The 72089-nt window shown below is 38.5% G+C and overlaps 1 protein-coding gene across 1 annotated transcript; it reads right to left on the minus strand.

Moving 5' to 3' along the window:
* Nucleotides 1-17180: 17180 nt before the first annotated feature.
* On the minus strand, nt 17181-56807 carry LOC148880133 (calcium-dependent lipid-binding protein-like). Its single transcript, XM_088961967.1, has 11 exons — nt 56199-56807; nt 51047-51148; nt 24283-24333; nt 23344-23464; nt 21966-22087; nt 21695-21793; nt 20883-20963; nt 20702-20787; nt 19798-20023; nt 18523-18687; nt 17181-17967 (listed from the first exon to the last, which is right to left on the minus strand). Exons 1-11 carry the CDS (start codon nt 56301-56303, stop codon nt 17494-17496), a joined length of 1632 nt encoding a protein of 543 aa, XP_088818093.1. The 5' UTR covers nt 56304-56807; the 3' UTR covers nt 17181-17493.
* Nucleotides 56808-72089: the final 15282 nt, after the last annotated feature.

Below are 72089 nucleotides of genomic sequence, written 5' to 3' on the forward strand. Positions count from 1 at the left end.
GTATGATGTCTATATTTTCTGATATGGTTGAAAAGTTTATTGAGATCTTTATGGATGATTTTTCAATTTTTGGCTCTTCGTTTGATGCATGTTTGAATAATCTGGAACAGGTGCTTACTAGATGCAAAGAAACACATCTTGTGTTGAATTGGGAGAAATGTCATTTTATGGTGCAAGAAGGCATAGTGCTTGGACACAAGATCTCTCAAAGAGGTATAGAAGTCGACAAGGCCAAGGTGGAGGCAATTGAAAAACTGCCACCCCCAACATCTGTTCGTTCTTTGAGAAGTTTCTTAGAACATGTCGGATTCTATAGGAGGTTTATTAAGGATTTCTCAAAAATTTCCAAGCCATTATCTACCTTGCTTAAAAAAGAAGTGACTTTTGAATTTTCAACTGAATGCCTTCATGCTTTCAACATCTTGAAAGAAAAATTGATCCATGCACCTATCATGGTAGCACCAGATTGGACCCTCCCATTTGAATTAATGTGTGATGCGAGTGATTCTGCTATAGGAGCTATTTTAGGACAAAGAATGAACAAACATTTTCAGCCAATTTACTATGCTAGCAGAACCTTGACTGGACCCCAACTCAATTACACCACCACAGAAAAGGAGCCACTTGACAAGTTTCATTCATATCTGATATTATCCAAGGTTATTGTCTACACAGATCACTTGGCATTAAGGCACTTGCTTACCAAGCAAAACTCAAAACCAAGACTGATCAGGTGGATCCTTTTATTGCAAGAGTTTGACATTGAGATTAGAGACATGAAGGGTGCTGCAAACCTAGCTGCTGACCATCTCTCCCGGTTGGACAAGGTAAGCTCAAAAGAGGAGATAACCAACAACATTCAAGAAGAATTTTCGGATGAGCAGCTGTACTCAATACAGAAATACTCATATCCTTGGTATGCTGATTTTGCTAACTATCTAGCTGCACAAGTCCTTCCTCCTAACCTTTCATATCAACAGAAAAAGAAATTCCTTTCTGATGTAAAATACTATCTATGGGAGGAACCCTTTTTGTATAAATTGTGTGCAGATCAGATCATAAGGAGATGTGTCCCTGAGGAGGAGATGGAGTCGGTACTCCAATTTTTCCATGATAAAGAAGCAGGAGGTCATTTTGGAGCTAGTCGCACTGCAGCCAAGGTTTTGCAATCAGGTTTTTATTGGCCCACACTTTTCAAAGATGCCCATAGGTATGTGTCCACATGTGACAAATGCCAAAGATCGGGAAACATTTTCCGACGGAATGAAATGCCCATTTCCAATATTTTGATATGTTAAATCTTTGATGTTTGGGGTATAGATTTCATGGGACCTTTCCCAAATTCTTTTGGAAATAAGTACATCCTTGTTGCAGTTGACTATGTATCCAAATGGGTAGAAGCCATGGCTTTACCCACAAATGACTCAAGAAGGGTGGTACACTTCCTAAAGAAGCTATTCTCCAGATTTGGCACTCCGCGAGCTATAATTAGTGATAGGGGAACTCACTTCTGCAATAGCCAATTTGAAAGGTTAATGCAGAAATATGGAATTACACATAAATTAGCTACCCCTTATCACCCTCAAACTAGTGGCCAAGTGGAGTTGGCTAATAGGGAACTCAAAAGAATTTTGGAAAAGACCGTAGCATCTGCTAGAAAAGATTGGTCCATCAAATTAGATGATGCATTATGGGCATACAAAACTGCATTTAAGACACCCATTGGCATGTCCCCCTACAGATTGGTCTTTGTTAAAGCATGCCATTTACCAGTTGAATTAGAACACAAGGCCTATTGGGCTCTTAAATTCTTAAATTTTGACATTCAGGCCACAGGGGCTAAAAGGCGGTTGCAATTGAATGAATTGGATGAATTCAGACTTGCTGCCTATGAGAATGCCAAAGTTTATAAAGAAAGAATTAAAAACTGTCATGATAAGAACTTGCTGAGATGAGACTTTTATGTAGGCCAACATGTATTGTTATATAATTCCCGTCTCTGCTTGTTTCCAGGTAAGCTGAGATCCAGGTGGTCTGGACCCTTTTCCATTTCACAGGTTTTTCCCCATGGGGCTATAGAACTCACCCACCCGGTTCAGGGCACGTTTAAAGTAAATGGTCAGCGCCTGAAACCATATTTAATGGGCGGTACTGTACCCCCTCCATCCACTGTTTATCTTGATAACCAATAATCTTTTATGCTTGCTCATGAACAGGTTAAGGCATCTTTTTGTCATTTATCTTTTTAGAATATTAGTTAGTAAAATAAAGTTCTTTTTCTCAAAATTCCATTTCTTTAAGGACTTTGTTCATCCATTTCTTTTCTTCAGCTTGCTCTAGCAAGTGTGATTCCCTAACACTACGAACATTGAGGACAATGTTCATCTTAAGTGTGGGGGAGTGAGCCCGAGGCTAGGGTATGGGGGCTGAAACCATGCACCTCATTCACCCCAACACACATATGCAGGCAATGACATAACCAGAAAAAAAAAGACTGGAACTCCTCAAGTTCATTACTATCTATTTGATGGTTTTTAAGAAGGATTTCAATGAGTTGAGGGAGACCAATGTATTTGCTAAGTTTTTATTCTTGCAAATGACCCAACTTAGTATATGCATGAGAAAAATGGGAGTTGAATATGTCTTTCAGCATGACTAGCCCTAACTACCTTCATGTGTATGAAAGCACTTGATTTCATGGTTAATGGTCAAGAGAGCTAGTGCACATCTGAAGTGCTGATTCTTGAGGTTCAAAGAAGGATGAAAGCCCAAATTGACTCCGCTATTTTGAGCTGAATAGTAAAACTAGCAGCTCAAAACATGAGTTTTTTTTTTTCTACCTCAAGCATGTGGCCAGTGTGAGATGGAGCATAAAGTGCACTCACACCGAAAAAAAAAAGTGTGTGAGATGGAGCATAAAATGCACTCACACAGAAAAAAAAAGAAAAGGGTGAGATGGAGCATAAAATGCACTCACCCCTAGAAATAAGTAATGATGGTGACAGTTGAGGTCCAAAAGGGCATACTAAGTTGAACTCTCATTAAGATAAAGTTACAAATGTGAAACTTAGTGTAATTTGATTATTAACTTTGACAATTAAGGAGCTTAATTATATATTGATTGGGAGTGAAGGCTGGACTTTAATGAAATTCGTATTCTCCTTTCCTTGGATCTTATACATATGTTAAATGGTAATTTACAAGAATAAGAGTTGAGCACTTACAACAGTTCCCTGACTACTCAATGCATTTCTATCTTAAAAAGTTCACCAGGTAAATAGTGAGAACAGAAGGGGGGAATGTTCAGTTTATGGCTGATGTCTTTGCTTGAGGACAAGCAAAAGCTTAAGTGTGGGGGTATTTGATGAACCTAAAATTTATCTATATTTTATGAGGATTTTGCATGAAATTTTATGCCGGTTTAATTAGATTTTTCCCTATTTTAGCTTGATTGCAAGAAATATTTCAGGGGTAGCCAAATCAAGAAAAAGAAGGCAAAATCAAGAAAAGAAAGCCCAAAATTTATCAAGTTCAGCCCAGCCTAGCCGTGAGAGTAAGGGAGTTTCATTCGGCCCAAGTAATGCAAGCTAACTCTTTGGAAAACCCAAGGGAAGAAGCCTAGCAAGAAGGAAATTTCGGCCCAGCCCATTTTTAGCCCAAAGAACTGCCTAGAGTGTAGCCTACATGAGCTCAAAAGCAAGCTAAGTTGCAGCCCAAATAGCAGCCCAAAGGGAGCTAGGGGCGGCAACTCCTAGAAGTTTCTTGAAGAGAATGAGGGAGCACTCTAGAAAGTTCATGAGGGGTGTAATACACCCAATTCTAGAGACTTCAAGAAGGGGCAAGAGCCCCCCTTGAAAAACTATATAAGGAGGCCTCTAGGAGGGGAGAGAGGTGTTCAATTGCTTGAGAGGAAGGCTTTCCCACTCTTAGAGGTTTGGCCACCTTGAGAGAAGAGAAGAGAAGAAGGTTAGGCGCAAGGAAGAAGAAGAAGAAGGGCTAAAGGAAGTTCAAGACAAGCAAGCTAGAAGAGAAGGTGGGTTCGAAATTGGGGGTTTGTGATTCAAAGATCATTTGTAATAACTCAATTGTAGTTTCATTCTCCTTTAATTTGAATTCTGTTTCTTTGTTATATTTTCTTTCTTCTTTCTCCTTCTTCCATTCTTCCTTGATGTATTTCAGCTTGTAAAATTTCAGTTCAGTAATCTAATTCTTTTTGATTCATTCGAATGGTCATGAATTGTACTTGGAGTTTTTGAATAAGGGTGTTTTTGTAGATTAATTCGGCCAACTAACCTTCAAAACTCATATCTGAATTCTCAGATCTGAGATTGCAAGATCTGAATTGCTTGAAAGAGAATTCAGATCTGCAATTTTCAGATTGGCCGAATGGATCTAAAGCTTGGAATTCCTAGAGTGCTTGAGAGAGACTCTAGGAATTCAGGTCTACTATTCAAGAACTGAATTGGATGCAAGATTAGAGATAACTTGCACAATTCAGTTGGTAATCAATTCAGTTTTTAATTGATGCCTTAGAAGTGTTTGAAGAAATGCATGCATGTGTATTAGATTCTTGTTAGAGATAGAAGAAGTCACTCATGCATAGGATGAACATGTGTTTGAGAGAGACTGTTCATGTCCTTGGGGTTTCACCAAACCAAGGCTCAATTATGATTTATTCGAATGATCCAAATTGATAGATTGCTGAATTCTGAGATTGAAATTTACTGCTTACTCTTCTAACCTGATTTGAAGACAATTGGACCAATGATTTCGATAGATTTTAATTTAGGATTTTTAGCTTTCATTAAAGTTTTGATTTATTTGTTAATCAGATAAAAAGTACTCAATTTAGTATTGATACTTGTTTCCTAAATCCTCATGGGAACGATACTTCACTCACATGGAGGAAGATAGGACATCATTCTATAATGGTTGATAGTACAAACATTCTATAATGGTCTCTCCCCTCAAATGAGAAGTACTATTGATGCAACAATTGGTCGGTCTCTCATGTACAAGAATGTTATAGATGCAAATGTTCTCCTTGAAGAAATGGCAGCTAATAACTACCATTTGTCTAATGAAAGAAACATTACAGAAAAGGTTGTTGGTGTTTATGATGTTGATGGGTATTCTCTACTTGCTTCCAAAGTTGATGCGATAGCCAAGACCTTGGAATGAATGAACATCAATGTTCTCTCAAACCATCCAAAAGTGTGTGAATCTTGTGGGGGAAATCACCATAATTCAGATTGTCATGGGATGGAGCAAGTCCAGTTTGTCAATAATCCCAATCGGCAACCAAACAACCCTTACTCGAATTCTTACAACCCTGGATGGAGGAATCCAGGAAACCAAGGAGGCAACCAAAGGCAACCTTTCCAAAATAACTTTCAAGGAAGGAATCAAAATCAGCCCCAAGCACCACAAGAAAACATACCCTCCTATGAAACATCTTTAGAGAAATTCATTGGGGCTACTTCTAAAAGGATTGAGAAGATGGAAAAGCAATATGACAGGTTGGAGGCAAAGGTTGATCAAATAGCTAGCCAAAATAGGAACTTGGAGATGCAAATAGGTCAAATGGCTAGTTCATTCAATGCAAGAGCTCAAGGTACTTTTCCTAGCAAAACTAAAGTCAATCCCAAGGAGCATTGCAAGGCAATTACTTTGAGAAGTGGCAAACAGCTTGAGGAAGTGAATGCCATTGCCTTAAGAAGTGGAAAGACTATTTGGCGAGATCAAGGATGATGATCAAAAAGTTGAGGTAGCCGATTCAGAAATGGAGATCGAAGGGAGTACACCTAAACTAAATTTAGATGCCATTAAACTTCCTCTCCCCTACCCTAAAAGAGTTTTGAAAGCTAACTTGGATAAACAATTTGAAAAATTTTTAGAGGTGTTTAGAAAAATACGTATTAACATTCATCTTCTTGATGTATTGTCGCAAATGCTAAAATATGCCAAATTCTTGAAAGAGGTGATTTCAAATAAAAGGAAATGGAAGGAATGTGAAATGGTGAAACTAAACGAAGAGTGCTCAACAATTTTTCAAAATAAATTGCCCCCAAATCTCAAGGACCTAGGGAGTTTTTCTATTCCTTGCACCATAGGAGATACTGAGTTTGAGAAAGCTTTACGTGATTTAGGTGCCAGTATAAATCTAATGCCATATTCTATTTTTGAAAAACTTGGATTGCATGAACTAATACATACTACTATTACCCTACAATTAGCTGATAGAAGCATTAAATATCCTAGGGGAATAGTAGAAGATGTTTTAGTCAAAGTGGGCAATTTTATTATTCCTGCCGACTTCATTGTGTTGGATATGGAGGAAGATAGGACAAATCCTTTGACTTTAGAGAGACCTTTTCTTGCTACTGGTAATGCTTTAATTGATGTGCAAAAAGGTCTACTTACTCTTAGAATCAATGGTGAAGAAGTGGTGTTTAATGTATTTAAAACCGTGAACTATCCCAACACAATTGAACATGAAATATATGCAATTGATTGCATTGATATTTGGGTAGCTGAAGTCGATGCATCTAAATCAGATGATCCTTTAGAACGTTGCATTCTTAATTCTTGTAAAAATGTGCAGGTCTTGGATGAAGAAATTAAGGAGGCTTTGAACTATTTGGAGGCCGGTCAAGAAGAGTTCAAGCCAAGACAAGGAAAACTTTTACCATTGGATGGACCGACCTCTACCAAGCAATTGTGACCTTCCATTGAAACACCTCCAGCTCACACAAAACTCCTCCCATCTATTATGCAGGCCCCTATTCCAGATTTAAACCCACCCATGATGGATGAGAGGGGAAAACATTGAAATGCAACTACAAGACCTTGAGGATCCAGTTTATGATTAAAAACAGGGAAGTTTGTTTTTCTTTTTTTTTTTCTCTTCTTGTTTTTATAGTTAAGTTATTTCTACCTTTTTTTTTTACTTACATTGAAGACAATACATAGACTAAGTGTGGGGGGAGAGTATAGGATTTTATTTCAGTTCAAAAAAAAAAAATCAAAACCTCAACTCTTTTGAAATCAATTGAAACAATGTTTTAGGAAAATTCTTGTGAACCTAGTAATGATGTATGATCAAGGAGTACATGACTTATCTGAAGCTATTTCCAGTTAAGCTAGTCTTAAATTCAGGTTTAAGTAAATGGGGTAGTTGTTTTACCATTGCTACAATTGGTAGGATGAAGCATAAAATGCACCTACCAACCAAGTAATTCAATAGTAGGATGGAGCATAAAATGCACCTACTAGCTAGAAAATTCAATAGTAGGATGGAGCATAAAATGCATCTATTAGCCAACAAATTCAACAATAGGACGGAGTATAAAATGCACATACTAGCCGAGTGATCCAAAAGTGAGGCGGGGCATAAAATGCACTCACTCCCGATAAAAAGAAAAAAAAAGAGAAAATAAAAGAGAGGTTTTCCCTGATTTACTACCTGGTTTGCAGTAACAAAAATTGGATTGACTGATGAATGAGTCGTGTATGACTTGGTTGTGTTAATTTAATGGTTTGCAATAGTTAACCTAGAATATTTGTGGAGAAAGATGAAGGAGAGTTGAGTTTAAAAGTCGATAGGATATGCCTTCATGGGTGTCGTGGAGGACAAGCTCAGCCTCTGAAGGTCGTAAACAGCACAAGTAGGGGAGCGTGTAGGATCTTTGGTACAATCGTCCGTCTATCATGACGTACTTGGCTGCCTGTCGTTCTACCCTTCTGGCTGCATTGCGATCTGTAGGTCGGGTTCCGTGAACTAGATATTTCACGAGTGGGTCAATCCAACTCGGCTCTGTTTGTGCAACGGGAGCGACCTTTTCTGCCCCCTCGAGGCAGGTTCTCTATGTGCACGGTTCTCATAGTGTTGCTGCTTGTGCTGGCTAACCGGGACAGAGCATCGGCCTCAGTGTTCTTGGACCTTGAAATCTGCCCGATGAAGTATGACTGGAAGCTTTGTAGAACTTTCCTGACCTTGGCCAAATAAGCGGCCATGGTGGGGTCGCGGGCTTCATAATCTCCGGTAACCTGGTTGACCACAAGCTAGGAATCACTGTAGATGACGATATGCTTTGCTTGTACCTCTTTCACCAATGTGAGCCTGGCTAGTAGTGCTTCATACTCTGCTTCGTTATTGGATCCCGTGAACTCGAACCAAAGTGCATACTCTAGTTTCACCCCACTTGGTCCGTGTAGAACAGCGCTGGCTCCGCTTCCTTGTTGATTGGACGAGCCATCTACATGGAGGATTCATGGCTCCTTGTCCCAAGTTGGCTTTGCTTTGATCGGGACTGGTGCCTTACTGGTTGAAGCCACCTCTTTGTGTTCGAACTCCGTTAGTTCGGGTGATGTGGTGGTGAAGGTACATTCTACTACAAAGTTGGCTAAGGCTTGGGCCTTAATCGCCATCCGAGGTTCGTACTGGAGGTCGTATTCGCTGAGTTTGATGGCCCACTTTGTCAGTCTACTAGATACCTCAGGCTTGAGTAAGACTTTTCTCAGAGGTTTGTTTGTGAGGACTATGACAGTGTGGGCTTGGAAATATGGGCGAAGCTTCTGAGCCGTCATGACCAGTGTGTACGCCAGCTTCTCGATCTCTGGGTACCTGATTTCTGCATCCTACAAAACTTTACTCGCATAGTAGATAGGTCGTTAGACCTGATCTACCTCTTTTATCAGTACTGAGCTGACCACCTCATCATTCGTAGAGAGGTACAACTTTAAAACATCGCCTTCCTCGGGTCAGGTCAGAACCGGGATGCTAACTAGGTACTTCTTTAGCTTGTCGAAGGCGAGCTGGCACTCTTTAGTCCATTCGAAGTCTTTACTTTTCTTGATTGCCTTAAAAAATTGCAAGCAGCGATCTGCCGACTTGGACATGAAGCGGCTTAAGGCAGCCATGCGGCCATTCAGCCTTTGAACCTCTTTCAACTTGCGAGGTGGCTTCATTTCTACGATAGCCTTGATTTTTTTGGGGTTTGCCTCGATTCCACGCCGATTAACTATGTAACCCAGGAATTTACCTGAGGTGACACCAAATACACACTTATTAGGGTTCAACTCATACTATACTTGCACAGATTTTCAAAAACACACTGCAAGTTACTTATTAAACAGTCTGAAAATTGGGTTTTGATGACCATGTCGTCTACATAGCATTCAGCCCTATCGCCGATCAATGGCTCAAAAAGTTTGTTGACAAGTCTTCGGAAGGTTGCCCTGGCATTTTTTAGTCTAAAGGGCATAACCTTGTAATAGTACAATCCTAGCTCAGTTATGAATGTTATTTTTTCTTCGCTGGCAGGGTCCATCTTGATTTGGTTCTAGCTTGAGTATGTGTCTAGAAAACTTAGCAACTCGTGCCCTGAGGTTGCATTGTTAGACAGTTTTGTATGCCCTTAGCTTCAATCAAAATGATGTACTTTATAAGTTTATTGTAAATGTATAAAAGTCCATATTTGATTCATGTTCCCTTGGTATTTTTTGTGTAATACCCTTAAACTGGACACTTAATGAGACTCGTGTTAGTTTAGAATGTTCACAGCCAGTGGGTCGGTCTGGGGAGACTTATCCTGACAAGGCTGACACTGTGGTGCCACCAAGTCGGTTGGGGTGGCTTGTCTCAGCTGCCGGGGTGAGACCCTAGGCACATACAGTGTATGATTAATTGAATATTTGAACTGGACCAGATTTCCAGTATTGCCCTGAACCTTGGAGATTGATGGGCAAAACTGGAAAGTTACACCTGACCCCTAGACTCGATTATGATACTACACTAGGTGTCGAATTGGGCTGTCTTTGATGTACCAATCAGCGGGGGTCAAAACCTGGGTATGTTGGGACAGTCTGAGAATTCATCTGAGTGGGTGATCATAGTGACAGGATCAGCCCCTTTGTCGGACAAAGGTAATGATCGGGGATGCACTCTCACTGATGGAAACCAAGACTACCGGCAGCCGATTTCAATCGTTGAGATTTGGCTTTTGCAAAATATATTTTATATGAGATATAAAAGTATATATATTATGGTTTCTAAATGTTTTGCAAAAGGTTTTAATTCCCGGGATCCATATAAGAGAGAGTGCAACATTGTTTCTTGCAGCCGAGGGAGAGGTCCTCTCTTGTCGGGCAGTGTATGATCATTATGGGCTGAGAGGTTAAGTGTAAGACCATTGAGGATAATACCTAATGGGCTAATCTTGCATCTACCCACAGTCCCTGGGTGTTACAAGGTGGCTTGGCCCAGGGACCACTTAGGGTAAGTGTTGGGCCCATAGAGCTCATGAGATGGGTTTTCAGGGGGTGCACTGTCCATAACAGTGTATTTGGCCAGACCTTGTAACAAAGGCTGGGCCGAACCCATGTGGCTGATGTGTAGATCAATGTTTGGGTCCCACGCCATACAAGGAAGCCCAACTGGGCAACAATTTGGAAGGCTAAATGAATACATAACCTTAAATGGGCCTTAAGCCCATTTCGAATTGGGCTAATTTGATTAGTCACTTAAGGGGCAAATTCTGAGATAGATCAACTGATAGGATTGGGCCCAGACCCTATCCACTTAGAGAGTCCTTAGATTTGGAAGCCTCCTAATTAGATTAGGAGATGACTGATCTAATCTGCATATAAGATAAGGGTTATCCCTTATCACTTAAGGGGACTTCTAATCCAAATATGATTTGGGTTAGCAACTCCTAACAAGATTAGGAGCTGATCCCTTTGAGATTATAAAAGGAGGAGGGAGCGGCAACCTTTTGACATGCAATCCACAGATCTTTGTCTTTAGAGCTAAGATTACTAGAAGAGAGAATTCTGCACCCTACAAATACTCTCTTGCCGCCTTCTTCCTACAACCGCCACCTCCAGTAGTTCGATCTCCAGTTCTTTGGAGAAATCAAGATTTGATCTTGATAAAAAGATTGGTTGGAGTTGTATTCACAAGCCATCCATTTGATTTTTGCAAAGGGTCAAGTTCTTTTGGAAGAACACTGTTGATTCTGCTCCACCCTGCACTGCGCCATCTTCAGTGGGAGCAGATTTTGGATCCTTCCTTGGGTGTGAACACCTCCGTTGGGAGATACTGCTTCTCTGTATCAAGTAATATCCCTCCCTACTCCTTTTGGTTAAGATCTGATTCGGTTTATGATTCAAGAATAATCCTTGAAAGTATGACTTTCTAAATAGGGAATTCGATTCCCAGTTGAAGGGAGAGAAAAATTTTTGAAATTCGCCCCCTTATTCTGCAACCTTTGGGCGTCCATGTGATGGATATCCTATCCCTTCACGCATCCACTAGACAGTTGATCTTAGGGAGAGGGAAACAATAATTTGGGCAAGCTTGATTCAAGTCGGTGTAATCGACGCACATGCACCATTTACTGTCGGCCTTTTTTACCAGAACAGGGTTAACCACCCATCTCGGGTAGTGAACCTCCCTGATGAAATCAGCTATGAGGAGTTTCCTGACCTCCTCACCGACTCGACTATCCTCCAGTGCTCCGGGGCTAGGTTGCATTTTTTCTGTCTAACTGCCCTAACTAAAGGATCAATGTTCAATGTGTGAGTTATAACCTTAGCATCTATACCGGGCATTTCTGCCGCGGGCCAGGCAAACACATCTAAATTCTTAAGTAAGAAACTTACCAGTTAAGAGAGGAGAGACTCTTTGGTCGCGGCTCTGATTTGGAGAGTTTTGGTTGGATCTTCCACCGAGGTCGGGATGTGGATCTTCCCTTTGGTTGGCATAGCTCGTTCCTCGAAATACTCCACAGGTCGCTTTAACTCAAAGTCATCCACCAGCTTGGCTTTCCCTTTGAGAGCAACAACGTAACACTTCTGGGACTCGAGCTGGTCGCCCTGAGCTAACCCTACCATTAAGTCTGTGGGGAACTTCATGGCCAAATAGTAAGTAGATACCACTACGCGAAGCACGTGAGTGATGAGCCGTCCCACAATGGCATTGTACGGGGAAGGCGTTGTGACTACTAGGAAGGCATGCTCGAACCTTGCGATGTTGGGCTATGTACCGACCTCCATGGGTAAAGAGATTCACCTGAGAAACCTGATTTCTTCTCTGCTGAAGCTCACTAAAGGAGTACTTGCGGGCTGGAGGTCACTTTCCCGGAGCTATAGCTTGTTGAAGGTGCCTTTGAACAGAATATTGACCGAACTCCCTGAATCTACCAGGATACGCCTGACTTCGAAGTCGTTGATCTTCATTCTTATGACCAGCGCGCCCTCGTGGGGGTATTGAATCCCGTGCGCATCGTCCTCAGTGAAGAATATATGGTCCTCAAGCTGCGGCTGCTTTGGAGGGTTCTTCTCTTCGTGTTCTAGCTCACAAACTGAAGTCTTTCTTGCTACTATGGAAGAACCCACGACAACCGACCCGTCGGTGATCGTATTGATTATCCCGCGAACTGGTCTTTCTTCAGGTAGTTGTCTCTATTCAGTCGGCTTGTTGCTGGACTCGGGAGCATCTTTCTTTTTCTACCCTCGTTGATTTGTTTGGCCTTTATTATTTTCTGTACAAATTTTCTCAGGTACCCGCGACGGATGAGCTCTTCAATCTCATCGCGGAGGTTTTTATAGTTTTCGGTGCTATGGTCGTGGTCTCTGTGAAAATGACAATATACATTTTTATTTCTATGGGTCGGGTCGCTTCTTAACCAGGGTGTCCACTTCACAAAGGAAGCGTCCTTGATTTCCATGAGAATTTCCCCTCGCTTCACGTTGAGGGGTGTGAAGCTCGTTCTTTCAACCGGGGGAGCTCAGGGATGAAAATCTGACATGTTCCCTCCCCTAGTGGGGGACTTGCTTTTCTTTCTCTTGCCACCACTGTTGTTCAAGTTGTGGTCCTCCCTCTTTCTTTTTTCTGCTGGGGCTTCAATCCGTTGGTTCACATCTTCCTCAGTCCCGATGAACTGATCGGCGAGCTTCAGGAATTCTATGATGTCTTTGGCTTTGTTCACCAGCACATGCCATTTGAATTCTCTGTGAATTACCCCTTTTTTGCTGCCACGAGTCTCACGACTGGGTTTAAGTCCGGGATTAGTAGGCAAGTGTCATTGAAGCGTTTGATGTAGCTTCAGATTGATTCTCCTTGCCTCTGGACTATACTGAGAAGGCTTTCTTGCGACATCGGGCACTTCTTACTAGTGATGAAGTGCGAGGTGTACAATTGTACGAGTTGCGCCAACTTTTAACTGTCCCGGGCGCAATGTTTCTATACCAAGTGCGGGCTACCCCTTTGAAGGTCGTGGAGAAGGCAACGCACATGCAGGCTTCATCAGCCCTAGCGAGATGCATCTGGGACTAAAAAGAATCTATGTGGTCATTTGGGTCGAAAGACCCGTCATACTTGTCCAGGGGGGACCTGAAGTTCGTTGGCATCGAGGAGGCCAGGTGCTCGGGGGATAGTGGAGAGGTCACAGAGAGGAGGGGAGTAGTTTTTGTGACTCCCAAGCTTACCTCCATTTTACCTTTAGGCTGCTTAGGTCGGCTAGATCACACGAGCTGGCCGGGGTTTACCGCCCTGGGTGCTCCAGCATGCCTCCTTTGACGCTGCTCGACTGGTTCTGCAGTGGTGCTACTAACCTCCGCACTGTCAGATGGTGCTTTGGTCGGAAGTGATTCGGACTTCTGGCTACTACGGACTGAAATGTCTTCCCTGGAGTCCTTAGCTAAGACCTCGAACCGGTTTCCTGTGAGAGTGCCTTCAGGCCGTGTAGGTCGAGGTGGACTGATTCTAGTGGGCTGAGTACCTCTGGACCTGCTAGTTGAGAAATGGGAGGGACTTGTCTTTCTCTCGTGCTGAGAGATGAGACCTAGGAGGTCTCTCCCCGGCCAGGATGACTGCTTTGGTGGCGAGGCTTGCTCAGGGTGATTGGACATTGAGGTGGGGTAAGTTGCTGGTTCTGCTGCAGCGGTGGGAATTGTTGCTGGTACATGTAGTGCAGAACTTGTTGTTAGTACTGTTGGAACTGTTGGACCTGCTGTATTTGGGCTTAAATAGCCCGTACGTAGTATACCAGGTCGCTTAACTGGTTTTTTCCTACTCTAGGGGGAACTATGGATGGTTCAACAGAGGTTGCATCCACTATAGGGGGGAGTGGGGCATTCAGAGGCTCAATTGGTTGAGGTACAACAGGTGCTGGGATCCCACCCGCGGGGAGCGGGATGGTGAACTGGCCTACACAGACAGTTGGGAACTGAGGTTGCCCCCCGGAGATATTTGCTTCTCTGTGCTGTCCGACATTGCTGGAAGAAGCCATGGGTTTGGTTTTGAGTTTTTAGGTTTTCGGAATGGAGATAAGAAGGCTTTTAGTAACAAGGTTCCCACAGACGACGCCAATTGATGTGGCGTAATCTGGCTACTCCCTGCTAGATATGACCTGGATACCAGCAACGATGAGAATTGTGTTCCTGAAAGAGATGAGTTAGAGATCCCGGGGTGGCTTACCCGGAGAGGATACTCCGATGGCTAAGTTAGAGCATAGTGATAGTAGAGAGCTTGAAGATGATAACAGTGAGAGAGCTTAGAGAGTGAAGATTACACACACAACAATAATAATAGAACGTACCTTCGCCCTTGGGTGGGCGGAATCTTTTTATATTGTGGCCCAGGTGGGTTGGTGGAATGGTCATTGGATCCTGGCTGCGATGGGACTTGTTGCGTGTTAGGTGGATGAAATGCTGTCAAACGGTAATATTGTCACTTCCCGTCAGAACTGGGAGTTGGTGAACTAATGTTACCGTTATAAGTACGGTCTTGCGGGATACAGAGTACAGAGGTGTGTTCCTCGAGGTTGCCATGCAGAGGTCCGAATGTTAGGTGAGGTACCTGTAGGATACCGAGCTGCTTGATGGCGAGCTAATTGGTAGCGAGCTTCTCGAGCTCGTGCTCAGGTCCGCCATTGACATGAATGCCGAAGTGCCCTTAGACCGGGGTGATTCAATGCCAGTTCTGAAGTGACTTTAGTTTGGGGTACTTGGTAGCGAGCTTCTCGAGCTCGAGCTCGTGCCTGGTCTTGATCTGGTACCGGGACAATATTAGTCCCGAAGTGACTTTAGTTCGGGGTACTTGGCGTACCCCAACTCGCTTTGTAGCGAGCTAATTTATGCTGAACTGTCACCCGTGTTCAGTTGTCGCTCACGCTGAATCACGTCCACATGTCTCCCTGTCATGAGGTCGGGCCAAATTCTCCTTCATCACCATGTGTGAAGGAAACATCCTTCTTTCACTTTAAGAAAAAAAGAAAAAACAAGTGATTCTACATGGTAGTGGATCATATTAAAGGAAAACTAATCTGGCATATAAAGGATGGAAGGATGATTTCTCTCCTGGATCCCCACGTTACATGGTGGTTCTCAGTTGAGATAATCATCCAAGTAACCTGAATATGAAAAAGTAAATAAATTACTGGACATGGAAGGAAATTTGAACTTTCAACTTTTAAGATCTATATTCACTAAGGACTATAAATCATATCAGCCAGTTGCACGTCTTCTCTGATCGATATAGACACATTACTTTGGAAGAGATCCAAAAATGCAAAATATTGTGTTCGTTCTGGATATGGTTTCTTGCCACATGCCATCATCATCTGGAACAGCTGCTTCTTGGAGCCTCATTTGGAAAGCCAAAGTCCCACTAAGATTCCAAATCTTTATATGGAAAGTGTGGTGGAATGGTATAAAAACAAAAGATAAGATGGTGTTCCTTCAAAACCAAGACCAACTATGTCTTTTCTGCCATTCGGAGTTAAATTCTTGGCATCACCTTTTTTTTTTTTATCCAGTCATTATGCCAAGGCTGTATGGGTCACAACACAAATAGTAAATAAAACCTCGTAGATGTTCATGATGTCCAACTCTGCCAATTTGTTTCAGATTGGGTCAGATCAAAGCTATGTTCTCCTCCTAAAGAAATTAAACACCTTTTATTGCAAAATTTCTCATTGTGTTTATACTTCTTTGGGATATGCGCAATGCCTTGTTGCATGGACAGCCGCTTCTTCACCCAGCCCAGAACTGTGAAAAAGCTGACTTTAATATAGTTCCCACAGGATCTCCTCAACCAGATTTTCAAAGGCAGTCCAATAGGAATCCTCCTGAATATCTCCTATGGAGTTTTCATGTCATCTACTGGGTCAACTGGTATTGGATGCACAATTCTAGCTAAAGATTTAACTGTTGTCTATGCAGAAGGTTGAAAAATACATGCCTCAGGGGCTATTCAAGCCGAATGATTTATCCTTTTTTCTTTTTCTGTTTCTGTTGTAGTTTTTTTCTCTGTGTTTGTGTTTGCTCTGGTTAGTTTTAATTATATCAGCTGTTCAGAAAAAAAAGAATCAAAGGTCTGTATCAAGGTTCAAAGTTTCGATATCGGGCATACTGCATCATATCTTTTGGGTCCCAAAACGCCTGTTTAGAGGTGATTCAGGACCCATTCTTTTTTTAATGAAAAATACATGTATTTAACTCCCCAAATACCAAATTTTGAAAAAAAAAAACCAAAAAAACCAAGTTTCCATGTGTATCAAAGTACCGATACGCCTCTACTGAAACACAGATGAACATCAAATCAATGCTAGTTATTTTTGTGACTCGACAGGAATTGTAAATACAATCAATGAAAGCAGACCGGAGCCTACGACATCAACAAGACTATGTTTTGAAGCAGTTGGGTTTTGTTGTGATAGTATATGCATAAAACATATAATATAGTAGTGATTAAGGATGTCAGCAGTTATGCTCCTTGTACTCCATCATCTTAATGATATCTATTACGGCCAGATTTGTTCCAAGCTTAACAGGACTTGTCTCCTTTTTGCTGTTAAAAATTTAGTGTTGAGAAAGGAGATAAATCCTTAAAATAAGGAATGCCAAATGCAGCCTTAATGTATTTGCCAGTTTCCATAAAGTAAGCCCGAGCTAGTGATACTACCTACCTAGTACCAGTGTACTACTGCCACAACATTGTGGGCCTCTGAGCATTCGAGAGTCCAAACATTTTGGGAACCAAGAAACTGAATTGGAAAATAGGTAGCCCCAACGAACAGACAACAGTTTCCATGCATGCTCTTCAGACTAGTGCAAAATCTTAGATCAAAACACTTGTTGCTTGAAGCGAGGATTCAATGAAGACCCACTCGAGATAAGCAAAGCAATGGTTTGCATTTCCCTTTTTTTATTTTTAATCAAAATCAAGTTGGAGTATGAACAGAAGCTTAGGATTCATCGTACTACAAAAAACCGGCATTTAAGAATTAATAAACAAAATACACGGAGATGATGCCCAAAATAAACAAAGGATGAAAATAAATAAGAAAAGGAAGAATCAAGAGTTCGTAGCCCTGTCCAATCATTTAAAGCATACAATTCACAAGGTTAACTGCAGGTCCTACAGCTAGCCAAAGCCATATGGAGAGGTTTGTGCTGGCTTTCCCTTACCGTTCCCTTGTCGAGGGGTTATAGAGTGCTGTTACCACTTCTCTTGGAAGAGCCAGAATGCCCTAAGCTCCTCCCCATTAACTTTCCTGCCTTACTAAGGCCGCTGCTCATAGCACCAAAGCCGCTGCCAACAAATCCAACTCCAGCATTGATTCCATTCCCAACAAGCCCAGCTCCTGTTTGAATGCCAGTTCCAACTAGGCCAGCTCCTGTTTGAATGCCAGTTCCAACTAGGCCAGCTCCTGATTCAATGCCAGTTCCAACTAGGCCCATCCCTGATCCAATGCCAGTTCCCACTAGCCCAACTCCTGTTCCAATGCCAGTTCCCACTAGCCCTACCCCTGATCCAACCAAAGAAGCTGCTCCATCTAATGCATCCCTCGTGCTCCCTATCACCCCTTCTTCTTTCAATTTTCTCCGTCCTTCTAGGATCACCTTTTCTTCTTCAAGAGCTACCAACTGTTCTTTCTTGTCGAGTTGATGATACAAAACCTATATGCACATCCAAATTCGAAGTGTGTCTCAGACGAATCCACAAAAAGATTAAAGAAGGTATGAATGTAGCATGAAGGAGAATGATGTCTCCAAGCATAACAGAAGACTTATATGATATCAAAAAGCACAATTCAAGCATTTGTCTGTCAATTTCTCCCTGATATTAGCTGCATTATTCATGGTACCAGTGTTATTAATTTGTTGATGGCAGACATAATAGTATAGTTTTAAAGATCTACACACAAGATATTTGTTTGAATATTTTCTGCTCTTGCATTTCTTGACATGATCAAGCAAGATGGCAAATAATTGGATGGGGAAAACAGCAAGAAGAATGTTTCAGCATCTGGCAGTATCTGGAGGCAACACTTGAAACCAGCAATAGCCACGGCAAAAGATCAACAAAAGCAAGTCATGGTAGTGACCATGACTAAAATTGAAAAGCATATATGGAAAAGGAACCAGTTTTCCCTCAAGGCATAACAAACAACTAATAATTAATAATTACAAGGTGAGAATAGGTTTGAAAACAGAAAACCAGAAAAATCATACCTTAACTATAAGAGATCCTCTATCTTTCTTATCTTTGACTTTTAGCATGTCAAGTGAGGGCAGAAGTCTCAGCTCAATATCCTTTGGAGTTTCAGGTTCCAAGTCAGCTAAAGGTAATTTTACTATGCCCAGTCTCTTGTCTTGTGTAACATCCTTATCAAAAACCTGTTGTACAATTAAAAAACATTTTTAAGGGTAATATATTCTTCAGCAAGTTATCATATCAACAGGGTCCAAAAACAAGATTTTTTACTTGAAACGTTTAAAACCAATGTTTCAAGATTCGGACCGGACCAACTGCTCAGACCATTCAACCCAGGAACCAGAAGGCATTCCAGAATTTTAAACCCCGGTTTTCATATTTCTGAAAACTGGAAGAACCAGTCAAAACCTGGCGGAACAGTTGAAAACCGGCCAGGTTTCAATGATCCAACCGGTTTCTATGACCTTCCCGGGTCACTAAATCTACATTCATACTTAGATTTACATGTACCAAATGATTAACTTATCATTCATTTATACTTCTTTGTGTATCTTTAATTTATACATTGTATAATTACATTACATATATTTTCAATAAAATGCAGGTACCAAGACTTGAACCCTGGTCATTTATGTTAAAAATAACACTTCCACCATCCCGCCACCACTTAGATTTGAATTATAAATTATAAAATCTTTTATTTGTATCTTTGTAGCCCGCAGTCAAACCATTTGACCTATGACCCGGCAGCCAGTTCAGTTTTGTGTCCGGTCCGAGTCTTAAAACACTGGTTAAAACCCAAGCAAATGATACAAAGATATTCTTAAATGAATTTTTGGCATGAAGATAGATGCAGATCAAGGAACTATATTAGGTGGGAAACCGTTTACCAGTTGCTTTAGCCTAGGTGGAAAACTATCACTATGCACATACCAAGTTAGTCTTCAACACAACTCTATGGCCAAGCAGTGAATTCATTTAAAACCAAAATGTTATCATAATTCTTAAAACAGTTAAGATGACAAAAGTAGTTGATTAGTAATAAGAATAAGCAATGGTTGATATCATGGGTTTGAAAAGAACTGAAGAAGCATCAAAGAGTATTCCCTTACAAATTATCCTTCTTGAATGTTATCTAAGTTGAAACAATTAAAAATTTACCTAATTTTGCAACACATTATGTATGCTAAACACTTATTTTTTGAAGCAGTTTGAAACATCAATAAGACAGATATCACAATAAGGGATAACAAATTATAAGATAAAAGGAGTAAGAGCAAGTGGATTAGAACCTCAAGGATAAGTGATTGTGTCTCCTTGTCTTCAGCAATCAGCTCAAATGTTTCATCCCAAATAGGATTTAGGTTGTTGTCAATAACCTTTGTTTTAACCTTGAATAGAGGTCGAATATACAGAATGACATAAGGATCAGATTTGCCAATCATTTCCATATTCTTCAATTCATCTGCTTTTACCACTGTCACTATAAGCTTCCCCTGTGGTTTAAGTTCCAACTCACTGCATAATGAAGAAAAAGGTCACTGTTTATTCTCATGACATTTATTGGAGGCTCAGGATGTGTTAATATCTTAGCATATCAGAAAATTCTGCCACATGAGAAAAGATTTCTGTCAAGAAACAGGAAAAAGAAAAACAAATTCAATTACATGAACAACACTGCTATCATAATGCTGCACCAAAACTTATTTTTGATAAGTACGATTGTATTAAAAGAAGGGAGAGTTTCCCTCAAAACAGTGTACAGGTGCGCACTCTCTGTATATGAAAATTATAGAAAAAAAATTACACCCCCACCATCCACAAGTGGCCTGATCCTCACTAGAAGAATTTGTAATCATACTTTGAGAATATATATTATTTTAATATCACAAGATCCTTATAAATATAGACACTAACTTAAATTCACACATGCACGAAAGGAAAATGAAAGAAAAGAAGAAAATGGCATATCATTAAAATATTTTTATGGCTAGTACATGACATGAATAAACAATGGATAATGTAATACTAGAACTCGATTCTGTTTAAATCTGTTCTGGCAGTAACAAAACATGGATTTGGATGCATGTCAGTCCCAAGGGAATTGAAAAATAAAATGTAGTGGTCGTGTCAACATTAAATTCTTGTCAGAAAGGAATAAGAAAGGGGAAAAGTTAGTAAAAGAAACATGATTACCTTGTATCAACCTGTGTACCACCAAGTGGTACAACTATCCGATGGGGCCATTGGAGCATGTCTGTGACAATTGAATTCACAGTATCCTACAGTATTCCAAACTACTAGTATTATGAGTCTAAGTAATAAATGGAAACATATTTTGAAAAGAAAATTTACAGACATTATATATAGAACTCACATCAATCATATCAGAAATTCCAGGTAGTGCTGTTAAGCTTCCTCCAACAGCCTTCAATGTATAATCTATTCTAGGCTTTGGCTGATTTGGAATATACAATTATTAGTCATTTTCAAGATACTGCAATTGATGTGAGGTAATGATCAAAGAATGATCAAGTGGTAGTTTGTTCATGATTAAATTCAATGGAAATTTGCTGCTGTAACCCACATAGACTAAACACTACCCAACCTTGAAGCATAGAATAGAAGTATTGAAATCAATCCCTAATAGAATCTTAAGCATGAAGTTAAAAGGATGGAATTGTATGCTATCTTAAATATGATGTCACCAAGGGACCAAAATATAGGTAGCATGTTTATGAACAGTTCAAGGTTCTAGAAGGACCTATCACAATAGTGTACTCTGTTAATGCTGTTGAAGTAAAAAAAAGACAAATTGTCTTGATTTCACACCCTTTATGTCTACTATATTGTTGCTCATTTACTGCAGTGCCACATAAAATGCTCATCAATTACTCCAATTAATTACAGTGTTTGCAGGACTAGCCTTACATACATGAGACATTAAGATAATAAGATCACCCACCTCAAGGCTTTGATGAAACTTGATTGACTATCTGATTTTGTGAACTCAATAGTTAATGGCATGTGCATGCATGTCATACAAAGACTTTATATTTGGTAGAGGCATCAGATGATTGCACTTCTACCTGTTTCTATGAAATGCAAGTAGAAAACAATTCAAGGCAATAAAATATAACTGAATAATTCTTCCAGTGAGCTTGCAATACATTCAATGGTTATTCATACCTCAGAAAGGAGAGCAAAAACAATAGCAGAAATACAAGGGATCTCTTCAGAAAGTTGGAAAATTACACGAACAACAGTGAAAACTTGAAGATCCTTCAACTGCAGCCAACAGTGGAAACAGAATATTTAAGATAGAAGTATACACACTGAAACACTAATTGCATAATGCAGTACAAGATCAGCTTAATAACTCCTATTTGGAAGAAAGAATGCTTTTGTTTACCAAACCCTTCCAAGTATGTATTTTATTCAGAGAAGTTTTACTGCTAACCTGAATGGGTATAGATGCAACAAGTGCCGCTTCAACAGCAAGTATGATGTTTGGATCACCACCCCATCGGAAGTCAATGTCCATTGTGATTTGACCTTTTTTAAGGCTCTGAACATGAATACCTGCATTTATTAAATCATTATATATGTAAATTTGCATTAAAAATGTGCAACACAAAAGATGAACAGGACAGCACATAGGCAAGATCAGAGCCTAAGAATGATTTCTGAATTATATTATGATGTTGAGAGGAGAATCAAATCAAAGAGAGGCCACCTAAGGAAAATGAGGAAAAATACCAATTATCAAACTAGAAAAGGAAATAAAGAAGTGAGAGTTTAACAGAACTGATTATGTTGAGGGTGGTCCATTGGCTGAAATCTGTGGACCTATTCACAGATGTCTCACTGGCTGACTTGATAAGAAACTAGAAAGAGATAGCTAACACTGCCCAATTTAAGAGGTCTTCTAGCCCCTCTTGGATGTCCCCACCTTATAGATTCATAAAACTGAATATTGATCGATGTAGTGTGGGGAATCCAGGGCCTTCTGGAATTGGGGGTCTGTTCAGGAATGAAGAGGGGATTATTTTAGCTTTGTTCTCAGGCCCTATTGGAGGAGACTCACTTAGATATGAGATCTTTACGGCTCTGGAAGGTATCCAAAAATCTCGGGATCTGAACTTCAGGAGGTTGATCTTTGAAGGTGATTCAGAGGTGGTGATTAGATGGGTAAAGGAAGATAACAGTGGCATTTTAGCCAAACAAGGGGCATATAGGGATTCTTTATTTTGGGCTAATTTCTAAGTTTTTCTTTTAATCTATTGGTGGGGAGCTAAGATATTTTATCTCCCCCTTTCGTGTACTTATATTTCTCTTATTTAATAAAAGTTTTCAGCTAGTGATCAACAAGAAAAAAAGGAAATGAAGAAGCATACTTTCCATTTAGAACCAAAAGATGTGACAACAGAATTCATAATATTTTCAGGGATATTATGCCACTGAGGGACTGAATGGATATTACAAAAGACTATGTGCCTGGTTGAACTTTCAGATGCTGGAAAATTAAAGGAGAGGTTGGAGTTGTTAGAAACTTGTCTGGTTGGACATTTTGTGGAAGTGGAACCGCAAGAGAAAGATGTCACAGAATAGACTTTGAACAAAGAAGAAAAAAAGAGGTTAGGATCCAGTCCAGCCCTCCCAAGACCCCAGAAAACTTGCACGGTTGGCCAAACATTGGTTAATGACATTTTTTTATCAATGCTGTAACTTAAATTAGGAATCACAGATTTGAACTAACAACCCACTATTCAGTATATAGATTAGAACACAGTTTCCCTAACCATTAGAAGTAAACTGAAGGTATTATAAACTCAGACCTTCAATTTTAGGTGCCACATCTCCAAGCGAGAGTTTTCTGAACTTCAGTGACGTAATTCCTGGAGGTCGATATTCTTCCAACAGTGGTTCAACAGATTCCCTTATGACCATTGTTGCTGCCTGGGGACAAGCATATACCAACAATATTAAATTAACAAACTGAAAATCAAGAGCCAGTGAACTGCAAGCATAATCAACGACATTTTAAAACTTTAGATATTGTTGTGACATAGCTTTTTTTTGGGATGAGTAACAGTTCTGTATTTTATTAAATGGTGAGTACAAAAAGTAGAATACCCATATAAGGAGGTCGGCTAACCATCATACAAGAAAGTACATCAGCCCTTAACCATACTGTAATGACATTCAACTCTATTTTCTAAGAAGAATATGATTATAATCAATGCCAATTTCAGGAAAAACTTATACAAAGATTTAATTTAATATCAGATATGTTAAGCCAGAAGAACAACATTGAAAAATGGCTTGCCACATATCTCCAAATTCAACTAAAGAACAATCAATGGCCAACAAACTAACAGATATGCAATGAGAACTTTTTTCCTGATTAGTAACAAAGTATTTATATTAAATATTAAGTCAAAATTGTATATGTAGAGAGGGAAGCTGAAAGGTAATCCCAAGTTGACAAAGATAATAATTGCTGTATAAAAAATAAAAATAAATAAATTAATGGGGAACTTATCAACATGTCATCAGTATGATAAGAAACCCATATCCTCAAACTATCTTAAAGGTATATACCAAAAGCAAGCAAGCCACATCTGAAAAAGTACTGATTCAACTTCCAATCTTCAGAAAGGAAAGTTTGCTCTTGACTTTTCAGTACTGTTGACAAGAACGTTAAATAAAAAGTAAATGCTCAACAATTCCATCCATGAGGATAATATAAAAGAAAATATATGTAAAGAGCTTACTTCAGCAACAAAAGGCCACAACTTGCTTAGTTGTTTGTTCAACCATTTGACCTGAAAGATTCAACAAAATGAAATTATATACATAAAAAAAAAAAAAGAAAAAGAAGTGAAGAACAGTAGTACATAATTCATCATCATCATCTAAGATTTGTTCCAACTATATGGGTTCAGCTCTATGACTCCTGGTCTGCCATTCTGTCTGTTCAATGCTGTATCCATTGTTAAACAGAAGTTGATAATTATTGACCTTAAAATTTTTCAAAGAATCACACATAAAAAAGTAAAATAGGAAACTGTTGAAACTATGTTTTATTTGTAAGGGTTTATTTGCCTTTCTTCACCTATTTGTATTTGGGCGCCTATAGCTAAGGGTATATGTGTAATTTAGTCTTAATATAATCTTTCTTTGTGGGAGTGAACAGAAACACACCCCACACATTTGACAGTTTCTTCCCCATCTTCTTCTTCTCATCTTTGGTATGAGAGTAGGGAGGTCTAGAGGTTCTTTCTTGAGGAGCTTCGTCATCCTAGTTGCCTGCTGATGTCATATCACTGTTGGATGATGTCTGTAGTTTGTACAGCCTGTGGCAACTGACCTTCTTGATATGCATATTGTGGATGTTTAAAGGTGAATTTTGGACTGAAATTACAGAAAATTTCGAAAATGGGTATTCCTACTTGTTTGGTTGATTGCAGTTGTCTGAACATGTGAGACCTATGCCATTCAGATCGGTTCAAATTTCTTCGAAGATAGGAAGTGGTTTCATATTTTCTAAGCCTTAGAAAATTTTTGGGTATTTTTTCTTCCCTTCTATATTTTTCCACCAACTCCTTTTTTTGCCCTTTTTATTGCTAAACTGTGATTGTACCCGATTGTTGGGGTTTGTCTTTGGTCCGGTTATGGCTAGGGTGCCTTGGAAGTGAAGAGAGTGTTCTTGGAGTAGGGCTTGGTGTTCCCAAAAGCTGTAAACTATGGAGCCTCCCAAAGATATTTAGCTTACTTCTAGTGTTCTTCCTGGAAGTGTTGATGTCACTAGTGGGATGATAACCACTATGAAACTTGACAGAACTGACTTTCTTGAGTGGTCCCAATCAGCTAAGCTTACTGTTGGGGGATGGGGTAAGCTAGGGATTTCTCATGGGCAAGGAGACTAGAATAACAAATCAAGAAGAAAGTAAGAAGAAGAATAGAGAAAACACCAAGATTTGATGCAGTTCGGCTCAGTAGCCTACACACATGGGAAGAAAGGGAAAAATATCCACTATGAGAGTAAGGGATAAATGGGTGACCTCTCTACAAACTCACAACAAAATATCCACTCTCACTTAACCCTAATCCCACACAACTAATGGCTTAAATAAGAAAAAGGCCAAATTATACCAGAATTTCCCCCTCTTCCACCCATAAATATATACAATTCCCCAAAATTTATCATCATTAAAAATTCACCCCTATAACTTCCAAAAAACCCAAATACAACCAAATATAGTGCATCTCTCTACACCCTCCCTCAAACTCAAGGTGGGAAAACCGACTTGAGTTTAAAAGAAAGAATGTTGAAGCAACTTACATGAAAATAGGTGTATTGTTGAAGCAACAACCATGAAACTTAAGATGTTGAAGAAGCCTCTTAGAAACCAAAATTGGATGTTAGAAAGCTGAATGAATTCATGTCGGAAAGCCAGAGTAGAGATAATTAATGATCTAGTAATTACCAAACTGAAGTTGGCCAATGGAAAGTCAACACATATCATGCCAAAGAATCAAATTTATCCATTAAAAGGCCAACCGCAATCACCGAATTGAAGAACCAACAATGTCAAACAACTAGATTATCAAAAATGCCAACAGAATTACCAAAGCAGAGTTGGCTAGTGAAAAGCCAACTATGCTGAACTCCATAAACCAAAGCAAAGATTCAGAGTTAATCAACGGAAAGCCAATTATGAACTCGATAAACCAATTTGAGAAATCGGAGTTGGCCAATCGGAAACCCAACTAGATAAAGTGAATCAAAATCCCATGCCACCGAAGGAGATCAAAACTCCAAGGATTTCTTCAACAATAACCCATAAGTAATGAGCATAATAAATGATCATTGCTGATGCATTTTGTCAAACATCTTCCATGCAATACATATATGAGGTAAACAAACCAAATATTGACCAATGATAATAGATCCATCATTCACTAAAATAGTCCAAATATCAAACCAATCCACAAAATAGATCAGATCAGAACTGATGATAACAATGGAGAACCATTGTAGAAATTTTGCACCATCGAGACATTTTCTCGAACACCAAATCACATGCTGATATTGATAATCATCATAAATAGACCAGAGAAGTTGTAGAGCTTCTGTAACACTTTTTCGAAAAATTAGAGCTCCCAAAGAAAACACCAAACTTGGATAGATGACCAACAACCAAACTTTTAGACAATAAATCAAACAACTGACCTCTCTATAGACTCACAACAAAATATCCACTCTCAACCCTAATCCCACACAACCAATGGCTTAAAAAAACAAAAGGCCAAATTATACCAGAATTTCACACAGGCCCCTCTTCCTCCCATAAATACATACAAGTCCCCAAAATTTATCATCATTACAAATACACCACTGTAACCTCCAAAAGCCCAAATACAATATATCTCTCTACATGCTAAGTAAGAACAAGATAATCATTCCTTGGTAATGTCATGACTAGTATGCTCAATGCAACAACATATAGCCAAAAATTACATGTTTCTCTCTACAACCAAAGATATTTGGGATAGGGTGACAACCACCTATTCCCAGGTTAAAAACATTGCTAAAGTTTATCAACTCTAAAGAGAGGCTTGTAGTATGTGTCATGGGGAGAGGATTGTGGCTATGTACTTCTCCTCTTTACAATCTCTATGGGAAGAAATTGATCATTTGGAGGCTCTAGAATGGAAGGATCCTAGGGATTGTGAGCAATATAGAAAATATATGGAAAATAATAGGTTGCATGACTTCCTGACTAGGTTAAATGCTGAGTTAGACTTCACCAGGCAACATATCCTTAATAGTGGTACTGTTTTACTTGTTATGGAATATTCTTGGTGCAAGGAGAAGAGAGTAGGAGGGTTGCTATGGTGCAGAATACTAACATTGAACACCTTGCCTTTATGTCTTCTAAACCTAGGCTGAATATAGGTAGGTCTGTTGCAAGTGAGAAGACTGATAAAGTGGTGTGTGAATATTGCAAGAAGCCTAGACACACTAAGGACAAGTGTTGGAAGCTACACCCACAGTTGAAATCTGAAAAGTTAAAAGTTGGAAAGAAGGGTATGCTCATCTAGCTATAGTTGGAGGTGATAGTTAGACTGCTGCTATCTAGCCTTCTCGACATGACTCCTTTGATGTGATGGACAAGCTTAAGAGCCTCTTGATTTAGCTAGAGAAGAGTGGGTCCATTACCTTTGTTGGTTTTAGCAATCCTTCCACCTCTTTTTCTAAAACAGGTATTGCATTTGTTTGTCATCTTTCCTTTCCTAGCTCCTAGATTGTGGATTCTGGAGCTAGTGCACATAAGACTAGTATGCCTTCCCACTTTATCTCATATGAGTTAACTCCTAGAAAAGGTAAGATTATTGTAGCAAATCGGTCTCAGACTCCAATCTCGAGGTTGGGTGAAGTAAATCTTACACCTAATCTTTCCTTGAGTTTTGTTCTTCATGTTCCTCAATTGCATAAAAATCTCTTATCTGTTAGCTCCCTTACAAAATCTCATAATTGTTCTATAATCTTCTTTCCCTTTCATTGTGTTTTTTAGGACCTTAACATGGGGAAGACGATTAGAAGTGGACATGAAGTAGATGGATTTTACTTTTTCTAGTAAGCCCCTGAGTAAGGATTATTGTGCCAAACTAATTCTTGTCAAAATGAAAATTTGAGTTTTTTGAAGCTATGGCATTGTCGCCTTGGACATGTGCCCTTTGGTTGTAGAATACTTTTGTTTCCTAATATGTATCAGTTTGTGACAAGTTTGAGTCCTCAATGTGAAGTCTGTCATCCATCAAAACAATGTAGAAACACATATTTTTCCAGTAATAGAAAAAATTTTCTCTTTTTTTGGTACATTCTGATGTATGGGGTCCATATTCTATTCCTTGCATGGGAGGATACAAGCATTTTATTATTTTCATTGATGACTATTCTAGATACACTTGGCTATACCTAATGAAGAGTAGGAATGAAGTTCCACCAATTGTTCAAATTTTCTTTCATATGGTAGAGGCACAGTTTGACAAGAAGATCAAAATGATAAGATTTGACAAGACAAAGGAATACTTTGAGAAGAACTTACGAGCCTTCCTTGAAGAGAGGGAAGTAATTCATCAAAGTTTGTATAGTTATACTCCCCAACAAAATGGAGTGGTTGAGCAAAAAAATAGACATGTGACTGAAGTCGAGGCTTACCATTCTAGATGCATATTCCAACTTGTTCTTGGGGAGATGCAGTTGAAACAGTTGAATACCTTATGAACAGACTTCCTTCTAGACTCTTCATATTCAATCTACTCATCAACTCCTCTTCCCTGATGATCTAGACTTCTATCTTCCTCTCAAGGTCTAGATGCATATTCCAACTTGTTCCTGGGCAGATGCAGTTGAAACAGTTGAATACCTTATTAACAGGCTTCCTTCTAGGACTCTTCATATTCAATCTCCTCATCAACTCTTCTTCCCTAATGATCTAGTCTTTTGTCTTTCTCTCAAGGTCTTTGGTTGCATTTACTTTGTTCATGACATGAGTCTCTAATGGTTTAAGCTTGATTCAAAGTTTGTTATATGTCTTTCTTGGTTATTCTTTTGTCCAAAAGGGCTATAAATGCTTCGATCCTCATTCTGGTAGAAGATATGTTTCCAAGGATGTCACCTTCCTTAAATCCACTCCTTTCTTTCTGTCGTCTTGTCCTTTTCTTTAGGGGGAGAATATTAGTGAAGATCAGACTCCTTTTTGTTTACCTATTCTAGCTCCTACATGTTGAAAAAATTTAGGCAAGGGTGTTTTTAGTATTTACCTCTTCTCTTTGTACTCTTTTTGTATTTGGGTGCCCAAGTAGGGACCTCTTTGTAATTTCTTGTTTCAAAATATAAAATGCTTTTGAGGGTGTGAATAGTAACAAGAACACACCAATTGACACATTCCTCTCTTTTTCTCCTTTCTCTCTTTCTTTCTTCCTTTCTCATACAAACCCTAGATTTACAATACTAGTTGACAACTTGGTATCAGAGAAAGGTTAAGGCACTTGGGAATACCTTTCTTTCTGAATCTCTTGCATGAGATGAATTGCTGACGTCAGACCACCGTCGGATGACGTTAGCAGTCCGTACAGGTGTCGGCGGCAATACATGAATCATATATGGTTTGGTTCACCTTGATTTTAGAAGATTTTTGGTATGGCTCTTGTCATCGTTCGAAGCTTCTATGATTTTTAATAGATTTTTCAAGCAGAAAATTGCAAAAAATCCAGATCTGATGTCGAGCCTTATACACTTTGTTTAATCAATTTTTTTGCTGTAAAATATAGACCATTCAAGTTGTTTCTTACCTTGGGAGCAATAGGAAGTGGTCCCGTATTTTTCTAAGCCCTAGACAATTTTGGGAGATTTTCTTCTCCCTCTATTTTGGCGCCAACTTAGTTTTTTGGCCCTTTTTTGCTTCTTAACCATGTGGTGGCCTTCTTGGATCCTTAGCTATGGTTTAGTATTTGGGGCCCCTTTTGGTTGACGCGAAAGTGTTTTGATAGATTATGGAATCATCTAAGGATGTATAGATGGTTTCCAGTGTGTTCCGAGGAAGTGCAGACATTTCCAATGGTATGATAACCACTATTAAACTTGATGGAACCAACTTTTTAGAGTGGTCCCAATCTGCTAAACTTACCATCGCTAGGAGAGGTAAACTGGGATTCATCACAGGAAAGGAGGTGAAGCCAAATCTAGAAGATCCAAAATATGCGAAGTGGGAACAGAATAACTCCCTTGTAATGTCATGGTTGATTTGCTCAATGCAACCTCATATTGCAAGAAGCTACATATTTCTCTCAATGGCCAAAGGTATTTGGGATAGAGTTGTTGCCACTTATTCCCAAGTTAACAATATTGCTAGAGTATACCGGCTTCGGAGGGAAGCTTGTAGTATGCGTCAGGGGGAGAGATCTGTGGCTATGTATTTCTCTTCTCTACAGTCTATCTGAGAAGAAATGGATCACCTGAAGACTCTTGTATGGAAGGACCCTGAAGATGGTGAGCAATATTGAAAGTATATAGAGGAGAATAGAGTTTGATTTCTTGGCTAGCTTGAATCTAGAGTTTGATTTTACTAGGCAACATATTCTTAGTGCCGACATTGTCACTCTTGCTTCCGCATACTCCTTTGTACAAGGGGAAGAGAGTAGAAGGACAACCATGATCCAACCTCCTATGATTGATCACTCTGCCTTTATGTCATCTCGATCTAAGCAAAATACTAGTAAACACCATGTTATTGAGAAGGCTGAGGGTGTGGTTTGTGATTATTGCAAGAAGCCAAGACATACTAAGGAAAAGTGTTGGAAGCTCAATCCTCACTTAAAACTAGAAAAGTACAAAACTGGGAGGAAGGGAAATGCTCTCTCTTGGCTATAGTTGGTAATGATGTTCAACATTCTAGTGTTCATGACTCCTCTGATGTAATGGACAAACTCAGGAATTTACTGCTACAGCTGGAAAAGGGTGGTACATCCTCCTCATCTGGTTCTGGACTAGTAATCCATCTGGTTCATATGCCAAGACAGGTACTGCACTTTCTTGTTCGACATCTTTTAGTCCTTAGATTGTAGACTTTGGGGCCAGTGCCCATATGACTGGTATGCCTTCACATTTTACCTCATATAAGTTAACCCCAGGGAAAGACAAGATTAATGTTGTTGATGGATCTCAGACCCTTATTTCGGGTTAGGGTGAAGTCAAACTCTCTCATAATCTTTCTCTTGAATCGGTTCTTCATGTGCCCCAATTACATAAAAGTTTGTTGTCTGTTAGTTCTCTTACAAAATCCCATAATTGCTTAGTGACCTTTTTTCCTACCCATTGTGTTTCTCAGGACTTGAGCACAGGGAAGATGATTGGAAGTGGGCATGAAGCTGATGGAGTCTACCTCTTTGATGGACCTTTAGAGCATGGATTATTAAGCCAAACCAAGTCTTGTTCAAATGAGAAAATGAGTCTTTTGAAATTATGACATTGTCATCTTGGTCATATGTCTTTCAATTCTATAAAACTTTTGTTTCCAAACTTATTTGACTTAGTGTCAAATATGAACTTTGAATGTGAAGTTTGTCATCTATCAAAATGTTGACAAATGTTGTTGTACACATGTTTAGTACCGCAAGGGTACTTTTGTAATTTCTTCATATTTTATGTTGTATGACCAGCCTAGTATAAATAATAACATACTGCACACGCCTGCAGTATTCTTTGGGCTCTCAGTCCTCTCGCCTCTCCTCTCTTTCTCTTTTCTCTTGTTCAACATGGTATCAGAGCAAGTCGTCCAAGCCTGAAGGGTGATGTCAAGAAAATCTGATTTGTTCATCTTCCAATGTCGAGCAGTCAGTCTCTTCAACTCCCAGCTGTATCCATCTGCTGTTTGACCTTAAGCAAGAAGATGCCTGCCTGACTTTTCATCTTCCATCGTAGAAAAGAGTTCTGGTTTATAGAGAGTTTTCTATCTGATGTTCAAAGAAGTCTGCCTGGCTTTTCATCTTCCAGCGTAGAGAAAGTTCTGGTTTATAGAGAGGCTATCATCTGATGTTCAAGAAGGTATTATCTACTGTTCGGGTGCCCTGGTATTCAACTAAAGTTTTTTTGTGTTTCTTTGCACCCATTGATGGACTGTTGATGCCCTAATATTCGACTGAGGTGTTCTTTTTTGTGTTATTGCTATTCGGCTACCCTGTTGATGGACTGAAGTAGCTATTTCTTTTACTTTGACTTCACTGACTGTTCGGATGCCCTGAAGTTGGCACTGTACCAGGTCTGTCGATTAGGTGTGTGGTGAACTTCACCTTGCTCCTTCTATTCTGCTGTGGGGTTGTATGATCTCTGTAAAACCGTAGGTCATACAGACCTGTTTGTGTGCTGCAACAGCAGTGTTTGTCTTTTGGATTCCTGTAAAACCGTAGGTCATACAGACCTGTTTACATGCTGCAACAACAGTGTTTGTTCTTGGATCCTTGTGAAGCTGTAGGTCGTAAGGACCTATTTGTGTACTGCAATAACAATCTTTTTAGTGGTCTGAAGGTCAGGAAGTGCCTGGTGCCTTCTGTAACAACTTTGTGAGGCAGTGCTCCTTCTTTGGATGCTGTTTTTTAAACCTGAAATCATGAGTGGTGAAGATTCAACCACATCTGGAGTTTCTTCAATGCTGAATGGAATGAGTGGGGGTGGTGACCTATCCTTTCCTATGGCTGTTGTCCCTCTTGATGGTTTAAATTACCTAGAGTGGTCAAGAGGGATCAAGTTATACATCACTGCAAGGGGGAAGATAGGCTATATTAATGGGAGAATTAAAGAACCACACTCTGGGAGTGCTGAATATGATAGATGGATTTAGGAGAACAGTATGGTTATGTCTTGGCTCTTGGTCTCCATGCAACCTCAAATAAGGAAGAATTTCATGTAGGCTAAAACTACAAATGAGATCTGGGAACAAGCAAAATCTACATATTCAGAACTGCGACACTATGCCAAGATCTATCAACTGCAGGCAGAATCGTCTACTTGTAGACAGGGGGAGAGGTGTTTATTAGTATATTACTCTGACTTGACTTCTGTCTGGAAGGAGTTGGACCATTACCAAAATGTGGATTGGAAGTGTGATGAGGATGCAAAACTGTACAAGAAACTTGTCTCCCAGCAAAGAGTGTTTGCCTTCTCAGATGGTTTGAATCCTATGTATGAATCTATCAGAGTACAGATTCTCAGTTCTAAGGATCTTCCATCAGTTTAGGAAGTTTATGCTCTTGTACAATCTGAAGAGAGCAGAAGGAATTTGATGAACAACCCTAGTGAGGATGCAGTTGTGTTAGTAGCAAAAGGGGGTTTCTCTACTAGTGTGGGATCTTCTTCCAAGAAAGAAGATCTCCAGAAAAAAATAGAAGATAAGGACAAATTGTGGTGCACTCATTGCCAAAAACCCCGATACACCAGAAATACCTGTTGGGATCTTCATGGGAAACCAAAATGGGCTCAAGATCTGAATAAGAAGCAAGGTTCAGATGTGAATAAAAGGTCCGGAAAGCAAGGTACAAAGAAATACAACATGGCCAACATGGCTACTCGAGAGAATCAGCCCTCCATTCCTACTGTGACTCAGACACATCTTTCTGGATCTGACCCGAAGGAGGATATTATGAATTCCTTTCGTGACCATTTAGAGCTCTATGGTAGAGCAATTCGTCAGATGGATGCTCCTCCCTCAACCTCATTTGCATCTACGTCAGGTAACTCTGCCACAGCTTTCCATGTTGCTTCTCACACCCTTAACTCTCCATGGATCATTGATTCTGGAACATTAAAACACATGATTGGTACGTCCTCTTACTTTCAAACCTATCACCTTCTTTTTGGAAGAGACAAGGTGAGACTAGCTGATGGATCATACACTTCCATTGCTGGTCAAGGAACCATCTCTCTTCCCCTTGGCCTTACCCTCTCTGATGTCCTACATGTTCCAAAATTTCCCATTAATTTGTTCTCTGTTAGTAGTGTTACTAACTCCTTAAACTGCTCAGTGACCTTTTTTCCTTATCATTGTGTGACTCAGGATCTGGCCTCGGGGAGGACAATTGGTTGGGGACATATGGTTGATGGACTTTACATGCTAGAGAATAAGGTTGGTCTTCATGTTACAGAGTCTATGAGTCAGTCCTATAAGAGTCAAGTTTATTTATGGCATTGTCGCCTTGGTAATTTGTCTTTTGATCTTTAAAAGTTGTATTTCCAGAACTGTTAAAGTCAATGTCTGTTTCAGATTTCTTTTGTCAAACGTGTCAGTTAAGTAAACATTGTAGAACTCATTTTCTTCAAAAAAATAGTAAATCTAAATTTCCTTTTCACATTGTTCATTCTGATGTATGGGGCCCTGTTACTTTACCATTTGAGAGTGGTTACAAGTATTTTATTACCCTCATTGATGATTATTCTAAATATACTTGGGTATATTGTATGTGAACCAGGGAGGAAGTACCAAAAAAAATCCAAGATTTTCAGTAGATGGTCTTCACTCAATTTCAAACTGAAATCCAAAATTTTCAGTCAGACAATGTGAAAGAGTTTTTTCATAGTGATCTCACGGAATTCTTTGTTTCGCGTGGTTCACTTCACCGTAGCTCTTGTGCCCGAACACCACAACAAAATGGTATGGCTGAACGGAAGAACCAACCATCTCCTTGAATTGGCTTGGGGTTTACTACTCCATATGAATGTCCCCAAACGTTTTTGGCTTGAGGCCGTTCTTTTTTCCACCTACCTCATTAACCGTATGCCCTCTCGTTGGTTAGAGTACAAAGCCCCACATCAGCTTCTCTTTCCTAAGGCCCCCCTTCTTCCCATTCCTCCTCGTGTATTTGGTTGTCGGTGCTTTGTCCAAAATCTGTCTCCCACCCGTGGGAAATTGGATTCTCGTGCTATTCCTTACATATTCCTTGGTTACTCCTTCACTCAAAAGGGATACCATTGTTTTGATCCTGTTTCTCGGAAGTTCTATGTCTCCATGGATGTTTCTTTCTTTGAGGATGAGCCTTTCTTTCTTGTTTCTCCTCAGGGGGAGTGTAGGCATGAGGAGAAACTGGTTCAGCTCCCTTCTTTTCCTGATCCTCCGCCTTTTCGTGTCTTCTTTCGTCATCGCAAAGGCCAACCAAATTCAAGAGTTGTGGAGAATCTAGAAGCTGTACCTCCAGTGCCATCAAACTCCTCGAGGGAGGATCATACCCACTCAGGTAACTTGGCTCCCAATGATGTTCATCATTCTATTGAAATTGATACCTCTGCTGCTAATGACCTTGACCTTCCTATTGCTTACAGGAAAGGTGTTAGATTGTGCACCACTAAACATCCCATTTCCAACTTTGTTTCCTATGAGAACATTTAACCCTCATTTCGTGCTTTCCTTACCTCTATTGACAGTGTCCCTATCCCCAAAAATGTTGCAGAAGCTCTTTCAGTAGTTGAATGGACAGATGCCATGAAGGAAGAAATTAATGCCCTTCATAAAAATGACACATGGGAACTTGTAGATCTTCCTAAGGGTAAGGATCCAGTTGGATGTAAATGGGTGTTCACTGTCAAGCATAGAGCTGATGGAACGGTGGAGAGCTATAAAGCTCGCTTAGTGGAAAAGGGGTTTACTCAAGTGTCCGGAGTTGATTATGCAGAAACTTTTGCCCCTATTGCCAAGATGAACTCCATTAGAGTTCTTTTCTCTCTTGCTGCTAATCTGGATTGGGATCTACATCAGCTTGGCATCAAGAATGCATTCTTGAATGGTGATCTTGAAGAGGAAGTTTACATGATTCAACCCCCTGGTTTCCTGGCTCAAGGCAATGAACAGAAAGTGTGCAAGTTGAAGAAGTCTTTATACGGGCTGAAACAATCACCAAGAGCTTGGTTTAGTAGATTCCATGTTGCGGTTCAGCATAAAGGATACAAGCAAGCAATGTCAATCAGATCACACACTGTTTGTGAAAAGAGGAGAAGGTAAAAAGGCTGCTTTAATAGTATACATGGATGACATAATTGTTACTGGTGACTAGAAGGATGAAATCCAGAGGTTGAAGGGTTTCCTTGCCACTCAGTTTGAAGTGAAGGATCTAGGACCTCACAGATACTTCCTTGGAATTGAAGTTGCCCGATAAAAAAGGGGTATCTTCATTTCCCAAAGGAAATATGTCCTAGATTTACTTCAGGACACTGGAAAGATGGGAGTGAAGCCAGTTGACTCTCCCATTGACCCCAACCATAAATTAGGTGACAGCCAAGGTGAACCTCTCAAGGATGTGAAACAGTTTCAGAGGCTTGTAGGGAGATTGTTATATCTTTCTATGACTCTCCCAAACATTGCTTATGTTGTTGGTGTCCTCAGTCAATTCATGCATGCACCTAGGTCCACTCATCTTGAAGCAGTAGAAAGAATCATTTGATATCTAAAAAAGTTTCCTAGTGCTGGCTTGCTATTTCAAAGGCATGAACATTTGAAAGTTGAAGTTTATACAGATGCAGATTGGGCTGGATCTCAAAGTGACAGAAAGTCTACTAGTGGCTACTGCACCTTTATAGGGGGGAACCTTGTTACATGGAGGAGTAAAAAGCAAAATGTTGTGGCTAGATCCAGTGCTGAAGCTGAATATCGTGCAATGGCTCACAGAGTAGCTGAAGGTATGTGGATAAAGAATCTGTTGAGTGAGCTGGGTTTCCCAGTGGACAAGCCTATGACTCTATATTATGTGATAACAAAACAGCTATAAACATTGCTGCTAACCCATTCCAGTGGACAAGCCAGTGGACAAGCATTTTATCAGAGAGAAAGTCATCACAGGCAAAGTATGTATTCCCTATGTCAGCTCTGAGAACCAACTTGCAGACATCTTCACAAAAGGGCTACACCATTCCAAACATCATGATCTCTGTGACAAGTTGGGCATGATTGATATCTATGCCCCAACTTGAGGGTGTGTTGACAGATGTTGTTGTACACATGTTTAGTACTGCAAGGGTACTTTTGTAATTTATTCATATTTTATGTTGTACGACCAGCCTAGTATAAATAATAACATACTGCACACGCCTGCAGTATTCTTTGGGCTCTCAGTCCTCTCACCTCTCCTCTCTTTCTCTTCTCTTCTCTTGTTAAACACAAAACAATGTAGAACCACATATGTTTGGGGCCCATATGCTATCCCTTGCATGGGTGGGTATAAATACTTCATCCTCTTCATTGATGACTACAGTCGGTATACATGGCTCTACTTGATGAAAAGTCAAGATGAAGTTCTTATGGTGGTTCAAAACTTCATGAATATGGTAGAGACAGTTTGAGAAAAGAGTTAAGATGATAAGATCTGACAATGCCAAGGAATACTTTGAACATCATTTGCATAGATTTCTTGAAGATCGGGGCATTATTCACCAAAGTTCATGTAGTCATACTCCACAACAAAATGGGGTAGATGAAAGGAAGAATAGGCATGTGGTTAAGGTTGCTCAAGGGTTTACTGCTTCAGACTCTTGTTCCCACCCGTTTCTGGGGTGATGCTATTGAAACATTTATGTATCTCATCAACAGGCTTCCTTCAAGGACCCTTAATCTTCTGTCTCATCATCAACTTCTCTTTCCTGATGAACCTCTTTTCAATCCCCCCCTTAAAATCTTTGGTTGTGTTTGTTTTGTTCATGATATGAGTCCTTCCCGGTATAAGTTTGACCCTAAGTCAATTAAATGTGTCTTCCTCGGTTGCTCTCTTGTCCAGAAAGGCTATAGATGCTTTGATGCTCTCTCTGGCAAGAGATATGTCTCTAAGGATATTACCTTTTTGGAGTCCTCCTTTTTCCAGTCATCCCATCCTTCTCTTTAGGGGGAGAATGCAAGTGAAGATCGAACTCCCTTTTTCCTTCCTGTCCCTATCTCTTCTGTTCCTCCTTCTCCTCCTTCTCTTCCTTGTAACAATGGTATTCCTTCTCCTCCTCCTCCTCCTCCTCCTCCTCCTATGTATCGGCCTTGATCTTGGCAACAATTTTTCATTAGGTGCAGTAAGAGGGTGGCTCCTAAAGTAGAATGCCCGTCACAATCTGATCTCCCAGACTTAGGTAATCTTAAACCTCCTGATAATTCTATTACTGATCCTCACCTTGATCTTCCTATTGCCATTCGAAAAGGAAAGAGGCCATGCAACAAGTATCCTATTACTAAATATGTGTCTTATGATGCTCTCTCACCTTCCTATTGTGCCTATATTTCTACCATCTCTTCTGTTTCCATCCCTCACAGTGTTACAGAGGCAATGTAGTCCCCTCACTAGAAGGAAGCTATAAACCAAGAGATGGAGGCATTGATAAAGAACCAAACTTGGGAGGTTGTTCCTTGTCCTAAGGATAAAACTCCTATTGGGTGTAAGTGGGTCTACATTGTTAAGCACAAGGTAGATGGCTCAATTGAGAGGTACAAAGCTCAACTTGTAGCCAAAGAATACACACAAACTTATGGCATTGATTATCTGGAAACCTTTGCTCCAATTACTAAAATGAACTCTATTCGTGTGATCATTTCTCTTACTGCCCATTACTCTTGGTCTTTATATCAAATGGATGTGAAAAATGCCTTCCTTAATGGGGACTTACAAGAGGAAGTGTATATGGACTTACCACCTAGGGTGAGCTTTCCTAACAGTGAAGGAAAAGTTTGTCACTTAAAGAAGTCCTTGTATGGGCTCAAGCAATCTCCTAGAGCTTGGTTTGACAAGTTCAGAAATGCTATCTTGAATATTGGGTTTTCTCAATCTCAGAAATGGAAGAGTAACAATGTTGATAGTATATGTTGATGACATTGTTGTGACGAGTGACGATATCATAGATATCTCCCAATTAAAGTCCTTCCTTGCTTCTGAATTTGAGATTAAAAACCTTGGTGATCTCCGATACTTTCTTAGCACTGAAGTTGCAAGATTTAAGAAGGGAATTTTTCTGTCACAAAGGAAATATGTACTTGACTTGCTTCATGAAGTTGGGAAATTAGGGTGTAAACATGTAGAAACTCCAATTGATCCCAACCACAAGTTGAGTGCTACTGAAGGAGAAGTTCTTCCAGACAGAGGGGTATATCAAAGATTGGTGGGTTGCCTTTTGTATCTCTGTTTGACTAGACCTGACATATCCTATGCTGTTGGAGTGGTTAGCCAATATATGCATGGACCTAGGACCTCTCATATGCAGGGAGTTAATAGAATTTTAGCCTATTTGAAATGATGCCCTGGTAAAGGGACGTTGTATTCCAACCACAACCATATAAAAATTGAGGCTTACACAGACACAGATTGGGTAGGGGTCCATTGATGATAGAAGATCAACATCTGGTTATTGTACATTAGTTAGAGGCAATGTAGTTTCATGGAGAAGTAAGAAACAATCTGTGATTGCTCAGTGCTGAGGCAGAATACAAGGCAATGGCTCATGGAGTGTCTGAACTACTCTGGTTAAAGACCTTATTGGCTAAGATGGGAATCCAAGTGGATATCCCAATGAGACTATATTGTGACAATCAAGCAACCATAAACATTGCCCACAATCCTGTTCAACATTATCGTACAAAGAATATTGAGGTGGATAGACACTTTATTAGAGAAAAAATTGCTAGTGGAGAGATTTGCCTTCCTTTTGTAAGATCGGAAGACCAACTAACCGATTGCCTCACTAAAGGTGTTCACCACCCAAAGTTTGCTAAAAACCTTGCCAAGCTGGGCATGATTGACATATATGCTCAGCTTGAGGGGGAGTGTTGAGAAAGTTTAGGCAAGGGTGTTTTTAGTCTTTACCTCTTCTCTTTGTACTCTTTTTATATTTGGGTGCCTAAGTAGGGACCTCTTTGTAATTTCTTGTTTCAAAATATAAAATGCTTTTAAGGGTGTGAACAGTAACAAGAACACACCATTCAATGCATTCCTCTCTTCTTCTCCTTTCTCTTTCTTTCTTCCTTTCTCATATAGACCCTAGATTTACAATTCTAGTTGAAAACTCTACATCTTGTCCATCTCCTTCCCCTAATTATAGTGGTAACATTCCTGACCACTACCTCCTCCTCCCTCCTGTCGATCGACCTCGGTCTTGGCAGTAGTGCTTCATCATATGAAGGAAGAAGGTTGCTCCTAAAACTAAATGTCCACCACAATCTGATATCCCAGACTCAAGTAATCTTGAACTTATGACCCTTGTTGATTCTAAGCCTCCTGTTCCTTGATCTTCCTATTGCTATTCGGAAGGGAAAAAGGAAGTTTACTAACTATCCGATTAATAATCATGTTTCTTGTGATGCCCTTTCACTATCCTACTTTACCTAATTTTTGCTATTTCTTTTGTGTCCATTCCTCGCAGTGTTATAGAAGCAATGCAGTCACCTCAGTGGAAGGATGTCATGAACCATGAAATGGAGGCTCTCGTAAAGAACAAGACCTGGGAAATAGTTCCTCTTCCTAAGGACAAAGTTCCTATTGGGATGAAAGTGGGTGTAACCTATAAAACACAGGGTCAATGGTTTAATTAAGAGATATAAGACTCGACTATAGGCAAAAGGATATATTCAAACTTAAGGCGTTGATTATCAGGAGACATTTGCACCTATGGCTAAAATGAACTTCATTCAATTAATCTTCTCCCTTATTGCTTACTTCTCATGGCCTTTGTATAAAATGGATGTGAAGAATGCAGTTCTCAATGGTGACCTTCAAGAATAGGTTTACATGGACTTCCTCCCAGTGTGAGCTTCCTAATAGTGAGGGAAAAGTATGTTGTTTGAAAAATCTCTCTATAGCCTCAAGCAATTTCCAAGATCTTGGTGTGATAGATTTAGGAAAATCATGGTGAATAAGACTCAAGGTGTTGCAAGGTGTAAGCCTCAAAGCTTAAGAATAAAATTAATTAAAGTTTATAAATTGATAAAAATAACATATAATATACCAAATTAGAATGATAGAAGGTATAAATATCCATAAAACAAAAGTTTATAAGCAATAAGTTTCAGCATTTAAGCATTAAATAAAACAATAACTAGCCAACCAACAACTATAAACATTTTACATATCATGCTTCAAAATGCAAATTTCTCAAATAATTCAAATAACCAATTTACAAGAAAAGAAGCATATGAAGAATCATCCATATAATTGGACATTAGATTTATGGTCATTCAATAATTTAGAAGAAAGAAAATGACTAGTTAATTTAATCTATGCAAAAAAATCAATAAAAAGAAAATAAATCCATTAGGAAAAGAAATGAGAAATATAACAAACTTGGGATGCTATATTTAGAATAATTAGAAAAAAAATACCATTTGATATATCCAAGAGAAACTAAGAACTTGATTGGCCCTTTTTGCATTGAATTCACCTAAAACACTAAGAGAGACTAATAGAACTTGATTTTCCTTATTGGTTTTCATTTTTACTCTTTTTATTTATTTGGATCATAGTACTTGAAGTGCTTCTTCCATATATTTTGAACTATAAAGATGCATAAAATATTTTTTGGCATTAAATCGCTAAATAATCATTGATACTTGAGGTTTACGCCTTTTTATGCCTCATGCTACACCTTACGCCTTGAGGCTTAAGGGTTATGTCTCATTCTGACAAAGGCTTAAGCCTTGCATCAAAATCTTTGTGCCTCGCCTCAAGGCTTAAGCCTTGAGACAAAATCTTTGTGCCTCGCCTCAAGGCTTAAGCCTTTTAAAACAATGGATAACAGTATATGTCGATGATATTGTGGTCACTAGAAACGATACCTCTAGAATTACTCAATTGAAATCCTTTTTTGCTTTTGAATTTGAGATCAAGGATCTAGATGATCTCAAGTATTTTCTTGGGAGTGAGGTTGCAAGATAAAAAAGGGAATGTCTATATCATAGAAGAAAGATGTCCTTGACTTACTTTAAGAAGTGGGCAAATTGGAGTGCAAGCCAGATGAAACTCCAATTAATCCTAATCATAAGCTGTGTTGATCATGGAGACATTCTTTTAGACAAAGGTGCTTATCAAAGATTGGTTGGTCGCCTTCTTTACCTATGTTTAACTAGGCTTAATATATCATATGCAGTAAGTGTGGTGAACCAACAAGCCTTGAACATCTCATATGTTGGCTATAATTAGGATATTTGCCTATTTGAAAGGCTTTCTTGGTAAGGAATGCTATACACCAACCATGGACATCTTACGGTTGAGGCTTATACTAATGCTGATTGGGCAGGGTCTTTGGACAATAGGAGATCTACCTTGGGCTACTGTGCATTTGTTGGTGACAATGCCGTATCATGGAGAAGTAAGAAACAATCTATTGTAGCTTGATTCAGTGTCGAAGATGAAAGAAAAACAATGGCTCATGGTGTATAGGAATTCTATGGTTGAAGACCACATAAAAAAATATGAAAGTGGACAAACACTTCATTTGAGAGAGAACTGCTAGTGGAGAGATTTGTTTGCCTTTTGTCAAGTTAAAAGATCAACTAGCTGATTTTTTTAACAAGGGGGTTATCAAACTGAAACTTGACAACAATCTTGGCAAGTTGGGCATGATATATATCTATGCTCAGCTTGAGGGGGGAGTGTTGAAAATATGTTTTATTTGTAAGGGCTTATTTATCTTTCTTCATCTATTTGTATTTAGGTGCCTATAGATAAGGGTATATGTGAAATTTAGTCTCTTAATATAAATCTTTCTTTGTGGGAGTGAACAGTAACACACCCCACACATTCAAACGTTTCATCCCCATCTTCTTCACCTTCTTCCTCCTAGCTCAAGTTTACATCTGAAACTACATATAGTACAAATCACAACTGGATTTTTGAATGCTTTAGAGTAATTATTTGAATCCAAGGTTAAAGGTTTCAACTTGTGACACATAAGCATATATTGGGCCATATGATGGTGAAGCACTGAGTCATGACTTTACCCCTTTCAAAAGAAGGTCTTCTAGGATTACCAAGTAAACTATCCAATTCCAACCATAAATGGGTGGTTTCCTTGGTAATAGTTCCTAAGACATTTATGTAGGCAATTGAAGAGGTTGTTTGGTTCCTAGGACATTTATGTAATCATTGATGTGCTTAAACACATTAGTTAAAGTTGTTGAAAGTTTCTCAAAGATGGCACACTTTATCCCTTGTAGCAAGATGTTAGATGCATCTCACGTTTCAAAGCTCTATTTCAGGGAAATTGTTAAAGTTACATATGGAATCCCAAAATCCATTACATCAGATTGAGATTCAAAGTTTATTAGTCACTTTTGGAAGACATTGTAAAAGAGGATGGGGATGCATCTCCAAATTAGCAGTTGTCATCATCCATGGATAGATGGACAAATAGAAATTGTAAATAAATCACTTGGCAATTTGTTCAGGAACTTGGTTAGAGAGAATAAGTTATAGGATCTAGCTGAAAATAGTTCACTTGATGTATGGAACTGTTTGAGATTAGATGAAAAACACAAACTAAACAAACAAGAGAGGAAGGGAAGAGAGAGAGAGCTGGCGGCAATGAGTGTTAGAGAGTGAGAGTTTCAAACTTAACCTCACTCTAACACTCTGAACATTTTATTAAGGTGTTAATCTTTGATAAATTACAGAGAGGCCCCTGAGTGGGCAGAAAAATACAAAAAAACAGAACATTATAGAGTATGGGCCTAGAATAAGGCCCATAACAAAGAGAAACATAACAACAAGAAATGGCAGTCTATGGGCCATTCGGCCCATCTCCTCTCCCCCTCAAGCTGAGTATAGATGTTAATCATGCCCAGCTTGCTAGTATCATGTTGAAGCCTTGCCTTGGAAATGCCCTTGGTGAGAAAATCTGCCAGTTGTCCTTCAGAAGTAATGAATAGAAGACACACTTCACCGGAGGAGACTCTTTCTCGAATAAAGTGTTGATCAACCTCAATATGTTTGGTTCGATCATGTTGTACCGGGTTGGGAGCAATGTTGATGGCAGCCTGATTATCACAGTACAACATCATGGGTTTGTTATGATCAATCCCAAGTTCTTTCATCAAGGACTTTAGACACAACAATTCGAGACTCCATGTGCCATGGCTCTATACTCTGCTTCTGCGGAGGATCGGGCCACAACAAATTGTTTCTTACTCCTCAAAGAGACAACATTACCAGCCACCAAACTGCAATACCCTGAAGTAGATCTTCTATCATCAATATTTCCAGCTCAATCAGCATCAGTATAGGCTTCAAGTTTCAGATGACCATGCTTGGTAAATAGAATTCCTTTTCCTGGAGAGCCTTTCAGATAGCACAAAATCCGTTATGCTGCTACCATATGAGTCTCTCTAGGAGCATGCATGAATTGGCTAATGCAACTGACAGCATACGCAATATTTGGCCTAGTCATGCACAGATACAGAAACTTCCCAAGAAGTCTCTGAAAGACCCCTTTGTCTTCCAACAAAGTTCCATCCGAAGCTGAAAGTTTGTAACTCATATCAATGGGAGTTGTAGTTGGTTTTGCACCCAGTTTTCCAATTTCAGACAACAAATCAAGAACATATTTCCTTTGGGAAATAAGAATCCCATCCTTGGATCTGGCAACTTCTATGCCAAGGAAGTATCTCAACTCCCCTAGATCCTTAATCTCAAATCCTGTACGGAGGAAAGACTTAAGAGCCAGAATGCCTGAGGCATTATCACCAGTCACTATAATGTCATCAACATACACAATGAGATACACTGCTAGAGATCCACTTTTCTTTACAAACAAAGTATGATCTGACTGTGTCTGAACATAGCCGAATTTAACAAGTGCAGCTCTAAATCTCTCAAACCAGGCTCTAGGAGATTGTTTGAGACCATAAAGTGATTTTTTCAATTTACATGCATTTCCTTGCATATCTTTCCCATACTTTCCTGGAGGAAGACACATGTAGACCTCCTCATGTAAGTCACCATTTAGAAATGCATTCTTTACATCTAACTGATAGAGAGGCCAATCAAAGTGAACTACCAGAGATAAAAGAACCCTCATAGATGTCATCTTGGCAACAGGGGCAAAAGTCTCTAGGTAGTCAATCTCATATGACTGTGTGTAGCCTTTTGCAACAAGTCTGGCCTTGTACCTCTCAATAGTTCCATCAGCCCTGTATTTAATGGTAAAGACCCACTTGCACCCAATTGGATCCTTCCCTTCAGGCAAATCCACCACCTCCCAAGTACTATTTGCATGTAGAGCATCCATTTCAGTCTTCATGGCATCTCTCCATTCTGGAATCCCAAGAGCTTCTAAGACAGACCTAGGAATGGGGTTAGAAGCAACAGAAGAGAAGTAGGCAAAATATGAAGGAGAAAGCAGGTCATAAGAAAGGTGTTTGGAAATGCAGTGTGCAGTACACTTCCGCTTCCCTTTCCTAACAGTAATGGGGACATCAAGGTCTGGGAAGGATGATTCCAAAGGAGCTGAAGCAGTACCTGTTATCTCATCTGTGATTGGGAATGTATGAGCCTCATCTGTTGTAAGGGAAACTACTTGCACATTCCTGGATCTTTGCCTTTGATACACTTTGGGATTATGGGTAGGACGAGGAGGTAAAGAAATAGGGGCACTAGGACAAGAGGTATGAAGTGATTGATCATCCTTTGATTCATTTGGTGAGGATACAGGTTTGTCAAGAGGGTCAACTGGGATAGGAAGAGGAAGGGAAAAAACTTGTGACAGACTCTCCCCCTGTGGACAATGTCCTTCCTGAGAGGAACCATAAAAAGGAGAAAGTTCATCAAAGGTAAACATCCATAGAAACATGTTGGGTGCCAGTCTTTGGATCAAAACAACAATAACCCTTTTGTGTGGGGGAGTAACCAAGGAAGATACATTTGTGAGCTTTCGGTTCAAACTTATGTCTCTGCACACTTGGAATGTGAACATGGCAGGTACAACCAAACATACGAAGAGGAATTGGGAAGAGATCCTTGTCTGGATGAAGAAGACGGAAGGGGGATTTAAACCCTAAAACCTTGGATGGCATACGGTTTATGAGATAGGTAGCAATAAGTACAGCATCACCCCAAAATCTTGTGGGAACATGTGAGGCAAACAAAAGGCTCCTTGCAACTTCAACAATATGTCTATTTTTCCTCTCAGCAACTCCATTTTGTTTAGGGGTTCTAACACAGGACCTTTGATGAATAACCCCCATGTCAAAGAGATACAAGGATAAACTCTTCTCAAAATACTCTTTTGCATTGTCAGATCTGAAAACCTTAATTCTGGTATCAAATTGAGTTAAAACAAGCTCATGAAATTGCCTCACAAGTCTTGGGACTTCATCCCAGGATTTCATTAAATATATCCAAGTGAATCTAGAAAAGTCATCAATAAACAGGATAAAATATCTATAACCCCCCATAGAGGATAAGTTGTAAGGCCCCCACACATTCGAGTGCACAATATGAAAAGGAAAAGAGGATCTTTTATTACTCACAGGATAATTTTTTCTACAATGCTTTGACAACTGACAGGACTCACAATTGAGACAGGACACACTGACTCCCTTAAACAGTTTGGGAAACAAATGACTTAAAGCAGAAAAAGGTAAATGACCCAACCGGCAATGACTCAACATAATTTGACTGACAGACTCTGGAAAAGTAGAACCAAAAGCAACATTCTTGGGATGATCAAAGCATTGGCCAGGGGTGTCGAGCAAGTATATTCCATTCGCTTCATGGCCACTCCCAATCACCTTTTGAGACTTCAGGTCCTGAAACACACAGTGAGAAGGGAAAAAGGTTACACAACAATTCAATGACTTGGTCAAGCTACTTACAGATAATAAGTTGGTATTTAATTTAGGTACATGAAGAGTGGAAGATAAGAGTAAGGAGTCTGTAGCCTTGACAGTTCCCTTGCTAGAAATAGGGGCAAGAGAACCATCAGCTAAGGTGATTTTGTCACGACCAGGAAGTAAATCATATGAAACAAACAAAGTGGAAAGGTTGATCATGTGATCAGAAGCACCTGAGTCTATGATCCATGGGGTTTTGAGATTACCTGAGGTGGATGCATGGTTAGCAGAAGCCCTTATACCTGAGTGAGCAAATGCGGTGGTGGTTGGACTTCCAGAAGGGTTAGATGATGAAGTTACACCTTCAAGTTGGCTGATCATCTTTCCAAACTTCTCATATTCAGCTTTCATGGCTGCCAACTGTGCACTGGTAGACTCAACCTCTGTATCTGTGCTTGTGGTTGCATGTGCACTTCCTGTCTTTCTACTATCATTCTTCTTCTAGAATCTGATAGGAACAAGATTTGGATGCAATTTCCAGCACTTGTCCTTTGTGTGTTTCGGCTTCTTACAATATTCACACACCACCTCCTTCTTTCCTGTGCCACTGTGAGCTCTTGTAACCCCTTTGGGTTTAATTCCCATATTTGCAAAATGATCATTGATACTGACTCCTTGAACTTGCACTTGCCTCCTACTTTCTTCACTGCTGACCAAAGCATATGCTTGTGACAATGAAACATCTTCCTTGGACAAGATGTTTTGCTTTGTAATGTCATATTCAGAGTTCAGCCCTGTCAAGAACTCAAAGACCCTATTCCTTTCAACCAATTTCCTGTATGTTTCAGCATCCTTGAGGGTATCCCATGTCACAGCCTCTATCAAATCAATCTCTTGCCATAGAGATTTCAGAGTTGAGAAGTATTTTGCAAGTGACTTCTCCCCCTGCCTTAGATTCTTCACATTACTTCTCAGTTTATAGGCTCTGGCAACATTCAACTTCTGGGAGTAAGTTTCTGCAACACTATCCCGGATTTCTTTAGCCGAGTTCATCCATAGATAATGTTGGCTAATCTGTGGCTGCATTGAGTTCACAAGCCACCCAATCACTATGTAATTCTCCTGCACCCATTTCTCATAAGAGGGATCCTCCTCTGGGGGAGCTTTCTTGCTCCCAGAGATAAACCCCCACTTTCCTCTACTGCAAATATGAATTTTTACGGATTGTGACCAGGCCAAATAATTGGTTCCATCCAATTAACTGTAGTTACAACCAACAAGGAATCAGTTGTAGTTCCCAAATTATGTCCATATTCAGCAGTGCTCTTGTTCTCAATTTCTAAGAAGTCCATTATGTAACAACTTCAATTAGGGTTTCGGCAAGCCTTCCAAAAGTGACCTGATTTCAAAGAACTCAGATTGGGTTGAAACAATAGCAAACACAGCAACACACAAACTCAGTTCAGATCTGACAGCCGTGAGAACCAAGTTCAGTGGCAACACTTTCAAGGAGTAAGAAACCCTGATTCAACCTTCAAAGACAACTAGCCGGCCTCCAAACAATATGTATCCTTGGTTCCCAACAATAATTTCCCAAGGAGAACAAAAAATACAGTCCACAGTACCTAAGAGGACTTTTTACAAACAATATGTATGCAACAGTCAACACTTCACTGTTAACCCAGTAGAAATCACTTCAAGAACACTCCGTCTAGGTCCAAGAAGTAGCTGAACTAAAGTAGAGGCTTATACCACTTACTTTAGATCAGTTTTCAGCAGTTTTGGAAGTCCAATAACAGCCGCACCACACTTCCAGAATAACCCAGAAATTTCTGAGTAGAATCAATCCAGCAACAATGGGCCGAATGGAGGTGTGCTTTGAATGCTTTAACAGTCCTCCCAAATAACAAAATAACTCAGCAACAATGGGCCAAATGGAGGTGTGCTTTGAATGCTTTAACAGTCCCCCCAGGCCGAATACTTTGCTCTCTGAGCTAGCTTCAAAATCCCCATTTTCTAATTTCAAATCAGGCTGGAAAACTTGCTCTCTGATTCTTCCTGGTCACCGAACCCTTCTCCAAGTGTATAGAAACTTGGGCACACTCCAATGACCTCCAAGAACCAGGCGAATGACTGTAAACATTCAGCCCTAGAACCTCCTCATGCAGTTGGCTGAACTAGAACCACATGAGGGACACGCCAAGCAATGACCCGCTCTGATACCAAGTTGAAAACAGTTCACTTGATGTATGGAACTGTTTGAGATTAGATGCAAAACAGAAACTAAACAAACAAGAGAGGAAGGGAAGAGAGAGAGCTGGCGGCAATGAGTGTTAGAGAGTGAGAGTTTCGAACTTAACCTCACTCTAACACTCTAAACATTTTACTAAGGTGTTAATTTTTGATAAATTACAGAGAGGCCCTTGAGTGGGCAGAAAAATACAAAAAAACAGAACATTAGAGTATGGGCCCAGAATAAGGCCCATAACAAAGAGAAACATAACAACATGAAATGAGAGTCTATGGGCCATTCGGCCCATCTCCTCTACAGATCTCATTTTATCACAAGCAAAATTTGCCTATAACCGCTTGATGAATCAAGCCACAGGAAAATGTCCTTTGAAATTTTTTATGGCTGAATTTCTCATAGTCTACTAGATCTTGTTCCTTTGCCTATTGATAACAAGTTTAGTTGTGATGCAGATGATTTGACAGGTCTCATCAATGATTTCATGCACAAGTTCAGAAGTACAAAGAGGCAGCTGGTAAACATTGGAGGCAAGTTGAGTTCAAGGAAGGGGATTTGGCATGGAACAATTTATGCAAAGAAAGATGATGGACCATTTCGAGTGCTTAAACACATTAGAGTGTATATCAAATAGAGTTACCAGATGACATGGATGTTTTGACTACTTATGTTGCTGATTTACAGTCATACTATGGAGATTATGGAGACCCAAGTAATGAACATTTTGACTCAAGGATGAGTCCTTTTCAACCTGGGGAACCTGATGCAGGAGAATATATTGAGCCATATGATGGTGAAGCACCAAATCATGACACCACCCCTTCTAGAAGAAGGTCGTCTGGGCTTACCAAGAAACATATCCTATTCCAACCATAGATGGGTGGTTTCCTTGGTAATAGTCCTTTTTTGTATTTCCTAGAATTGATTGAGTTACCTATGTAAACATGTTTTTAGGAGTAATCTCTGTTAGTTGTACCTCGGAAGTTGTTGATTAAGGTTTCCTAGGACATTTATGTAGTCATTAAAGAGGATGTCGGGTTCGCCAGTTCACCTCTAATATATACCCAATAGGTTGTGGCCTTGGCCTTGAGACAAATCAGTTTGAATTGAAGTATTTTCATTTGGGTTAACCCTTGAGCTTCTTCTCATTCCCTCTCTTCTTCCTCTTTGTCCACAACAATGCCATTGTGAAATAGAGTTGTAACTGTAGCTTTTGTTTCCCCTTCGCATCTCTTTTCAGATTGTGTTTCTCATCTCAACTTTGATATGGGACTCGAACTGCACTAACTTGACAAAATACAACAAAATTAGCAAATTGTGCTTAACCATAAGTAAATTCACACCGTTGGTTGTCCTCATTTTGTTCTAGAAAGGAAGTTCTTGACATGTCAATGTTCTTGAAGCCCAAAGATATGTTTATGGTTTTTGAAATTTGGGAAGTAAGAAAAGAAAGAAATCTACCCTGCTCCACAATTTTTTCAAGTCTCAGTAATGACAGTAATTATGCTAATGTTATGTCACTTTGAAACTTTTTGGAGATCTCATATTAGGTTCGACTATCTCATTTAATTTTCTTCTCATCCTTCACTTTTTCTGTTATTTTACATTTGGGTTAGGTTTGGATTCACATCAAGTTGTACAGAACTCCCATTTAATAAAGACCTATGACAATCAGTTTCATAAATAAGATATCTTGTAAATTCATAATATTTACCTTAGTCATGAAACCCTATGAAGTACGAACTATCATACATATAAAAAGATATTTCTCATGCATAATAACTGTCCTATGTTTTAACCATTTAAGTCCCAAAAATATGACCGTGAATTATAAAGACAAGAACAAAAAGAAATGCAATAGATATCTCTTATTCCTGCTAAGGACCAAAAATAATTATTCTGTCCACCAAATTCAGTAGAAGAGTAAACAAGAAGATAAAATAAGAAATAACTTACCTGTTCATAGACAGGGAAAGATATCCATTCAGGATAGTTAACACCACAAATTTTCTTCAGGTCATCTCTGCTAAGACACCCAAGAAGTTTTATATCAATTGCCTGTAGGTGATGACAAATGTAAGTATAATTGTTATACAACAATAATATACAAAAAAGGAGGAAATAAAAGTTAATAACATAGTTAAGGGAAATAATCAAGAGGAAATATTTCAAGGAAAGGGGTTCCAAATAATCATGGATGATCTGACTAGCATAGGGTAAGAATAAGTAGGATAAAATGCAAAACTGGAATTATGAAGTCTAGAGTCAAAATGTTTTAAGATATCTAGGACTCGGATAAAATATATGTGATTAAAATTTAGAAACAACATGAATGAGAATTGGAGAACAATTAGGGTTGGAGGGAAAAAGATACCTCAAAGTGACCACTTCTATTGCCTAGGCTCAATAATCCATTGCAAGAGAGATATTAAGAGGACATCACTAATGGAATTAGAGTGCAATGGATGAAATGGATAGATGCATCAAAAGTGTTGTGTGAAGAACATGTAATAATCAGATTAAAAGGAAAAATTTTTTATAAGGTGAATTGGCCATGATAGCCACTACTATGGTACAATAATGTACTATTTTGTCCCCTTGAAATAACTCACCACCTAAGTCATAGGAGATGCTTTTTAATATAGCAGCACAAACACATTATGCTTTGCTCTTTTTATTAAGAATAGTGTTTATGGCTACTATTGTTTTACTGATCTGTCTTATCCCAAATAATTAGCTCTTGTTGAGTGCATCCTACAAGAATTCATCAAATAAGTAGTGATAAATTTGATGGTACTTAATGAAGCTATGTGTAGGCAGTTAAAAAGTGATGCGTTACTTTGTTTCATAAAAAAGGAGGATCAGAAATGAGAATATCCATGGGAACCTAAGAATAGCTCCATGGGTGATAAAATGAAGGAAATTGGACTAAGATGGTTTGTATATATGCATAGAAGCCAACTTGTTAAAACAATTATAATAAGTTATAATGCAAGTTAAATAGTCAAGACTCAAGAAGAGGTAATGGTAGACCAAAAAGAAAAGAATTTGAGAGCTTATAATTTAACAATGGATATCACCCTTTGTAAGTGGAATCATGAAACAGAATTTCTATAGAGAATCCCATATGGTTGCAAACTTTAAGACTTTTTTCCTGAGTTCAATTATAAAGTATCATGGCAAGTATTCAAAGAACTTAATTAAATATCTTTCAAAGAAAAGTGCTACCACATCCTCACTTGTGAGGGTAATAGGCACCATAAATCTTCAATGGATAGGTCCAAAGCACTAGGGCCATATGGCTTTACCATGGCATTCTACCAGGATTGTTCGGACATAATAAAAAATGACCTTTTGGAGGTTTTCAATAAATTTTTTGAGAGGAGAGTAATAAATCCAGGTTTAAATAACACTTTTATCGCCTTGGTTCCTAAAAACAGTGGAGATATTCACCCTAAAGATTTTAGACCAATTATCTGTTAGACAGTGCATGCTTTTAGCTCCAATCGGCATGATGTACATTATGACATTTATTCTAAATGAATAAAGTACATATTTGATTCATGTTATTGTGGTACGTTTTTGTGTAATACCCTTAAACTGGACACATGAGACTCGTGTTAGTTTAGAATCTTCACAGCCATTGGATAGATCTGGGGAGATTTATCCTACCAAGGCTGACGCTGATGTGCCGCCAAGTTGGTTTGAGTGGCTTGTCTCAGCCGCCAGGGTGAGACCTGAGGTACATGCAGTGTGGGTTTTCTTGAAACCCTGGACGGGACCAAAATTGCAGTATTGCCTTGGACCTTGGAGATAGATGGGAAAAACTGGAATGTTACACCTGACCCCTAGACTCGATTATGATACTACACTAGGTGTCGGATTGGGTTGTCTTTGATGTGCCAACTAGTGAAATCCTTAGAGGGGGTCAAAACCTAGGTATGTTGGGACAGTCCGAGAATTCATCTGAGTGGGTGATCATAGTAATAGGTTCAACCCCTTGTCGGACAAAGTGAATGTTCGGGAAAATGCATTCTCTCTTATGGAAACCTAAACTGCCGGCAGTGGATTTCAAATGTGTTTGAAATTTGGTTTTGCAAAATATATTTATATAGAGATATACTTATATATATTATGGTTTCAAAATGTTTGCAAAAGGTTTTAATTCCCGGGATCCATGTGAGTAGAGAGTGCAGCATTGTACCTTGCAGCCGAGGGAGAGGTCCTCTCTTGTCGGGCAGTGTTTGATCATTGAGGGCTGAGAAGTTAAGTGTAAGACCATTAAGGGTTATACTTGATGGGCTAATCTTGCATCTGCCCACAGTCCTTGGGCCTTAATAAGATGGCTAGACCCAATGACCATTTAGTGTAAATGTTGGGCCCATTAATAGCCCATGGTTATGGACTCAGGGGTTCACTGTATTCAGTAGTGAATTCGGCCAGGCCTTGTAACAGAGGCTAGGCTGAACCCATGTGGCTGATGTGCAAATCAATGTTAGGGTCCCACGCCATACAAAGAGAGCCAAGCTAGCCAGCGTTAAAAGGAAGTGAGGCTGAAAATTTAATGGGCCTAAAAGCCCATTTCGAATTGGGTTAATTGGATTAATTAAATGGGGGCATATTTGGGTTTGAATCAGTAGATAAGGATAAAAGGATAACTCTTATCCACTTAAAGAGTCTAGATCCAAATAAAGATTTGGATCAGGAAACTCCTAATTTGATTAGGAATAAGTTGATTTTGAACTGCAGATAAGATAAGGGATTATCCTTATCACTTAAAGAGTCCAGATCCAAATAAAGATTTAGATCAAGAAACTCCTAATCAGATTAGGAGGTTGTCTCTTTAAGGATATAAATAGAAAGCAGGGCGGACCTAAAAAGGACACCCAGACACAACATAGAGAGAAGACAATTCAGTTATACTGATCTTGCCTTCAGTTCTTTTTCTTCCTTCTCTTGTTGCCCTACCCTGTTCGATCTCCAGTTCTTGGATCTGATCAAGATTTGATCTTGATATTGTTTCTTGGTAGAAGAAACAATTTTGAAGCTGTGCTCACTACCCCATTCGATTCTTGCTGAAGAATCACAAGTTCTTGGTGAAGAACTACCTGTTGATCCTACCTCATCCTAAGCTGTGTCATCTTTAGTGGAGGGAGGATTTGGTACTCTTTGTGTGTGAACACCTATGCTGGGAGGAGCTTTTTGCATGGATTCCGTATCAGGTATATCCCTCCCTAATCTTGGTTTCAGATTTGGTCCGGTTTGGTTACAAGAATGAACATTGAAAATGCAGTTTTCTAAATTGGGAATAGGATTCCCGGATGGGAGTAAAAAATTTTTTAAAATTTCGCCCAACCTTCCTGCAGGGTTCGGCCATCCATATGATGGATCTCCTATCCCTTCATTATCCTGGTGAACAATCTCTATAAATTAATAGCTAAGGCCCTTTCTTAAAGGATTAGAAAAGTCCTCCCTTCCATTATATCCCCTAATCAAAGGGCCTTTGTGCAAAATAGTGAAATTACGAATCAAACCTTGATTGCTAATGAATGTGTTGAGGAAATGAAGAGAACAAGGAAAAAATGATTAATCTGTAAATTGGACCTAGAGAAAGCCTATGACTTGGTTGTTGGAAATTTCTGGTTGAGATTTTGAGGCATTGTGGTTTTGTGAGAGATAGTTTAAATGAATATGGGGTTGCTTAAGAACTTGCCATTATTTAGTGATGGTAAATGATAGAGTGGTGGATTTTTTTTCCTGCTAGGTGTGGGATTAGGCAAGGAGATCCCCTCTCCTTGTTTGTTCACTCTTATTGTAGATTCTCTTAGTAGGATCATTTCAAGGCCAGACTTGAGGTATTTACCACAAGGGTGGAGAGTGGGGAAAGATAGAGTGCCAATCACCCATCTACAATTCGCATATGATACAATTTTATATTGTGAAGGAGATGAGTTGGAATGGGTAAAAAATCTAAAATTGTCGGTGCAACTTCTTACAAGAATGCCAAATTTAAAAATAAACTTTGAGAAGAGTTGCATTGCTGGGATTAACATGGTGGATGGGGAGATGATAGAGTGTGCAAACATATTAGGTTGTAGTTGTAGCATTGCCCAATGGCCTTTGACTTACCTAGGTCTACCTCTTGGAGCTAATCCAAAAGAAGTTCATTTCTAGAACCCAGTGATAGAAAGATTTTCAAAGAGGCTTGCCTCTTGGAAGAAAGGGTATCTATCCTTAGGTGCAAAGATAACATTGAGCAGATCTACACTATCTAACCTACCGGTTTATTACTTGTCAGTGTTCTAGAGGTGTAGGAAAGAGATTAGAGAAGAAATGTATTACAGAGATTCAGGCTATTTAGAGGTAAGTCTTCCCACAAAAAAAGTTGATGACATGAATAAACACTGCTCAAGCTCTTCTTGGCTCAATAGATTGGCAGAATTAAAACCAAGCATATGGCTCTCATACCTTGATAGAGCACTAACCCACAAGTTATTCAGTTATACAGGAGTTATCGACTGGAATGTCTACCACATATAGGCAAGAGAAGAGGAGAAAGGCAGGAACACCAAGTTTAAGAACTTCAGTAAACATTAGAAAAAGAATACTTATGATGTTTCAGGGTATATTGATGTTAGGGAAATGATGATAAAAACATAGAATCCTAAATTTGACGCAGGAACTGAAGAATATCAGGGCGTGGCAGCTGAAAAATTATAAACAACCTCTTGTGAAATAGCATCAAGGGTAGAGCATCTTGACTCCCATAACATAACTCCATACGGAAAGTTCAGCAGATATATATGAACAGGCTACAACAGAATGCTCGTCAATCACAGGTTGTTTGCTCTAAATCTAAGTGAATCAAACTTTGCAAAATCAACTCAATAGTTAAAGAGCACAAAAGCCAAAATAATTCAATTCTCTACGCTGTGGTACATCTCCCAGGCTTATAAAATGAAATATTCGGTAATTGTGCAAACAATAGAAATTAAAATTTGTAAGCCTAAATTCAGTAAAGAAATGGAAAGCAATATAGAATCCAAGAAATAATTCCAGAACCCCATAAAAAAAAATGAAACACCAAAAAGAGAAATTCTAGTTGTACCTTAGTGACACGATTGGTGCTTCGGTACCTCATCATATGGTACCAACCCGCCATCAATGCGATCCCAACGATCATCCCCATAAGAATTCCAGAAATCAAACCCATCCTCTCCGATTTTTACAAGAATTCTCGACCGGGGCAAAAAGAGAAAAGATAAATCGAATTCCCAAAGACAGAACAGACAATACCTTCCTTAATGATCAATGCGCATTCCTCACGGAAACGAAATCGACGTGGGAGAAAGGAGTTGCAGAGAGTAAGAAGAGAACGATAAGGAGAAATAGGAGACGAAAAAAGGAAGCTTTGAGATCGAGAGAGAGAGAGCCAGAGAGCAAATAGAAATGAGTGCAAAAGAGAAAGGAAATGAAAATGAAAAATGAAAGAAAGCAATCAATCACTCACTGCGCCCGTTATTATTTCAGGGGTTCGTTAGTGTCTTTTCTTCATTCATTCCCTCCATCTACAATTCTCCATAAATCATAACCACTACAGGATTAGAAATTAAAAATAAATTTTATTTTATGTTATGTCAAGTGGGCCATGGCCCACCATTGGATCAATCCTACTCAGGTCAGGCCCCACTTCGCGCCACTCCAATGGTAAACATCCGATTCTAGGATTCATACTGCTCAACTTTTTAAGGAATAATGGTCGTACTATCGCCAGCTGGACAGATGAGATCGCTTACATTGCTTTGAGGTTGAGAACGGTAAAGAGAGAATCAAAAAACCGTTACGAAAGGAAAGGCTTTTTCTAATAAAGACCAAAAGTAACTTAACCCGTGGCGCCAAAATATCTGACATCAAAAAGTCGTTATCTAAAAAACAGGCATACGCTGCGATTGCGAACACAGAGAATCAGGATAAGTAACCAATCATAAATCAATACGTCAGCACGTCAGCGTTACGTATATGTAAATGCCTAGCGACGACACTACAGAACATCTCTCAATGGTTACTTCTTGTAGTGAGGCGTGGATAGGTAATCCGAACTTGTATTTACATTCCATGAGAGGCGCCCCATAAATCCCCATACTACATCGTGACCTTGTATTGGGAACATCTCCCATAAGTATAGGGATGTCAATAAATGATAAATCTGACCCGACTTTATAGGGTTGGTTAGGGTTGAGTATATTTGGTTTAAGATCGGGCTAGGATTTTGGTTATTTGACCTGAGTTGGATTTGGGATTTTGTTGACCCGCTCCGTTAGGTCATGGTACCTTGCATATGTATAAAGTATTTTTGCAATTTTTTGATTTCTAACCTTATAGGCTTAAAGTTTAGGGGTTTTTATGATTCAGTCCACCCCTATGTGGAGTTAGGATTTCCTAGGGGGTGGACTAAATCCTGCCTGTTGATTGATGCCAAATTCACAGATAGGATGTGGTTTATAGGGGGGCTACAAAAAAAAATTTGAAGGTGATTGCAGTCCAAAAATCCCTAAAGTTTTATAATTTATTTATAGGGTAAATTACAAAGACTCCCCAAGACCCCTGCTGACACAAATTTCGTATATTTCAATTAGCACAAAATATGGAGACAAATTATAAAAATAAATTTGTAATAAAGAAAAATAAACAAGGGAATGAAATCTCTATGATTTCTGCTCGATGACGTGAGCAACATTTGATTAACAATTGAATTTGGTGAAGACGAGGGTTGTTGGCGTGTTTCTCGTACTTCTTAAAGTGTTGATGTAGATTTCCTTGATTTTGGTGCTTTGGGAGATTTGATGTAGATTTCTTCACTTTGGGCTTCGCGCTTGATCGATTGTAAATGATGCTTCTCTAAGAAGGGCCCTTTTGCGTTTGCTTAATTTTCTTGGGAGAGCTTGAATTCAAGTGTGTTGTTGAGAATGAAGAAATTTTTCCCTTTTTTCTTCTTTCTTAATCTTACAGTTGTTGGAGTTTGCATGAGTTTGTGGTTACTTGCAATCCTAAGTGTTGGTGTGTGAGAGTTTCTTACAATGTGATTCTTTAAAGGAAAGTTCTTTCTTCCTAAGCAATGCTATTTATAGCCAAGGATTAAGACTGCCACCTTAGCCCACTTAGCTAACCAATCCCATGTGAGTGGGGTGTTGGGTTAGAGTTAACTCCAATGCGTGCACCATTATGCAGGAGTTAGTGGTCTTACCAATGGGACCACCCTATTACAATAGAAGATGGACCATATTGGACTTGGTACACTTGGATCCTCGGGCCATTAAGTCATATTTATGTAGACTAGAGCCTTGGGCCCATGGAGGCTCATATTAATTTAGAGGCTACCATGTAAATTAAGCCCATGCATTTGGCTTTGAATATACACGTCTACAAATGCCCCCTCAAGGACGAGGTGACGGAGCTCCATACGATGTCGATGTCCTCGATGATGTTGATTTCCATATTGGATGGTAACTTGACTTGAATGCTTGTGATCTTGTTCAGTTGTGGGCCTTCATGAAATGGATGCTTGTCCTTTAGGATCTACGAAAATGATCTAGGAAATGATAACTTTGAAATTAAATGATTGCATTCTACCTCGTTGAGTTGTAGTGAGGCATCTTGTTCCACTAACATGCAGGCTCTGTTGGCAATGCATGCATGCATATTTTGTTTAGGGGTTAAACATGATTAATGCGCCACTCCTGTTGGCTATAGAGCTGATCTCTTAATCAGAGTCCCATACAAAGCTAGACTTCGTTCTCAGAGAGAAGTCCTATGGGTCACTAGACTTCTATTAAAATACGAATACCACAGGTGCTATAAATAACCATTCTGCCAGAACTACATGATTTTACCAATTCAAGAGAAACTTTAGAATCACTCGACTTAACATGGTAATTTGTCTGCAGTGAAATTTCAGGCCTTCGTTGGAGTTATCAGTAAAGCCATTGAGAGATTGAGATTGAAGCCATTGAGAGATCAGAGCGGATTCTTTCTACTTTCCACAAAAAAATTGGTTTATACTTGAGGTTAGTGATTTGATTTTTTCTCTTTTCTGTATTGCCATTGGTTTACTTGTTCCCGAGACTTCTTCTCTCACTACCATGAACATGTGAAGAGGTTTTAACCGATGTCTTCTATTTGCTGGTGGTGTGCTATCAGATCACAAGATCAACTAGCTATCCATTTTTCTTTTTATTATTTTTTGTTACAGCTAATGTGATAGGAAGTTAAAATATTTTATATTTATTTTGTCTTTTCATGTAGTAGGTAAAATGTAACTTTAATTGGTTCGTTTTCTACTTTTTGTAAAATCTGGGTTAGTTGAAAAGTGTACTTGAAGAAGCTTCTTATTTGATTTGCAAAAGAAGCCATTCTTGTATGACTCTAACCAAGAGAGAAACTAGAATACATATGAAGTGATTTCAGCCCTTCTCTTGCTCTATTCTTGCTCTGTATTTTATTTCAACCTGTTGCATGTAAGTTATCTGTTTTTTCCACTTTGCATGCACCCATAATTAGCTGAAACTACAACCAAATCTCAACAAGTGGTATCAGAGCTGCAATGTTCATTGGAACAAGTTTGGGTGCAAGAAAAGTTAAAGAAAAATTGATTGTGAAGAGCAAACCATGGCCAACACTAATGCTATTAATTTCAGCACAGTTCAAGTTCCTATTTTTGATGGTGAAGACTATGATTTCTGGTACGTTAAAATGAAAACCCTATTCTTGTCTTTGGATTTATGGGACATTGTTGTCCTTAGATATGAAGAACCAGAAAATGTAGCAAATCTTATAGTAGTTCAACAAAAGGAACTAAAGGACAAGAGAAGTAAGAATGCAGGAACACTTTCAATGATAAAAAGAGGAATTGGTAAATTTATTTTTCCAAGGATAATGAGTGTCGAAAAGGCAAAAGAAGCATAGGAAACACTTCAGCAAGAGTTTCAAGGAGACAAAAAGGTAAGGGCCGTTAAACTCCAATCTCTTAAAAGAGATTTCAAAAATATAAAAGTGAAGGAAAATAAAAGTTTAAATGATTATTTCAATAGATTTATGGAGTTGATAAATCAAATGAAAGCAAATGGTGAAAAATTTGATGATAGGAGGATTGTTGAGAAGATTTTAATTAGTTTACCTGAGAAATTCGATCCTATTGTGGCTGTCATTGAAGAAAAAAAGGATCTTACTAAATTAAGTGCTCAAGAATTGTTGGCATCACTAAAATCATATGAACAAAGATTGGCATGCCACTCCAAAAAATCAAATAGAGAGTGCATTCCAATCCAAGCTCAATGTCAGTTCCAAAAGCCATGATGGAACATCCTCGACTCATAAGCATGGAAAAGGAGACTCCTATAGAAGAGGTAGATATTCAAGAGGAAGAGGAAGAGGTAGAAACCAAAGAGGAAGAAGCAAAAGTAATTTTGATAGAAAATCTAGTGATAAAGGGTCATCACAACGGTGTTCTATTTGCAAAAGTAGTCATGCTGATAAGGATTGTTGGTTTAAAGGAAAGCCGCAATGTCATTTTTGTAAGAAATTTGGGCATCTATAAAAGGATTATAGATTGAAAAACAACCAACAAGCAAATTTTACAGAAGAAAAAGAAGATGGAGGAAATTTGTTTTATGCTTGTCAAAGCGCCATGGAGGAAAACAATGAAGTGTGGTTCTTGGACAATGGGTGTAGCAATCATATGACAGGACACCCAAATATTTTTCTTGACATGGGCACATCATTTAGCTCAAAAGTGAAGTTGGAAAATGGAGAAGTTGTTAAAGTAAAAGACAAAGGCACAATTGGTGTTGAAACAAAGAAGGGAAGGAAATTTATATATGATGTGTTATTTGTACCTGAGTTGAATGAGTCAGTGTTGGATAACTTTTGGAGTATGGTTATTAACTCCATTTTGTAGATTTTGGTTGTATCATTTATGCCCATGAGAAACACGTGGTGAAAAATGTGAAAATGAAGACAAATATAAGCTTTCAACTAATGTTTAATTATGTAAGAAACATTGCTATGAATGCCAAGGAGATTGATGAATCTTGGCTATGGCCTAGAAGATTTGGCCACCTAAATTTCAATGGGCTAAAATTGTTATCACAAAAGGAGATGGTTCAAGAGCTTCCAAACATTGAAGAAAAACATGAAGTTTGTGAAGGTTGTGCATTTGGAAAGCATCACTGATAACCATTCCAAAAGGAGTTGCATGGAGAGCCAACAAAGTGCTAGAATTAGTTCATACCGATGTGTATGAACCCATGAGGACACCCTCTCATTCCCAAAACAGGTATTTCATTCTTTTTATTGATGATTATACTCGCATAACTTGGGTTTATTTTATGAGAGAAAAATCTGATGTATTTACTATTTTCAAGAAATTTAAATGTCTTGTTGAGAAATAAAGCAAGTGTTACCTTAAAAAATTAAGAAGTGATTGTGGTAAGGAGTACACTTCAAAAGAATTTGATAAATTTTGTGAAGATGAAGTTATAGAAAGGCAACTTACAGTCCGTTACACTCTCCAACAAAATGAAGTATCAGAAAGGAGAAACCAAACTGTGATGGGGATGGCTAAATCCATGTTACATGAGAAGAAACTTCCCAAAATTTTTTGGGTTGAATCTGTAAACATAGTTGTGTACTTGATGAACCATGCCCCACTGTTGCTATTAAAGCAATGACTCCATTAAAAGCTTGGAGTGGAAAGAAACCAACGATTAGACATTTAAAAGTGTTTGGTAATGTATGCTATACACAAGTTCCAAAAGAGAAGAGATTGAATCTTGATGAAACAAGTGAGAAGTGTACTTTTGTTGGCTATAGCTCTATGTCAAAGGGTTATAGGCTACACAATTTGAAAACAAACAAGATGCCTTGTTTGATAGGAAAACTGTTTGGAATTGGGAGCAAGAAAAAATTAAAGAAGAATATGTTCCCGTGTCTAATTTAGAAGAGAATACAACCCAAAATGATGAGGGAATTTTTCAATCATCTCCAAGTTCAAGCTCATTTTCATCTAGCTCAACTCTAAGAAAAATGAGGAGCTTGAGTGATGTTTATGCAAGGTAAAATTTTTGTGTTATGGAATTGGAAAGCTTTGAAGGAGTTATTAAGGAAGGAGCTTGGAAAAATGCAATGGAAGAGGAGGTTGCCATCATAGAAAAGAATAAAACTTTGGAGTTGGTTGATAGACCCAACAATAAAAAAGGGATTGGTGTTAAATGGGTCTACAAAGTGAAGTACAATTCTGATGGTTTTGTGCAAAGAAACAAAGCAAAGTTGGTTGCTAAGGGCTATGCATAGCAGCCTAGTGTTTACTATTTTGAAACATTTGCTCCAATAACACGGTTGGATACTGTTAGAGCTTTCATTGCACTTGTTGCCCACAAAGGTTGGTTGTTATGGCAACTTGATGTTAAATCAACTTTCTTAAATGGAGAATTGAAAGAAGAGGTGTATGTAGAACAACCACAAGGCTTTGCGATTCAAGGCAAAGAAGAAAAAGTGTATAAGTTACAAAATTCTGAAGGGATAGGAAATCCATCACATGGACGCCCAAAGATTGCGGAATAAGGAGGCGAATTTCAAAATTTTTTCTTTCCCTTCAACTGGGAATCAAATTCCCTATTTAGAAAATCATATTTTCAATGATCATTCTTGAACCATAAACTAAACCAGATCTAAACCAAAAGGAGTAGGGAGAGATAATACCTGATACAGAGAAATAATATCTCTCAATTGAGGTGTTCACGCCCAAGGAAGGATCCAAAATCTGCTCCCATTGAAGATGGCACAGTACAGGGTGGAGCAGAATCAACAGTGTTCTTCCAAAAGAACTTGATCCTTCTCAAGAATCGCCTGGATGGCTTGTGAATACAACTCCCACCAATCTTTTCTCAAAAAGATTGGAATCAAGATCCAATCTTGATTTCTCCCAAGAACTGGAGATCGAACTGCTGTAGGGGGCGGCTGGAGGAAAGAGGCGGCAAGAGAGTATTTGCAGAATGCAGATTCTCTATTTCAGCTCTGAAGACAAGACTATCTATTGCTTGCTTGTGATTGATGATTAAAGGCTGCCGCCCCCTCTTCCTTTTATAGACTTAAAGGGATCAACTCCCAATCCCATTAGGAGTTGCTAACCCAAATCATATCTGGATTAGAAGTCTCTTTAAGATAAGGGATAACTCTTATCTTATCTGCAGATTAGATCAGCCATCTCCTAATCTAATTAAGAAGTTTCCAGATCTAAATCTTATTTAGATTTTGGACTCTCTAAGTGGATAGGGTGTGGGCCCAATCCTATCAGCTGATCCATCTCAGAATTCGCCCCTTAAGTGACTAATCAGATTAGCCTAGTTCGAAATGGGCTTAAGGCCCATTTAAGGTTATGTATTCATTTAGCCTTCCAAACTGCTGCTTAGTTGGCCTTCTTTGTATGGCGTGGGACCCAAACATTGATCTACACATCAGCCACATGGATTCAACCCAGCCTTTCTTACAAGGCCTGGCCGAACACACTGTTATGGATAGTGCACCCCCTGAAACCCATCAGATGGGCTCTATGGGCCCAGCACTTACCCTAAGTGGTCCCTGGGCCAAACCACCTTGTAACACCCAGGGACTGTGGGCAGATGCAAGATTAGCCCATCAGGTATTATCCTCAATGGTCTTACACTTAACCTCTCAACCCATAATGATCATACATTGTCCGACAAGAGAGGACCTCTCCCTTGGATGCAAGGAACAGTGTTGCACTCTCTCTTATATGGATACTTTTATATCTCATATAAAAAATATTTTGCAAAAAAAATCTCAACGATTGAAATCGGCTGCCGACAGTCTTGGTTTCCATCAGTGAGAGTGCATCCCCGATCATTACCTTTGTCTGACAAAGGGGCTGATCTTGTCACTATAATCACCCACTCAGATGAATTCTCAGACTGTCCCAACATACCCAGGTTTTGACCCCTACTAAGGATCTCACTGATTGGTACATCAAAGACAGCCCAACCCGACACCTTGTGCAGTATCATAATTGAGTCTAGGGGTCGGGTGTAACTTTCCAGTTTTGGCCATCAATCTCCAAGGTCCAGGGCAATACTGGAAATCTGATCCAGTTCAAAGATTCAATTAATCCTACACCGTATGCACTTAGGGTCTCACCCCGGTAGTTGAGACAAGCCATCCCAACCGACTTGGTGGCACCACAGTGTCAGCCTTGTCAGGATAGGTCTCCCCAGACTGACCCACTAGCTGTGAACATTCTAAACTAACACGAGTCTCATTAAGCGTCCAGTTTAAGGGTATTACACAGAAACAAACAAGAGAACATGAATCAAATATGCACTTTTATTCATTTACAATAAACTCATAAAGTACATCATTTTGATTGAAGCTAAGGGCATACAAAACTGTCTAACAAAGTCTCTATATGGGTTAAAACAAGAACCGAGAGCATAGTATAGCCAAATTGATGCATACTTTGCTAAGAAAGGGTTCATGAAAAGCAAGAGTGAGCCTACTTTGTATGTGAAGAAACAAGGTATGGATGATGTTCTCATTGTTGCTCTTTATGTTGATGATTTAGTTTTTACCGAAAACAATATGAAAATGATTGAAGATTTCAAAAATAAAATGGTGAAAAAATATGAAATGAGCAACATGGGACTGTTACATCACTTTCTTGGTATTAAAATTTATCAAGGTGATGATGGAGTACTCATTTATCAAAGCAAGTATGCTAAAAAAGTTCTCAAAAAATGCAAAATGCTTTGATGCAAACTTGTAGCTATTCCACTGGTTGTCAATGAGAAATTAATGAAGGAAGATGGTGGTAAGAAGGTGGAAGACAAGTGCAGCAACTAAGTTGGCTACTTCCTTCCTCTTGGATTCGGATTCTTCCTCTCCTTCTTTGACGTGCTGAACTGCTTCCTCTCCTTCTTTGATGTGCTGAGAGTGCTTCCTTTCTTCTTCTCTACTGAATTCTCTCTAAGGATGTGCCCCCTTGCCTTGAGTCTATGGTCATTTTTATAATGCAGCCTCTCCTCAATTGCTTCTCAACGTAGACTCTTCATTCAACACAAATTAGGTTTCTTAGTCTTTATCTCAGTTGAATTCCTATCTCTTCTGCACTGCTAACTATTAGACCTGAAAATTGTAGTTTGAATTGCACTTGGTTGGTGGCAGAATTAGGGTGAGTGATAAACATAAGAGTTTTAGCCCTATCTCTTATCTTTAATTATCCGTTTGAATCACCTCAATCCGAGTTATAGGAAAAAAGTTATGCCTAAAATACGCAAACTATATCAAAACAGGAAGTTTCTCGATTTTTGTGCATACATATCAAATCCGGTTTCGATGGATTTTCTCCTTCATGGCTACATCAAGGAGCATCTTTGCTGCATGGTCATTCTTCTATGATTATCTTGATAAATTAAATCGAACTCCACCTTAAAATTCCACAATACTCTAAATCACTTTGCAAGACAATTTCATCATAATTAGTGCAATACCATGATAATTCCAAAATTATTATTACCAAAATCATCAAGTTAGAGGTATAAAAATATGTATAAATATAGGCTTATCAAGTCCATCACCAAAGTGAATAATGTTCATCATAATACTTTAACTAATCATATAAAAATGATAATGTGTTCAGCAAAAGAAAAATAAAAAAAACAAGTCCAAACAGTATAACCCTATAATCCATCCTAATATGTTCAGCTTTTCAAAATGCCACATCACAGACCCAAACATGTCTACGGATTCTTTAGCCACTCAACCTGGCAGCTTATAATAAATGTCAAGAATGCATGTCTCCAATATTCATCCTTGAAGGCTTGAGCTGCCTTCAAGACATGCCCAACATTGATTACTCCCATCATCAAGAATTCATTCATAACTTTCATAAATTAAAACCCTATCTCCATAACAGGCATAAAATCACCTCCTTGTTTGGCCTTCTTCCCTTTGTTAAGAGATGATGGTAGGGAACCCTTCTCATCAACCTATTTATAGGTGGCTGAATCTCTATGTTAGTATCAACATGTAGGGTGCCTAGAGTACTGGAGGCATAAGGTGCATGTATGTCATTAGGGGAATAGTCACCAATCAGATCTTGTGTCAGTGGGATTCAATCATTTTCTTCATCTGAAGGGGTCTCCACATTACCCATGGAGGTGCAACCGATTGCACTAGTCCCTGAATAAATGATCTCCAACTCATCATAGTATGGAAAACTATTTTTCCTTATCTATTTAACACACTTATACTTCTTAATGAAGTATTGGTGTTAGCATCTTAATAATTTGAAATCTATAAAAAAAATGTTCTATATATGTATGCTCATAACATTCTTACCAAAATAAGGTAGTCCCATACACTTTCACTAGATACACTTTCACTAGCGCTTGGTTTCTTTGTGATTGGATCTATGGTGACCCCTATATAGTTACTAATTTTTTGATAATCATTGAAAACTTTTTCTTTAGATGGTGAAATTTATTCTTAAACTGATCTCGACTATATAACTTGTGGTGCCTCTAGTTGAATTTCTCCACAATATTTTTCCAACCTTCCATATTAAAAGTTGATGTTGGCTTATGTGTGCTTTTACTTGCTCAACCATCAAATCTATGAATGTCCTTTCCTCGGCCTCACACCATGTTGCAGATTCATTTGTTATTTTCTCTTGCATCATACCTGCTTGGGTTGCCATATATTTTTGTAGAATTCGAGTGGGTGGAGTAAACACAATCAAATACACTATATGAAATTGACAAACAATATAGTATACTCCTAACTAAGAGAAGGGTTATTTTAGAGAACATAAACTACAAGAAGAGTTTGAGCTATAGCCTATGATACCATACAATTGGTTTAGTTCTAATTCTTTGCATTCTACTAAAGTGGTGAGTCAAGGAGCTATTCAAACTTTCTTTCTTTTCCCTAACTACAAGAAGAGTGAGGAATAATTAGAGATTTATTCAAGCTTTCTTTCTTTCGTATGTCTATATCTTGATATGAATCCTCAAATGTTGAATAGAACATATAAGCATGGAGTCATCCTCTTAAAGATGAATATATGCATTCAGGTGGAAAGAAAGAATAGTATATCATTTATTCAAAGAAGTAAGGGCACTTACTATAAAATTTTACTAGAAAGCAAGCAAGCATAAAGCATTCAAAAAGACTATTCACGTGAAGTTTCCTCTCAGCCCTGGTGGGAGGGCTAATTGATAGCCATTCTGATTTAGTATTGTCATAAAAATTAGAGCTTTTCCAGTTTCTATGATCATTTTCATCATTGTCATAATCACTTTATTCTGTAAGTTTGGTATAGACATTAACTCTTCACAACATTAATATATGGATATGCAGTCATGCATTATGAGGGCCAGCATCCTGGTGGTCTTGGAGTTCCTGTTGTTGGTGTGGCCCTTCCAGGATATGTTTTGGAAATTCAAAGATGACATGGTATGCTACTTTCTCATATATTTTCTTATTTACATTTTGTTTTTGGTCCCTTGAGATTCACTTGTGCTCAAGGACAATGGTTCCATGTTTTTGTTGCATGATGACCTTGCTCTGTTCAATATGTTAATTGATAAAACTCCTTTGGTGAATCAGCATTCTTTTAATGTAAGTGGCCATATTAGGGACTCCTCCCCCCTCCCCCCCAACTAAATGGCAATGGAGCTATACTTATTGGCTATGGAGTGCTTATATTCTACCTGTGGAGGCAGTTGTAGCTTTTTTTTTTAAGGACACTAATCATTAATTATCAGTTTTCTATTCCCACATCCTAATTTATAACCTAAGTACAACTATTCTACAAAGACTAAGGTTCAAGACAAATCTTAATTCAAATCTGGAGGTTTTTGACAGTCACAAGTTATGCTTTGAGATTTACTATATAGTAAATAGTAAGTGCATGAACTGGTATAAATAGCAAACATTGTTCTTACCAACAACAATTGTTAAGCTGCTTGGAGCTAATGATGGGGTCTGTGTACATCACATCTAGTCATCTACTTGATTTGGGTGTAGTTCTGGTGGGTATGATGTTCTAGTGCCTTGCCTTGGCTTTATAGCTGTACATCTTATTTTATTTTAATGAGCATATAGGTGGTTGTGCTCCATAGTTGATTGTGATCTGAAGAACAATGCTCAGTATATTCTGCATTCAGATTGGATGAATGTGATTTATAGTTTATCCTAATGAGATTCCTTATATATGGTTGACCTGATTGTATTATGATCAGTTTAAGGCTGTTCAACTTCAACCTGTGTTTAGGGGAACATGCCATCTACTTAACTCAGTAAACTCTAGAGTGCTTGCACACCCAGTATTCTAAATAGAGTTGCACTTGGGATGAAATTCTTGGCTAGAAAAATACTAGAGTTTCTGGCGGTTTCCACATTCCATCTGGTTTGACCAAGAGAATGGTAGGACATTGCTGGGATAGGCAATTCCTGATTTGTATCACCAAATGGGATTCAAGTTGCATCATTTTTACAGAGAGCTACATTGACAAACTGGAATAAAGTAATTTTTCCTTGTAACTAATCTACTTTTGGACTAATAATGATAAATTTGACTGTTCTAACATGTTCTCAAGGCTAGGTAACTATGGAATACCAAATCCATAGAATCTTTGAGTTTAGTAACAGAGAAACAATGTTGTCCATAGGTTGGATCATGATCCAAATACGGATCAAACATGGATTTGCATAGTTTTCATGTTTATAATTAGATCATATCCACTTTGACACACACTCTTGTTTCAGTCTTTCATAGGGAAAAAATAGAATAAGGATCAATGACCATGAAGATTCAACTGAACTTCTCATGAAAGATAAAGACTAAAGAATGAGGCCAATACTAGGAGAGTGGGAACTAATCGAAGGAATTCTTAAAGTGAGGAACTCTCTTTTCTATTCATTTTCTTTCTACAGACGAAGAGAATTCTGTTATTTTCTTTTATACTTACACATATGAAGATAAATCTTTCTACAGGTGAAGAGAGTTCTATTAATTGCATTTACACTTATACATACAAAGATAAATCATGTAGATATGTAAACATGTAGGTCAACCAGTCACAAAGAAAAATAATTAGAGGAACACTTATTAATCAGTTGTGAAACAAATATGAAATAGGGATGTAGACGGAAAATGAGCACTTACCACCGAAAGTTCGATGCAGCGGTGGTTGGAGTTGCAGTGGCGAGTGATTGAAGCAAGAAGCTGTGGTCAGAGTTGAGCAGTGAACAGAGAAGCAGTGGTAGCGGCAGTGCTATGTGAGAGGTTGAAACGGTAAAAAGAAAAGTGGGTTTATACGAGGGTAAATATTAGATCATTATATGTGAAGCATGGGATCAACTCGTGGCATGGTTGAGAAATTGGCCCGTGGTGTGGACACCATGAGCCAACCAAACGTCCTAAGTAGCTGTTGTGTAGACCGAAACACAATATCTCGTGGTCGTTCCATGAAACCAAACACCACCTAAATCTTACATTTTTTTTTATAAATGAACAAAAGAAAAAAGATACACCAAAAAAGATAAAACACTACAAAAAGACGAGTTTAGGCGTGTCAGTGATACTTGAAACTTCACAATTTGATCCAATTATCACATATTTGGATGATGTGTTTATGTAATCATATTTGAATTTTGCAATATTCATTTGATTAATAATAAAAAACAAAAAAAAAGTAACAACAAAAAATAAAAAATATATAAAGTATATAAAAAAGTTTGGATATATTATTACTATAATTATCATCATCTAGAATTGCCACGTGCAAACCGTTTTATTCTTTGTTTGAGAAAGGGTATAAAAGTTATTTTATCACAGTTTTAATGCCAGATTTAATGGCTATTAAAATGCGTATACTTTTGTATTTAATCAATTTCTAATTGTAAGGATTGAAAATGCAACTTTAATTATTACTTAAGGTATTAAATCTCATTTTCTCTTATTAAATCATATATTTTAAAGTTATTTTTCACTAATAAATGCTAGTAATTAGATCTATATCAATATTTTTAACAATATAAACCCATATATATTGACTAAAAAAAACATTTTTTTTATCCAAGTGGTGGCTAAACATTTCAACAATATGAATCAAATTGATCAACTTATGAAGTCATAGTTAGGTAATAATTTTTTTTAAATATAAATAAATATATAAAATTACAAAAAATAGACACATTTATGATTTTTTGTTAATTAAATTAAAAAACAAGTATAATAAACAAGAATTATTTTTATTGATAATGAAAATAAAATACATAATTTAGAACTAACCAAAAATGAAACTTAAAAATTAATAATAAATGGTTCAACTTTTAGGTTAAGTGTGTTAACCTTTAATGTCATAAATAAATAATAAAAATTAATAAAATATAAAAATACATAAATTTTGCAAAAAAAATTCAAGCACATGTATAATATCATATATTTATTATATTAAATAAAAACTAAGTGTGATATATAAGAATTATTTTTACATAGAAAAATAAAAAAAATGTAGAAAAAATTTGAACACACCTATAATTATATATTTACACTACTATTAAAAATATAAATAAAATTGTGGAATTTTCTTTTGACTAAAATACTCAATTTTGAATTTAGTCCTTATTCAATTGTAAGGTTTAAGTTGTAAATTGAACTACTTCTTTTCACATCATTCAATCTCTATTTAAATCTTACAATTTTTTGATAAGTGAACAAAAGAAAAAGGATACAAAAAAAAAAAAAAAAACACTACAAAAAGAAGAGTCTCTACCAAAGCAAGTAGGCCCGTCAATGATACTTGAAACTTCACAACTCGATCTAATTATCACATATTTAGATGATGTTTTTATGTAATTAGATTTGGATTTTGCAATCTGCATTTGATTAATGACAAAAATATAAAACATAAAAAAGAAAAATAAAAATACAAAAAATTTATAAAAATTTTTGAAAATAATATTACTATCATTATCATCATTTATAATTGCCACATGCAAAGCACGTGCATGATTACTAATACTATTAAAAATCTGAATGTATCATCTAATACATACATAGTATCAATCCTTATCAAGCTTATATTAGTCAATATAGACCCAAAATAGATCTGTAGCAATTTGATACAGATGAAAATAAATAAAACCAAAGGTTTCGTAGCATTTCACATATTGAACCCTCACTAGAACGGTACATATCAATTGATACAAATTGATATGTTATGAAATTTAAAGCCTTAGTGTGGACATAGATCATGTTCAAAGCGTATTGGGACTAGACCTGGCAATTGGGTTGGGTGGGTCGGGTTCAGGTTGGGTCAAGGTACTTTGGGTTGATTCCAGGTCGGGTTGAATTTCAGGTTGGGTTGTCAAATGCTAGACCCTAACCTTAAATGTTTGGGTTAGGGTTAACCCATGGGTCAATTTGGGTCATCCCAAAAAATAATTGAAATTAAAAAAAATAAAGAAAAATTACATGAAAAATGTCAAAATTAAAAGAATTAACCTTAAAATTCCAAATATAAAATAAAAAAACTTGAACATTTAACAATTTAAAGTGTAAACAATACAAAGTAAAGACTGAATAGAAAAAAAATAAAAAGTAGAAACTTCTGAAAATGCATAAATAATCCCAATTAGACTTGACAATCGGGTTAACGGGTTGACCCATAACCCAACCCAACCCAACCCAGTTTTTTTTTTTCTGGATTAGGTCGGGTTGGGTCATTTTCACATTCATGTAACTAAATATGAGGCCCTATCTCTGTTTTTTTGGGTTGGGTTGGGTTGGGTTGGGTCGGGTTCGCGGGTTGAATCAACTTTTTGCTAGGTCTAATTGGAACAATTTTTGTTATAAGTAGATCCTATTCCCATGAATTGGGAGAATTGGGATCTCTTACCAACAAAACATAGCAGATATCATGTA

This window comes from Nelumbo lutea, chromosome 1, assembly GCF_056320005.1.
Source record: "Nelumbo lutea isolate HS-2025 chromosome 1, American lotus-T2T, whole genome shotgun sequence".
NCBI classification, from domain to species: domain Eukaryota; kingdom Viridiplantae; phylum Streptophyta; class Magnoliopsida; order Proteales; family Nelumbonaceae; genus Nelumbo; species Nelumbo lutea.

Bases quoted from the DNA above. Each gene is read 5' to 3' on its own strand.
- LOC148880133 (XM_088961967.1), bottom strand. From the start codon at position 56,303: ATGGGTTTGATTTCTGGAATTCTTATGGGGATGATCGTTGGGATCGCA. The intron at 20,964-21,694 runs GTATGAATAACC...ATTCCAAATCAG, and splicing joins TTTTTGCTCTCCTTTCTGAG to CCAAAGCCTAGAATAGATTA. The intron at 18,688-19,797 runs GTTCTAATCCAC...ATTGTACAACAG, and splicing joins CACAATCACTTATCCTTGAG to GTTTTTGATAAGGATGTTAC.